At 28.4% G+C, this 72089-nt stretch overlaps 4 protein-coding genes and 1 long non-coding RNA gene across 7 annotated transcripts; 2 read left to right on the top strand and 3 right to left on the bottom strand.

Moving 5' to 3' along the window:
• The first annotated feature begins 3019 nt into the window (after positions 1 to 3019).
• LOC136086722 (uncharacterized) lies at positions 3020 to 6453 on the top strand. Of its 3 annotated transcripts, XR_010641530.1 has the most exons (7): positions 3020 to 3116; positions 3822 to 3879; positions 3965 to 4094; positions 4794 to 4892; positions 5548 to 5704; positions 6010 to 6072; positions 6158 to 6453. It is a non-coding gene; the product is annotated as an uncharacterized LOC136086722 (long non-coding RNA). The 3 variants fall into 3 exon arrangements; XR_010641531.1 differs by lacking the exon at positions 3965 to 4094; XR_010641532.1 differs by lacking the exons at positions 3822 to 3879; positions 3965 to 4094 and having other exon boundaries at positions 3026 to 3116.
• A 1930-nt stretch (positions 6454 to 8383) lies between these two features.
• Positions 8384 to 18764, bottom strand: LOC124813741 (kielin/chordin-like protein). Its single transcript, XM_065809045.1, has 5 exons — positions 18514 to 18764; positions 14973 to 15003; positions 9181 to 9279; positions 8827 to 9018; positions 8384 to 8554 (listed from the first exon to the last, which is right to left on the bottom strand). The coding sequence occupies exons 1-5, from the start codon at positions 18562 to 18564 to the stop codon at positions 8466 to 8468; spliced, it is 462 nt and encodes a 153-aa protein (XP_065665117.1). The 5' UTR covers positions 18565 to 18764; the 3' UTR covers positions 8384 to 8465.
• A 21447-nt stretch (positions 18765 to 40211) lies between these two features.
• Positions 40212 to 42503, top strand: LOC136086723 (uncharacterized). The gene is made up of 3 exons (XM_065809046.1): positions 40212 to 41523; positions 41694 to 41942; positions 42029 to 42503. The coding sequence occupies exons 1-3, from the start codon at positions 41418 to 41420 to the stop codon at positions 42235 to 42237; spliced, it is 564 nt and encodes a 187-aa protein (XP_065665118.1). The 5' UTR covers positions 40212 to 41417; the 3' UTR covers positions 42238 to 42503.
• A 1505-nt stretch (positions 42504 to 44008) lies between these two features.
• On the bottom strand, positions 44009 to 45262 carry LOC136087088 (uncharacterized). Its single transcript, XM_065809594.1, has one exon. The coding sequence runs from the start codon at positions 45260 to 45262 to the stop codon at positions 44009 to 44011; it is 1254 nt and encodes a 417-aa protein (XP_065665666.1).
• Positions 45263 to 48370: 3108 nt separating this feature from the next.
• Positions 48371 to 50177, bottom strand: LOC136087089 (tigger transposable element-derived protein 2-like). The gene is made up of 2 exons (XM_065809595.1): positions 50149 to 50177; positions 48371 to 49352 (listed from the first exon to the last, which is right to left on the bottom strand). Exons 1-2 carry the CDS (start codon positions 50175 to 50177, stop codon positions 48371 to 48373), a joined length of 1011 nt encoding a protein of 336 aa, XP_065665667.1.
• Between the last annotated feature and the right edge of the window lie 21912 nt (positions 50178 to 72089).

A 72089-nucleotide genomic window follows, 5' to 3' on the forward strand; every position in this document is an offset into this window, starting at 1 on the left:
TAGTATAATATTTTAACAAAAGCTAGACCTACTAATCAATCTCTGAGAACATTGAATGTTCTCTGAACATTGAACATTGAATGTTCTCAGAACATTGAATATTGAATGTTCAAGAGACTGATCAGTAGCTCTAGCTTTTGTCAAAAGTTCAGGCTTTCTTTTTCCAAGAACTAAGCTCCATCTTCTTTCAAAAGATATGCACCAATCTTTTCAAGGCTTGTCTCATCTTTGAACGGAGTATTTTTACCAGTTAATGTTACATATGATTTTACGTATTTATCAATTGTCTTGCATTGATTTTCACGAGGTATTTTGATAATTTTTTTTAGCAATTTTATCTAAAACGTTATTGAAAAAATTAAGTAAAGAGGGAGTATAAAAATCATATATAAAATATAATAGTTATGATGGAGATGCTTTTCTCTCGTCATTCAGGAAAAAATTGCACTACGATCCAAATCGTAAATCGAGCATTTTATACAACTTTTATATGTATCTCTTATATATATATATTGTTCTAATAAAAAGCAAAAGTATGTTTAAATATATAAATATTATTTGTACAGTACAATCTCTCTAATTCGAATCTCCTTCATTCGAAAACCTCCATAAGTCGATTAAATGCTAAGTCACCGTGAAATGCGTTTAAGAAAAATCAACTTTCTATAATTCGAAAATCTCTCTAGTTCGAACTTTTATTTTTACCCATAAAATTCGAATTAAAGAGATTCTACTGTATAACCTATAGTTTTTCAAAAACATTCTATAATTTTATTTGTATTTTGAAAATATTATATCTATCTACTGTAACCCACAATCATTTGACTTCATTTTAACCTACAACCATTTAACTTTATATATTTATTTTACCTCGTTTTAGATTTTTCATTTTTTTCAATATGGGAGGGAGAAATTATAAATTAAACGACACATGTTGTTACATTATGGTTTTAACATTAAATTTACATTATGATACTTTAGTAGTATTACTGAAGTCTGCTGACAAAAGTTTTTAAACTTAAAATTTTTTATTCTTTAAATAAATTTCATATTTCATTGATTAATTATTCGTTTAAAACTAAAAAATTGTTAACCAAAAAAAAAAAAAACCAAGTGTATATAAGCCGTTGGTATGTTGCGGGGATGCTTGTTCCATGCATACTAATTTAATAAATTCATATTACCCCACCCTGGCCTAATGTTTTGGCTTATTTATTATAAAGTAATATTTTAGCTTTTTTCATATAAAGTAACGCTTTGGTCTATTTATAATAAAATATTATTTTGGCTCGTTTAATATACATATTATTGATACCAGCTCAAAATTGGTCCCAAAGGAAATAAAAAATAGTAAACTTTTTATTAATTTTGCACCTAATGATACTCCAATAATCAATAATTTATTAAATTTGCGTTAACCTACCCTATGGTGGGGTGAATTGAGAAAAATTTTTTTTGTTAATGAATGTAACTTACAAAATGTTACCAAAATTCACACTAAATACATACACTTTATTTTACAAAAAAATGTGCCTTCGAGGTTACAGAGATTAATGTTTAAAAACAGAAGCAAGTAGCTATTCCTGAATTACAAATTGCTACATCTGAGTTACATTTTAATGCTTCCATTTGTCAGGTATTTTTGGAATTTCAGTATTTAGTTGCCTTTAGTCTGGTAATAAACCTGATTTCTAAACAAGGTAACCTTTTTGATGTTGTTAATTTTATACTATCATAATTTTTTAAAATCTGTTATCATTAAAATTAAAACACCTTTTCCAGTCTTAAAGATGCTATGAAAGGTCTTTTAGAGGTCATATGTTTACTGGGTTTAATTAATTTTTACAAAGTTTCAAAATGAAAAATTAAAAGACTTTTTTAAATCTTTTATTTTAGTTTCCTCTAAAAAATCTATTCAAATTAAGGATCAACGAAGTCGACTTTTTTTAAGTGCCTAATTTAACTAGCAGATAAATTTAGACCATCTGTGCACACCGAATTTAAATGGAGGACGAACTTAGGCCATATGGGTACCACAAGTTTGAATGAAAGACGAATTTAGATTTTTAAACCGAATTTAACTAAAAAACTTAATTTCTATTTCAAATTCGGCACTGAAGTCTTTATACGAATTTAAACGAATATTTATTGGTTCTTGAAACAAAAACAAAAAAATCAGTAAACATGTTACTTAAACGCTTAAAATGTTACTTAAACGCTTAATATGTTACTTAAACGTCGTAAAATAATTGCTACAAAAGTAAAAATATTGTAAAAGAATTTTTCAAAAGACTTCCTCTATTAAATGAGAAATAATTTTATGCAGCAAACTACAAGATTTATTTATAACTTATAATATTTTAAAGTTGAACTTAATGCTTCCGCCGCAGCTGCTGCTGCTGCCGTTCCATATTCATTTGACACGGAGTTCATGGCAGCCATTACACCTGAGTTAATAACAAAAAAGATTAGCAGTACTTTTTTGATAAGAAAATAAGAAAAAAAGTATATGCGAAATTTATATAACTTATGTTAACTAAAAATAGCATGTCTGAGTGCCCGAAGTGTATCGCATGATTTCAAATCCTTTCGCCTGCAAATTTATTTAATTCTTTTTAAATTTTCTAAAATACAAAATAAAACATTTGTCAAGTTCTATAGATATTGTATACATCCCAGTAGGCACGCAACGTTTTATTCACGTTTCAATCACGTGTATTTTAGGTGACTTCGTCCAGGTTACTATTTTACGTGAAAGTCACGTGAAAGTTACGTGCCAAAATATCTCGTCTTTCGGAACTTTTTTTATTTAGAAAAAAAACTGGCATAAGAAATGTGAAATAATATTTTTTATTATATTAATTATTTTTTTATAGTATAGTTTTTGTATTCATTATATTAGTTATAATTATTTACTTCTATGATAATATAATTAATTTTTATTGTAGTATTATCATAATTAAAAAAAAAAAAATTGGTCTTTATAATATCTTTTAACGCGATGCATTTAAGTTGAATTATCAAATATCTAAATTATATCAAATTAAGTTAAATAAATTAGTACCCTATTTGCCGTCCCTATTTGCCACACAAATAAGATTAAACTCAAATACAAGGTATGCTTTTTTTCTACTTTGTAATATAATATTTTAGACTGGCGAATTTGTCCATTTTCCTTACTTAATTTAGTACGAAATAAGTTATGTTATAACGAATTTAATATCAAATTAAGTAAGCTACATGGACAAATTATAAGTTCTAGCAGTACTTATTCTTGATTCTTGAGCAATAATAATGTCTCTAGAACTTCTGCATTATTATTCAAGAGTCGTTTAGATAAAAACCCAAAATAGATTTTCTTTCTTTATTTGGTTTTTATCAACAAGGTTAAAGAATTTATCCAAGATAATATCAATAAATAAATGTGTTATGTTATTTATTATTGATATATGTATATATTATTATTAAATACTTTATCTTTTTATAATATATGACATCTTGATCTCGTGCTTTACTTGTTAAAAAGGGTTAATACTTATTTATTTCTTTTTTTTATATTATTTGAATATTATATGATTAATATATATATTCGATTTATATGAAATTATTATTATATATATTATATGACTTTTATTGTTATTATGTACAATATAAAACAGGTTATTAACGCGGATTTGTTCGATGTTTTCCCCACAAAAAGATAATTATGATGCTATTGTATTTGAAACTGCATTTTACTTATCTTTCAATGTTGACGAATATGTAAAGCAAGTTTCTCTCAAGTATAGCATTGCTTTTTTAAAAATTGTTTAATGATTTAGATCAAAGAAATAGCAACACCAGAAAATCTTGTTGCCAAAACAGTTGGTGACTCACCATGTAAGATTTGTCTTATAAATTTGTGATTTAAGATGATTATTTAATATTAATATTATTATTTAAGTTTTTATTTGTTTCTTTTGAGCTAAATTTGGTGTTGTGAGCTATTATTGGAGAAAATATTGACTTATTCATCAGATAAAGTTTGATGCCTGCTCTTACCCCGTTTCCTTCTTCATGTTTCAATCATGTATATTTTAGGTGACCTTGTCCAGGTGACAATTTTACTTGATTAAAACGTGAATGTTACGTTGCCAAAATATTTTGTATTTTGGAACTTTTTTTATTCATAATAAAAACCTGTGATTAGAAACTTGGAAAGATATTCTTTATTTACTATTTTTTTATAATTTAGTTTCAGGGATTATCTTATTCGGGATATTCTCGGAATACCAGATATTTTTCTGAAATTTATCTTTTTCCAAATATCCGAAAAGTTTTCTATACATACAACTTATATTACAAGTTCCATACATACAACTTATATTACAACATATAACAAGTATATATTATTCATCTATTTGTTTTTATGTTGTTTTAGTCATCATTCATACAAAAATTAAGAAAATTTTTAAAAAAATTGAGAAACAACTTGGCTGAATGCAAAATTAAGGGGAAAATGAGGGGGGAAATATTCTGAATTTTTTCAGGATATTTTCCGTAAATTTTTTCCGGATATTTTAAATATAATGATTACATGAAATATGTAGTTTATATATTCATTATTGTAATTACTTTTTATTTTACTTTTACAATAATGTAATTATTTTGCATTGTAATTTTATAATAATTAGTTTAAAAAGTAGGGCGTAAGATATCTTATAACTTCGCAATGCATTTTTGACAAAAATAAAATGGTACATATAATATTTTATCCAAACATATTATCTTATAACTAAGTTTTATCAATTTAGGTTTAATAAATATATTATAAAGCTTAGTTCAAAATTGTGTAACGTTATGGCAGATAATTATCATATTGCAATACGCAAAAGATCAAACCCTACTACGAGGTATACTTTTTTTTCTACCATATTGTATATTATTTTAGACTGTCAAATTTGTCAATGTAATTAATTTGATAATAAATAAGTTATTATAACTTATTTAATATTAAATTTATTAGGCTACATGACAAATGATAAGTTCTGCATAAAATATTATTGACTCGGAAGACCCAATGGTATTGTTATGTTATTGCCTAGGAATATCATTCTGTAGTAAGACCCAATAACCTTTTAACTTTTAAAGTTTGACTTTAAATTCCACTTTACCCTCTCTTTGTCTACTATTATGATCGCACTCTGTAGTAAGAATTTGATTTAATTCATATCTTGTTGGAGAATGCAACTTGATTCTGAGTTGAATTTTCAGCACTCTGTATTTATTGGTGACCTAATTTGACAATACTTTATTATACATATTTTTAGTATTATACTTAATATATTATATATAATTAGGGGTAGATGAGGCTCCTTAGCCGTGGTGAATGTTTCCACAGCAAAAGGCGCCTCAAGGTGAAAATCTGACCATGGATAAGGAAAATCATTTTATAAAATCCTCACTATAATGCTTTGTGGTTATGTGATAACTATTACATTTATATAAATTGTTTTAACTTTTGTGTGCATTCTAAAATGACATTTAATGCTGTTCAAAACTTTGTAGATTACTCATTTAAATCAACTTTGTGGGCTGTCACCTTTGCATCTAGTGAGTTAATGTATGAACAAGTTAATGCAGAAACAGATGCAAATATAAGAAGATGGAAAACAAAGAAAACAAATTATCATGTTATCACAGTACACAGATGTTATCACATAAGGTGAGTACAGGTCTTTTTCTAATCACGCCTATCAGTTATTAACTTTATATAGATATAGATATAGATAAATCTTTAGATAGATATTAGATATAGATATATATAGATAAAAAAAAATTTTTTAAACTTGTATTTTTTATTATGTACTTCTTTTTTTTTAATCATCTGTCGACTTTTTTGTTACATCTTTTTTTATTAAATACTTATTTACTTTTTTAGCAATCAGAGTATAAAATTAGAAGGCAAATGACTTTTATTTTTTTACACTGTATGTAGTATTGTTTTCTTAAAATTATTTAATGATTTAGATAAAAGAAAACAAATAACACACTAGAAAATCTTGTTGCCAAAAGTAGTTAGCAACTCTCAAAGTAAGATTTGTTTTAAAAGTTTGTGATTTAAGATAATTATTAAATAATCATATTATTATTTAAGATTTTATTCGTTTCTTTTCAGCTAAATCTGATTCATTAGATGAAGTTTGATGCGTGCTCTTATAGAAGAAAATATCGACTGATTCGTTAGATTATGTTTGAAGCGTGCTTTTATGGGAGAATAGATATATAAGTTTGAAGCGTGCTCTTCGTAAGTTGCAGATCTACGACTTCGTACTTATTACTTATTGGATATAAGGAGGATATTTAATATAACAAAAGTGCAGCTTTTATTACCAATTAAAAATTTTTATGTCAAGAACTAATATACTGACTAATAAAACCATGTATTTTAATACGTATTAAATATTTCCTCGACGATGAGTTTTTTTTCTTTACACGAATCCAAACACTTATAATTGTAATTATAAAGCATAGTTATTGCTTAAATATTACGTGCCAAAATTAACATAAAAAGCACGTCTTTTAGACAGTTTAAGGGGACCAAAAAGTCACCTAAATATCACGTGTCAAAAGTAACGTGAAAAACACGTCCATAAATCACGTGAATTGGTCATTTCATGAGGACCAAAAAGTCACCTAAATATCACGTGCCAAAAGTAACGTGAAAAACACGTCCATAAGTCACGTGAATTGGTCATTTCATGGGGACCAAAAAGTCACCTAATTGTCACGTGCCAAAATAACGTGAAATTCACGTTTTTGTCACGTCGCTGTGCCTACTGGGATAACATATATAAAGATATAAGGTACTATAACAAATGAAACGAAGAGAACTTTTAAAAAAGCCTAAAATTTCTAAAAAACATCAAAACACGGGAAGAAATTTGTTACGCGTAAGTCACGATAGAGTTAGGGAAGACCGGGGCTAGTTAGCAGCAGGGAAAAGCTGACGAACTGCGTTTATCTTCAGAGCCTTTCATCAGAAAGTGAAAAAAATTACAAGGAACCTTTCTAATTGACCATTTCATAATTCTCTTTAGTATTGTGAGGATTCGCGCATGCTCATGGGAGATATTAAGATTTATGTGTTTTTTGGACAAAAACGTAACTTTGGGAACATCACTTCCTTTTTACTTTACAAATAAAATAGTTAATTGTATGCAAAAAAATTATTGTAAAAGTTCCAGTCACAATTGGTTTACTATTTCCAATCACACTTTTTTTCAAAGTTGCCGTTTTTCAGGATCTATAGACCGTTTATTTAAAAAAAGGCTTTTGGGGTAAGTTGGCAAAATTTTTACGTGATAAGCTGGCTTATAGCACTTACTACGGAAAAAAAAAAATTTTTATAAAATTTTAATTTTGGCGTCGACTATTATACGTACCAATATTGGGTACCAGCTAAAAGTAAGATTAAATTTTTGGCCTAAAGTTGTTTCCAAAATTAATAGTAAAAAAATTTCTATTAGTTTTGCACTTAATAGTTCATTAATAAACATTTTTAGCAACTTTTTTTTTTGAGGGCTCGGGAAAGCCCCAAGAATTTTTTTTTGTAAATGAATGCAACTTTTATAAGTTACCCAAATTCATATACTTTTGAGACTACACTTTAATACTTTCAAAAAACTGTGCTGTTAGGGCTACAGAGCTTATAGAGTAAAAACCGAACCAACTAACCTAGGTCTCCCCTACTTATGTTATTAATGTTAGGGTATTACTTATGTTGTTAATTAAGCCTGCGCGTTTAACAAAAATTAAAGAGACAACTTTCTTTGTTATTGGAAAAAAAAATTTACCTTGAAACTTTTATTTTCTTCGTGAATAATAGTTTGAATGTAAAATCTTTTATTAGCGGGTATTTTAAATATTATTTAGACTTATTATTTAATACTAATATATGAACTACTAATTAAAAGCGGTTTGCGCAACAGCTACCAAAGCGGTGACATTTTTCAAGCGTTAAATTTTTTAAAGTTAAATATAATATATATATATTTTTTCCTTCATGACTTTAAAGGTAGACAAAATGTATATTTTTTCTATAAATGCATTCATTTATTTTTCTACCGCTTTCTTTAAAATATTGAACTAAGAAAGAAGTATAAAAATGTTCGGTATGGAATAGATTTAGTAAAACATTACGGGTCCGGAGAGCTAGTTATGTATTATTCTTACTGTTAAAAATGGTTATAAAAAGATGCAAAATATTGTTTTATATGACCCAAAAACCTCAGACGCAATGCAATAGACATTTTAGACAATGTAATAGACATTTTAGACAATGAAATACTTTATTAAATCGTGGGTAAATAAAAACTAAAGCGATCAAAACAACAAAGAAACATTTAAGCCGTACGTTGAGTGAAACATTTCTTTATAGATAAAATCATTATTTAAGCTTTTACAATTTCTTTTATTTACAATATTTAAAAAGATACTTTATTCGTTACATTTACTCCGAAATGCTTCCATTTGTCAGGTATTTCTGGAAATACTGGAAAATGGCGAATAATTTCTAAAATAAATAATAAATAAATAAAAAAATATAGTAAATTTAAAATTAAAAAAAAAATATTTGACTTTTTAACATAACTAACTTAATTAGTTAAAATAACTTACAACTGACCGATTTTTATTTAACTTTTGTTATTTGAAAGAGTAAATTTAACTATTTTACCGAACATTTTTTTATTGCTAAAATTTTTATATAAGAGAACAGATCCACTGAAGAATTACTTTATTTTCGTGGTAATTGCAAAAGTAATTAAAAAAAAAAAAATTACTTACTACAGACTCGACAACATTCTCCTGGTGGTTTGTAAGACTCTCTACATTTAAGTTCTTTGCACACGACTCGATGACAAGTACTGAATTTCACACCAAGAAACGTTTGACATTCACATTGCCTGCACGAATGAGGTTTGTCGATGATAAATCGATCTCCATGGTGACTTTCATGATGCGATGAGTCAAAACAACCTGAAACCATTAATAAATTTAGAACTTTTTTTAGAATCAGAATAATTTAAGAATCTAAATTTAAAATAAAATTAGAAGTTCAGAATGATTTAAGAACTTTCCACAATTTTTAATAATAACGCATACTTTTAAAAAAAAAAAAAACTTCACGTAACTACTTACTACACACAGGACAACATGAACCTGGTAGTGTAACCACGGAATGGCAGTGAGAGACAGATTGACAAGCTTCAGCATCACATTTATTTGGAGAAGTTGGAGCTAAAATTAATTACTTACAAAATTATCACATACTTATAAAAAAACACTGTAAAGATTTCATAATAATCTGTTCATTTACAATAATTTATTCAGGCTTGTAATCTAAAGTTTATGATCATTATTAGAGATGGTCCAATTTCAAAAATTGCTGATTCAGATACCAACTCTAACTCTTTGTTGCGATTCCGATTCTGTGCCGATTCCGATTCTTTTGCAATTCAAATTATTTTATTTACCTTAATTCAATTAAAATGATAATTAAGTAAGGGGTAATTAAAAACGTATTGTTAATTTAGCACTTATACAGACTTTTTTTAACAGGAAAAACCGTCAACAATTCTATTGGTACAGGTGGTTAAGAGCCTAATAAATAATATAATTGGGGTAAGGAGAATGTATGATGTGTAGAACTTATTATTAGTAAGTAACAAATAATATCATAACTAATAGTATAAGAGATCAGAAAATATAACACAGAGTGTTATATTTTCAGTGTTTAAATGTGCGTCTACATGTATACATATTTATATATATATATATATATATATATATATATATATATATATATATATATATATAATATATATATATATATATATGTCTGCATGTATATATATGTATACATATATATATATATATATATATATATATATATATATATATATATATATATATATATATATATATATATATATATATATATATGTATATATATATATATATATATATATATATATATATATATATATATATATATATATATATATATATTAAAATAAAAATAAACTCAAATTAAAATAATCAGCAATCAAATACATATGGAAAATGTAAATTTTTGTTTAACAAATAAAGCTAGTATTATTATTATAAACCTCAACACTAACACAAAACATAGTTCAATTAAAAAGAAAAGAAAAAAAAGTTTGCAATAATAACATGTAAAACATTTCTTTAATGAGAATCACATTGTTTATATGTGTGCTGTACGCAATACCTCAAGGTTCTCGATGATAAGACTAATCTCAGTCTTCTACGAGTTCCCTACAACAACAAAACCCTTCTTATCAAGTCTTAGCATACCTAATTATTGCTTCCTATACGGTATTTTGTAAAATGTATTTTTTTTTTTGTTTAGGAAGTACAGTTTCTTTATAATATTGCAGTGTAAAAAATTTGTAATTAATATGTAGTTGTGAAAATTTAAAGGAAAAAAAAAATATATATATATATATATATATATATATATATATATATATATATATATATGTATATATATATATATATATATATATATATATATATATATATATATATATATATATATATATATATGTATATATATATATATATATATATATATATATATATACATATATATATATGTATACATATATATATATGTATATATATATATATATATATATATATATATATATATATATATATATATATATATATATATATATATATATATATATATATATATATATGTATATATATATATATATATATATATACAAAAGTCTTTTGAGGCACCAAAGAAAACAAGAAGGAGCTCATAAAAAAAAGGTATTTTTAAATATAAGTAGTTGTTTTTTTAATTTTTTTTTTTTTCTTAATTTTTTTTAATTAGACAATTATTTTAATTATTTGGCCATTATCACATTTGCTACGCCACTGGCAAATAAAATTAAAAAAATATTTTTAAATTAATTTAAAAAGGTTTATTCAAGTAACAAAAAATACTACGAAATGAGCTTTGTATGTTTATTGGCAATTCTTGCACGTATCATTGACCATAGTAGAACAGCAAGATTCACTCAACCAATTGTCACAGGATTCGCAACGCGTCCATAATTGTCGTTGAGTTGTAAATTTATCTCCAATAAAAAAGTCACAAGCTTGATATTTTTTAGAACTCAAAGAACTGTCAGTTAGCTTTGAAATTATGAACAATTTTTTTGTTAAAATAAAATAACATGGTGTGTATTCATTATAAAATTGTCAATATTTACTGGTAAATTTACAGGTAAAGTTACCGGTAAATTTTACAATCGCAACATTTATCAACATTTCACCCCGTATTACTGCTATTTGTCTCCTTTGCAGTTTATCCGTGAATAATCGAAGTTAGAGTATTTCAAAATTTCCCTAATTTTTATAAAAAAGGTAGTTAATTTTCAAAAATTATTAATTTTTTTTTGTAAATATAACTAATTTGGTGGTTCTTAATAATACTAAGATTAAATATGATCATTTATTTTAATAATTTGCTTATTTTAGATTTTAATAGTATGCATTTTTTCAAATTGTTGTTTTGTTAAAAAATTATTACATCAGATTGCATATAAACATTAAATATTTTTTAAAAAATTTATATGTACGAAGTAATTATAAATATTATTTGAGAAAAAAAGTTTGTAAAACCTGAATTTTGCATGCTTTTTTTATATTTTTTCTTAAATGACCGAACTTACATGGTGACCGAACTTAGGCGATTTTACGGCATACAAAAAAAAAAAAAAAAAAAGTGTGGCGTTATCAAAATCAAATTTTTTTTTTTAATTAAACGGTTCAGTGTGTAAAATGTGCTTTTCCATTTAGTAGGATCATCTTAAATGATATTGTGCAGTCCTAAAACCTCCTGAAATTTTTTAAAAAGTTTTTCATGAATTTATTGAATGCTTAAAATGTCCCACAATTATTTTATAGGTAAAAATTAGTAAAGAAATGCGTTCACTGTGAACCAAAAGAGTACGGAAAAGACAAAGAATGTTTAAACATTTTCTCCATAGCAGTAACAATACTGCTGACATTATCTCGTACATTGTGTTTCTTAAGTAGACCCCGATGATCAAGCGATTCATTAACAAATTTAGAAAAATTGGCTGCATTATGGGACTTGTATGGATAAAGTACCACGTAAAGACAGGTGTGAATTTGTTTCATATCTTATGGGAGGAAGTGTGCTGTTAGGCTCAACATTAGCTGCGGAGCACATGTCGGTAGTTATACTTACTTGATTTGATTTCTTTGCCAAGAGACGAATTTTATCTGTTACCTTCTGATAAATTAAAGTTTTTTTTTATTATGTGATCATTTATTAAGATGCTCCCAGAATTCCCTGCGATCTTTTCATTAGATTAGACCGTATAAGTTAATCTTTAAAATATGCTCAAGAGGTTTTTATAAAAGAAGTAAAGTCGTTGAAGCACAAAAAAAAATTTTCAGAAGGATTTGCTAAAATTCGTTGAAAAAGATGAGAATTGCGATTTTTAGATTCCTTAAGAATCAGTGAAATCCGAATCGGCCCATCTCTACTTATAATTAATTATCATTTATATCTAATTTTTTAAATAATGTCAATTAGGACATCCTCAAAAAATTCTAAATCAATATCTTTGAATTTTTAATGAAACTCTTTATCTTTTCTTATTTTTTTAAATCTTTTTAACTTGTTACCTTTTTTTATTATTATTATTTTTTTTTTGAAATCATGAAAAATTCCTAATAATGATCACAAAATAACAATTTTGAAGCAAAAAACAAATTTTTGGCGCTTCAACGTGAATATCTTGATACTGATTTTCAACGTGAAATTTGTTTTAAACGATGTGATACTGATTTTACTGTTACAAATTAGCTTTAATAATGACTTGTAAGTATTATAGTTGTATGAATGCTTTTAAAATTTTTCTATATTAATCAATGTATGCTTTTATTAAAAATATTATTTTTAATTAAAAATAGTTTAAGCGACTCATATCACTACACGATTCTCTGATTACTTAATTGAATTGAAGAGTAATTTTCTCTACCAAGTATTACGTTTTTCCAATATTCGTTTAAGCTATTCCTATGTTGATTTTCAAATTTAATAGGGAACTCGTTCTAGACAAGTTGCCATTGCCCTATATAAATAATGCACAAAACACTTATAAATATATCTAAATTTTTGATATTTTGAAATGTAAATATTGGTTAGGTTGAATTAATTCCAATTTAAAATATATTTTTTTATTTTATAATAGAAATTATGTAAATAAACACTGTATAATTTCTTATACTTTAGGAATGTATATTAAGGGTGTTAAAATAGAATTTTCAAAACGCGAATATACAATAAGCCAAATTTGGGACAAATATATTAAAAAAACGATTACAAAAAAAAAATTCCAGAAAACTATTCCTAAATTATTTGGCTTTAAGCGCAAGGTAATCCCTGATAGTACCGCGCTCAACACGTTTCTCCGCGCAGCGGCCTTGTTCATCAAGGTTCGTGTTTCTGAGTTATAGAGTTGAGAGAGGGTTAAACCTTAAATGAGTAGCCTCCTCATCTGTACTGGCTTTTTCGGCCTTGAGGAGGTGAATTAACAACAAAAAAAAAAGATCTCAATCTTTGTAAAAATTTTTATTATAATGTGATCATAATGTTTTAAGTTTTTTTTTAAGTTGTTGTGTATCCTAGTTTTTTCACAACTCTTGTTCATATTAAAAAAAGATTTCGCAAAAAAATAATTTTGCGCAAATACGCAAAAACAAAAAAAAAAATATTTTTTTTTGCATAAATTATGTGAAATCTTTTTTTATTTTAAAAAACAATTATGAAAAAACACCAATCTAAAAAATAGCTTAAGAACATTATGATTATATTAGGAAAAAAAATTTAAAATATTGAGATTTACCTTGAGCTTAAAGCCAAATAATTTAGGAACAATTTGGGCATATTTCGGGGTATTTTGCCACTTGAGCACAAGGTAAATGTCAATACTTCTGGCATTTTTTTTTTTGTAATCGTTCAATTTTTTTGTAATTTTTTTGAACACCATTAATGAATATACTAAACTTTATTTTCATCATTCTTATATATAAAAAATATATAAAATATATATAAAAAAAAACTAGAAATAAAGCTTATAAATAAACTAAACTTTTAACTTTTTATTAAATAGTTTACCTATACACTAATTTTTCGTAATCAGCTATATAAGATTTTTATCTTAAACTTATAAGTATTTTCGGGACTTTAACAGATATCATTAAAAAATTATTTTAAGTTATTTTGTTCGAAAGCTATAACTTTCATTTCTGACAATTATATTGAAAAGCTTTAGTTGATAGTGTTTGTTTACATACACTAGATTTTCGCATGTCAATTAACATGCGTGTGCAATGTTAAAACTGTAATCAGAGAATCGTATATTAAAGATTTAAAACCTTAAATTTTTAAAACTTTCAAGTTTTAATTTATTGTATATTATAAGGTATAAACCAAATGTCTTGTCATAGAAAAAGTAATTATTCTGTAAAATATTTGACCCAAAGCACATGATATGAATTGTTAACTATTAATTGCTAAATAATGGAAAACGTTTTTAACTCAAAAATCTTGTATTAAAAGCGTTTACTGAAAAAAATTTTTAGAGAAGAAACCCCAGGTTGTTCTGTAAATATAATAAAAAGCACGTGTGTTTTAGTTTTGTATTTTTTATGACTCCGATAAATATCTTATATTTTTCTATTATTTGTGTTCTATGATACAATTCTTAAACTTAAAACAATTACATATTTAAAATCAAAGATTTTGGTTAATATCATGAAGGTTTAAAGAGAAGAAAAAAAAGTTAAAACACCATTGTAATGAAAAGCAGCAATTCATATAAAAAGTATATATATATAAACATATTACTTACGAAGAATAGTACCAACAATTCTTGTGCGTGCCTTAAATATCAAAAAAGAAAGGTTATACTATTGACTTGCTTTTTACTTGTTCGTTGTAAAGCGATGTCATAATAAAAGCATGAAATTCATCTTTAATTATACATGTAATTTATGCATTATATCTATTGTGTGTGCATATATATATATATATATATATATATATATATATATATATATATATATATATATATATATATATATGCAACAAGCCCTTATGTAATAGGAAAGAATAAGTCAAAGATAAAGGATAACCCATTGTTATTTAGAGTAGTAACTCATTATTCAAAGAGTGAAAGCAAGACTGTTTAAAAAATGAACTGTGATCTAAAACTTAAATGCCGGAAACTAATTTATTTAAATCATTTTGTATAATTTTTTTTATTTTTAAGTGCCCCAAGAAGTCCTTATGATCTTATTACAGGGCACCGCGGATGAGCATTTGAAAGGAACGTCACGCCTCCTTCCTAACCGATTTTACAAAACTTGCACAGAGCTGGCTTTGAACCACGGATCTCTAGCGACACGTGCTTCTTGTGACGGATCTCTAAGACAAGTGCGCTAACCACTGCGCTATGGCTGTTCAATGTGAACGTATCTTTTACTATGTATCCTGTTCTACGAAAAATTATTACGAAAAATTAATTGTAAAGAAATATAAATCATAAAAATAAAACCTTAGTCCGGATTTAATTAAAGCTCTGTAACTCCACAATGATTTTCTTACAACTGAAGGAAATTAACATAAAACAAAAAAAAAAATCAAAAAAAGAATAAATAATGGTACCATTTGAAAGTAGGAAGGATAAAACCTGTGTTGAAAATTGTCAAATTTAAAAAGATTAGCTATTATCACCGTTGCAAATGTGGAAAAAAAAGGTACTGACTATATAGGAGTCAGTTTAAAGTGTTTTTCAAAGTTGTGTTCCACGAAAAGAGCTGTTGTCATACTAGAAATTTTAACGTGCCCGAATGGCATATCAAGGATATTGTTATAACTCTTTCTTTACAAACAGCTATAGTCTTAGTCAGTCATTTAATCAAATAAACCCCAAAAATGGCATATTAAATCTCATTTTGAGATCTCCTTTTTTATTTAACAAGGGTCTCTGGTTTGAGCCGCTTTTTTGAACCAGAGACTATTTTATTATTTTATGCCGTAAAAAAAAAAATTAAAGATAGATAGGTAGACCTTTTAAGTAAATTTTGATATTATTTGTTTTAATTTTGATATTATTTGTTTTAATTTTGTTTATGGTAAACTAAAAGTAAATGTTTAAAATGTGATTTATTTATGTCAAATATTTATTGACATATTATAAATATGTCAAATATTTATTGACATATTATGGTAAGATCAAGTTGTGTTTATTGACATATTATAGTAGGATTAAGTGCTACTTTTAATGACTTTTTTGCAAGTGTTTTTTCAGTTGGAAACAGTTTACTAACAAGTTTTACGGATTGTGTTCATGGACGTGCAACTTGTATGTCGTCTATTAAATTTTTTCTTACTTTTATTGAAAGAGCAATGAGACAGGCTAACTTACTTATTTACTGGTCCGGATTTTATTTCAAATGTTTTATATAAGCACTATACTAAGAGTTTCATAGTTCCTTCAAGTCATTTGTTTGAAACCTTATTTAAAAATAGTGTTTCACCTTTGAGCTAGAAAAAAAAGTTTTTATACCCATCTCCTTGATATCTAATAACTGTCATGCTATGCGATAAATTATTAATGACGAACTGATTAATTATTTTGTACTTAATAACATAATCACAAAAATCACTTTATAAAAGTTTCATGATTGATTTTTAGCACCATTTTACTTCTGATATTATTAGTTTTAATTTTAAAAAAAATTTTGATTTTTTTTCAAAAAGTTATCAATCTTCTGTAATAAAATTCTAAATGGTGAAGGTCACTGATTTATAAAATGTTTTAAAATTTTAATCTAATTCGGGTAATCATGATCTTTAAATCTCAACAAAACTTTTCTAATGGCGTTGGTAATTTATGGAACAATATGTAGGAGAATGTTTATTTGCACAGTCTGTTTCAATGTTTATGAACCAACTCGTTCTCATTGATCTTGTAAAATGATTTTGAAATGTGAAATAGTATAAATATGAATCAATACGTATTTTGTTTTACATACACGAATCCATAGGGATGGGGGGGGGGGGGAGAGGGAAGCGATGAGTGCAAATCTGGAGATACGTCATTTTGGCTGAGTAGGGCAGAGCTGTTTAAATGTGATAAAAAACTTGAATAAGTTTATAATGTCCAAAAAAATATTAAACAGATGGGATATTGATATGCAACATAATTTCATAATTAAATAGAATAAGGCAGTAAAAGACTAATATTTTTAAAAAATTAACTAAAAAACCTGAAAAACGCTTCCATCCCCCCCCCCCTCTACTTTACTAGATGGTTTAGATCAACTAAATTAAGCCTTCCACCTCATTCATTCTAAATAGTCTGGATTCCCCCATATTAGAAAAAAAATTAAATCGCCCTCTCCCGTTACTTGATGATCTGGATCTGCCCCTCATCATAGTACTATAAATTTAGGCAGCCGTGACATAGTGGTTAGGGCTCTTGTTTCATAAATTAGTGGACTGTGGTTCCAAGCCAGATCTGGTCATACTTGCAACATCAGCAGGAACATCAACTAGTCAAACACTCTTTCACGACGTTCTGTGGCAATATTAAAAAAAACAAACGATAAAAAGTTTTTAATTTTTGTTTGTTAGATCATCTCAATTAAATATTGTGCGCTGTTCGAATACATGGATGTGTTACCTGTACCGCATACCTACATGTACATATCTACGTGCACCCTTTAAAAGTCAATCGCAATAATTTTCGTAAATAAATCTTTTATTTTGAGCGGGTTTTTAGTATTTTAAGAGAAAAAACTGAACCCACAAAAAATAAAAATAAAAAAAATTCACACATGTTAAAGAGATTATTCTTATGAGATTGATTTAACGTCTAACTTCTAATTATAGTGAATAACTTTTTTTGTAAACATGTAAATAATATTTACATAATGTTTACAAAAAAAGTTATACAAAAATAAAAAAAGGTAATATTATTACCTTTCGAAAATTAACAATTTAGACGAAAATTTTTAAACTTTTTAGTTGGAAATCTTTTGGTGACTGGGCTTGCGTAGTTACATTTTATATGGTCGCATTTACATGGTTACATTTAACGATATAAATGAAGATCTTTTTTTTTTTGGGTACATAAGTCTTTTTTATTTTTGCTCCAGCTTAAAGTAAAAATTGTAACATTTCGTTGAAAATTATAAAATTTAAATGTTTTAAATTGTAAAAATATTATGGCTCATTAAAAATGTTAAAAAGTTTCAAAAATTAAAACAAGAAAACTTAAAAACTATTATTATGACGATATTATGATAATAAAAAATGTAAAACAAAAAAAGAAGTATATACTTAAAAATTTTAAGTTAAAATTAATAATTAAAAGAAAAAAAAACCTTTAAGACAAAACTTGACATAAAAAAAACAACCAAACTTTGAAAATGCATATTCGAATAACTTTTCTTGAAAACCTTTGTGTATTCTTTGTAATATTAAGGTTTTACCCTTCAAACTGATTTCTATATTTAATGCAAGGTTTAAAAGGCAATAATTTTTTGCTTTAAAACTTTTTGTTTTTAAGTAGTTTTTTTATGTTCGATGTAATATAATTAAAATGTTTTAATGAAAGACTTTTATGTGAGCATCTACTATCTAACGTAAATCAACAAAATATTAGTTCAGGTGCCTAGAGCCTGCCCAAAGGCTGTCACTCACTTAAGATGTTGTTTTTATTTACCAAGGAAACATTTTTTTAATGGTGAGTTTTGCTATTTTTTCACAAAGTAGATAATAATTCGTTCAAATATTCAAGGCTATTTATTCTTATTTGTAATTATCACAAACACTCAAAAATAATTAAAAAGTTTATAAGTCTACACCAGGTTCCACTTTAGCAAACAAAGTTTATTTTGTCTAGACTTAAGCGAGTATCTAGTTTATTTTTTTAAATTTATTATTTTTTAAATTTAGTTGCAAATGTTAATTGCAAAATTTACTTGCGAAATTTAATTGCGAAATTTAGTAGCGAAATTTAATTGTGTATTTTGTTTTGAGCAGTTGCCTACTAGTTTTAATCAAAGTAACATATTTGAAATTATTTTGCGTAAGATGCACCCATAGCATCCCAGTGGGCACAGTACGTTTTTAAAACGTTTTTTGGACGTTTTTATTAGGTTTAAATCTTAAAAAAACGTCTAAAAAACGTTTTAAAAACGTACCGTGCCCACTGGGACGGCATAACTGTTCATTTAATAAGAACTTAATCTTTATAAAATGATCGCACTGGTTAGAATGCTGAACTCAAATTTAAAAGTAATGTTCCGACCATAAAAAGAAATACTAATAAAAAAATGCTATATTACGATAAGAATTCACGCTGGAACAATAATAATTTATTTTTGTGAAAATTTTTATGAATTTTTTTTGTTTTTTCGTTTTGTCAAAATCTATTGAAGATTTTTATTATTAATCCAATAATTATTATTAAGACGCTTATGAAAAAAAATTACAAACTCACTTTAGTTTTACGCTTACACTTACACTTTAGTTCCAATAAATAAAACATAAATAAAATTCATTTTGTCGTCAGGGCCGGCGCGAGTAGTTGTCATGTTATGTTGTGGGGTGCTATTACAACTTTTGCTGACTAAAAAAAAAAGTCCTCATTTTTTGAAAGTAGACTCTTTAGACTGACTGGTCTTAAGAGTCTACTCTTGCCGACTGACTTATCTAAAAAGTTTAAATTTGCCGATTAAATGAATAAAAAATTCATTGATAGGGGGTGTCTCAACCCTCACCCCTCACCTCCTGTTTTATGATAAAAAAAAAAAAAATTTGACAAAAGTTTTCACAAACATTTTCTCAAAAATTTCACAAAATTTTTGAAAACATTTTTCACAAAAATGAATTATTTTTATATTAAATAAATGTTAATTGGATTATTTTCACATCCTTAGCTCGGAAATTTTGGCTCATTCATAGTGTTTTCAGATGTGAGGCTTTTAAGAAGGAGAACGCAGTAAAAATCTTTATTTTTATCAGGGCCGTCCCGAAGAGATTTTAAAGGAGGATGGGGGAGGTGACATATCTGTTTTTTGCCGACTAAGGCCAAAAAAATAATAATAACAAAAGGTACTTTTTAACTGACATTTGTCGAGTGCCAACTATAGGTCCAATTTTGCCGACTCCAGTGTCCAATATGCCGACTTGTAAATCTAATGAGAGGGGCGGAGGCTAAACATCCCTCCGCCTCCCTCATTAGATTTACAAGTCTAAAAACCAGATCTTACCCCTATTGAGCATTAGTAGAAGACCTTAAAAAATAATACTTTGAAACAAAATACTCTTCAATCGAAAGAAATTTACTTAATACCAAGAAATGTTTTAAACTTGTTGGCTCTATGCTTCGTATATGCCTCGTATATGTCTGATGGTAAATAAAATTGAGTTTTTACGATTTTATTTTGGACGAATTTAAAAAACTTTTAAGATTTTCTTCAAAAACTGTGCGATTATTTTTTGATATCAATGTTGTTATAAATACGTATACAAATTTATGGATTGTTATTATCAACATAAAAATTATACTTTTTTTAAAGTAAAATTTTTCCATAAAAATTATACTTTAAAAAAAGCGAAAAAAACTAGGTTGAAAATGTTGAAGATTTTAAAAATTTTCACCGCTCCACATTGGTTTCAAAACAGTTTTAGACACGAAATTGGTTACCTAGGTAATGTTCAATAAATGAGATAGAATTTTTCTACTTTAAAGATTTTTTTGTTAAAATATTTTTCGTTTATTTTTCAAGATTAGATTTACTTATACTTGAGTTACTACTTACTTAGGTTACTAGGTTACTTAGGTTACTAGGTTACTTGATAAAATAATTTATTAAATAGCACTATTTTCCAACACATTTTTAATACCATTTGTTTGAAAACTACTATTAGAACTTTCTATTATTTCATTTGGTTGTTAGAAAGTTAAGGTATCGATGGTGAAATTAAATCCGACAGTTTCGCAAAAAATTGTATGTGTCATGAGAGGCGCCTCTGTTGATTGCCAATATTGAATTAAAATTACATTATTTATTTTATGCACGTTTTAAAAAACCAACAGTACAAAAGAAACTTAAAATAAATTTTTACAAATATCAAAGCGTTTGAAATAATTTAGATTCATATATAAACATATTGAATTTGATTTCTATAAATGATAGAAAACAACAGCTCAATATCGAATTATACTAATGAATTCTCGGAATTCTTTAGCATAATTAGACTGACATACTAGCTAACACCACCTCTTACCATTTTTTACTCACCTTTCACCACCTAACCAGATAACACGACCTCTTACCCTAAAAGAAAAGATTTTTTTGATCCAAATCTTTAACTTTAGAATGGAAGTTACCATCCACTTAGGTTATTATACAAACAATAGACCCTGGTTTTTGTATAATATTTATTAATAAGAAGAAGTAAAAAGAAATATGGATGATTTAACATCAAACCAGCTTATACAACAAATATGTTGAAATGAGATAATTGGACGCAAAGTTTAAAAGTTATCAAAAAAGCGGCTACACCAAATAAATGTAATTGCTGTCCAATGTATTTAAATATTTTAAGTATATTGTTGTTTGCAAACAAGCACTACATAATTCATTTTTTAATATAAACTAAATTTTTTTAACTTTATTGGAAAGGCTGGTTTAGCGCTTAACTATTCTTATATCATATGAATTGTCGCTTGTTTTTTTAATTTAAGTAAGCCAATTTGGGTTGCTTTTTTTAAATAAAAACACATTGTACTATTTCTAACTTATAAACGGTAAAATTCAACATAATTCTCTGACAGTATTTGCCAGCTTTTATTTACAAAGGTTTAATCAATAGAAAGTATAATGTATATAATATATAATCTTTTAAAAGAAAAAGCTTTTACATAAATTATGCTATAAGAACTTCAATTTTTATATTTTAATTATAATTTAAAAGTTATATTTGCACGGAACAAAATATTATCTTTTTACAATGAGGTATTCAGCTAACATAAAACGTTCATCGAACTTACTTGAACCTTTTGTGTTAGTTGGGTAGGCAGGATTTTTTTGATGTTTTTTAATATGACTCGTTTAGGCATTTTCACGTTTTAGAATTTGCCCGTTTGTTCAAATTATAAACTAATACATCTTCATGCCTATTCCAAATAAGAATTTTTGCATACAACAACGGTAATTAGAGTTTGGGAACAAAAGGTTAGCTTCTCCTTCTTTGAATGTGAGCACAATCAGATAATAAGATAAATTTTTTAGCATTTTATACTTAACTTAGGTTCATCAACGTGTTTTAAATTTCATTTAATAGTTTTTTAGGGTTTGAACCCAGAAAACATTGTTTTAGTATATTTGCAGTGGACCTATATAGACATTTTTTAGCGGTTCATTGGAGTTTTGCTCATCGGTTACTTAGTAGACCGTTAGTGGCAGCCCCTATAAATGGCAAGCCGATAATTTTCCGACTTTTTAATAGTGATTAGTCAATGACAAGCCACTTTTAGCGGCTTCCTCTAATGGTCCACTAAGTAACCGATAAACAAAACTAAAGCGGTCCGCTCAAAATGTCTATATAGGTGCACTGAAAACCCGCTATAGCATGTTTGCTGGTAAAGTTATCATCATTTTGGAAAGTTACCATCGGAAAGTTATCATCAAAAGTTATAATCAAAGAAATCTGCAGTATGTCAGCATTCGCTCAATTTTTCCTTAATTAAATGATGTCAGCAAGCAAACCATATTAATTAATTAATTAATTAAGGAAAATTAATTAATTATTAATTAATTGTTTAAAATAGCTTTCAAGGTGGTATTCAAGATGGTATTTAAGATAATATTTAAGATGATATTCAAGACCATATTCAAAATTATATTCAAAATATAATGTTGTTATAATGTTAAAATATTATAATTAAATTTATTTAATTATAATATTTTAAGAAATACAAACCTAGAGGCTTTTAAAAACAATGAGTAGTTAAAATAAGTTTGACTTTAACAAGTGTCAAATAAACCAGCAATCTCATTTATTTAAGTCTAATAAAAAATAGCGGAAACCAATAACTCATTTATTTAAGTCTAATAAAAAATAGCGGAAACCAATGCAAATAGTATTAGATTAAAAAATCATCGTGGCAAATATCAAAATTATCGTTGCAAATATCGAAATCGTTGTCACAATTATCAAAATCATCGTCGCAAATATCAAAATTATTGTCGAAAGTATCAAAAGCGTCCCAAGTGTCAGCATATAGTATAACAAAAATGATAAGCTATTCTATTCTCGGGTTCTTTTTAAATTAAAAAGTATAACTAAACTGCTTTCGTGCCAAGCTTACTGGTTCAAAAAAGTTTCAGAAATTTTTTACGACGGGTTTAATTTTTGAACAGGATATTTTATTGAAATTTTTTTAATTTGCTAATATCAAATGTGAAAACATTGTAAATTGTCAAATGTAAATGTAAATGTAATGTCAAAATGTCAAAATGTCAAAATGTCAAATGTAAATTGTAAAATGTAAATTTATCGAATGTGAAAACATTGTAATTAACTATTGACATTCTGTTGAGGTCTCACTTAAATTGAAACAATTACCGTGGCCACGCGTACAACGGCACAAGCAATATAATTAGGAAGGATACTAATCTCAATACGAATTCTTGCATAATAATTAAAAATTCTGTCATTTTCAAAAGCAACTTTTAAGTTTGGTAATCAAACAACTAATTAAAGATGGAATTCTTCATTATGTTATGAGAACCGGGGGGAAAGATGCATATTAGTTAAATATTTAACAAAACAAGAATATATGTTGAGAAGCATCTTGGAGAATATATAAAGATAGAATTTAAATGAACACCATGTTCCTACAACCAAGAGCTTCATAACTTTGCGAAACTAGGTGGACCATTACGGCAAATTGTTCTAAATAAACACTAGATAAATGCGGAGATAAAAAATTAAATAAAGTAAATGAACCTTTTGAGTTTTTATTTCGGTTTTAGCTTAAGGTAATGTCTGTATGCAATCAAGGAGATTCTCTCAAAAACTTTAAAGAATGAAGTTTTTTTACAAAGTTGTTAACGTAAAATATTGACTGGAGCAAACAGAAGACGATGGTCTTATCATCTTGCCTCGCTAATTTATCATCTCGCTATTTTATCATCTCGCTAATTTATCATCTCGCTAATTTATCATCTCGCTAATTTATCATCTCGCTAATTTATCATCTCGCTAATTTATCATCTCGCTAATTTATCATCTCGCTATTTTATCATCTCGCTAATTTATCATCTCGCTAATTTTGGTTTTTACAACCTATATCAATAAAATATAAAATAAACACAAATTATAAGATATTTGTTGCACATAAATATAAATACATATATATGAATGTATATAAATATAAAAACTCGTATAATTAAAATAGCCAAGCAAATGTATCTTTATAAATATAAATACAAGTAAATGGGTCATTCCATATAAGATTGCCATAGTTCAAAAGTATTTAAACTGAATATTAGAAAGATTTTTTTAAATTAAATTAACAGAAGCATAAGTGCATCTAAAAAAAGGTAGCCATTTTTAATATTTTATGATATAATAAACATGGATTTCTGTTATGTTCATGGAGTTATGTTATGTTATGTTCATGGGGTTATGTTAAACATTTTTTTTTTTTTTTTTAAGTTTTAATTCTCAGAATAAACATTAGTGATTAAATAAGTTTGTTAATAAGTGGTATTATTATTATCTCAATTATAAGTTCGTTTGTTACTAAAAAGAAAAAAAGGCGTTTTTCACCGCCACGACCGCGACTCTAATAACAATTTTAGTTTTTTTATACAACCTAAATTTAATTTTTTAATTAGAAAATATTTAGCAAAATGATTTTAGTTGAAATGAATATGAATGTAAAAAATTTTTTATTATATCCTTGTCTGGAAAAAGGTAAAATGCAGTTTTTTTTTGTCACGACCGCGACGTAACAGATGTTTCGATGTTTAAATGCATCGTATAGATGTTCAAATGCGTCAAGGAAGAAGATTTTATTTAAAAAACCTCAATTAAAACCTGTGTTATAAAGAGTAATTTAAACAATTGATATAACTGTGTATTTAAAGGTTATGAACTAATTTAAAATATAACTTTTTTGACATATTCGACATAAAAATAAAGGAAACATAAAAGTATAAAAACAATGCCCAAATCGCACAAACATGTTTGTAAAGATTATAGAGAAACAAAGAAAACTTAATTAAAAGAAATAGAAAAAGAACGAAGTAATATTCGTCGCCGACAATCAACGCCAGAGCAAGAATTGAAAAATAAGGAGCTTGCTAAATTACGACATCTTAAACACAGAGATCTTCAAAAAGCTCAAGGTACCACTGATGTTCCTTGTTCTTTTTCTAGTCAAATGGAAGAACCAGTAAATCATTCAAGTTCGTTGGAAGCGTATGCTGTGAACCGTGTTAAATTGGCTTTTTCAAAGTCGCTACGAAAAGCAGATTATGTCATTAAACAGTTAGCAATAGTAATGAACATCTCTTTACTAGACATATTAAAGATAAAAAAGCGCATCCGTTTATCTTCTAGAGTATTCAATCATGTACTATAGTTTTACAACCGCGAAGAAAATCTCGATAGACTCCAGGTACAAAAGACTTTATAAAAATTGATGGTAAAAAATTTCAAAAACGTTACCTGTTACTTAAATTAAGGGAACGTTATGCCTTATACGCAAAAGAATTTGGTAGCAAGATAAAATTTTGTGCACTTCGTCCAGCTCAATACTCACATATTCAGAGACGTCTCTTGAAACCTGCTGTTGTCTAATTCATGAAAATTTTGTTAATATTTGAAACGCTTTATCCTTAAAACCTAATTTTAAACTTTATAACACAAACTGGGTAAACTAATTAATTCTTTGCTGCCATCTCACTCCCTGCCTTAAAAAACGTAAGGGTCCTATAAGCGCATGCCCTTAAGGGACCCTGACAAAAATGTCCGCGCAGAATTTCAGAGTCCCTTAAGGGCTAGCCCTAAAGTGACCAAAAAAAAACCCACGCGTTACCACTCAAAAGATGAGTAGTAAAGCGTGGTTGTTTTTTAAATTCTTTTTTCATTACGATTCATATTGCATAAACTGTTATATATTACATATTATTTACATAGTAATGCTATTCAAAATACAAATCAAATGGGCTACTTACAAGACTGTTATTTAAAATTTAATATCAATATATTTTTCATATCAAAATTATTCGAAGTAGTTCTAAATTTCACTCACTTTTAAGCAGATTTTCCAGGTGATCAAAAAAATTAAGTTTTCCATGTGTTCCTGGCCTGTTGATCTTTTTTTGCATGTCATGTGTCAGCAACTTATTGAGCACTCTTGAAATATGGCCATGGGCAGTCAACCCTTCTTCAAGCATCATCCATGAAAGCTAAAAAAAAGAGAAATATTTTATATAATTTTTATTACTCCTATTTACCATGAAAAAACATTGTAAAAAATAAATACTGAGCCTTAGCAATATAAAATATTGAAACCTTATGCATTAAATGATTCACCATTTAGACGATTGCAAATACCAAGCATACTATCATGCATCTGTAATAAACTTGAATCAGCGGAATATCTGGGACTCAACTAAAACTACAACATTTTACAATAATAACAATATAGAAAGAACTGTTCTTGTTTCCCCGGTCTAAACTGCATTGGTAGAAGTCACCTAATTAAAAAGAGAAAAAGCTAGAACAAACATTTTGCTTATTTGATTTTTTTTGGTAAAGATGTCAAGAAAAAAAAAATCTAGAAAAGTTAAAAAAAATGGAATGGATGTCATCCTAATAAAAATTATTCTACTGTTCAGCCTTTAACTTCTCCAGCTCAATCAGTTGTTCCATCTAGTTCCAGTGCTAAAAAACTAGTTACTGTCAATAGTATTGAAAGTCGTGATGATAAATAAGTTGATATTTATTTCGTTTTAATTAATTTTACCATTTTAAAAAATTTTGATTTCAAAAACAGTCAGTGTATTAAATGTACTAAAGTATTATGGCTTAATCGGTTCAGTAACTTGTAAAAAATCAATTTTAGAAAATATTGCTGGTGTTAAACGAATGAATTTAAAATCGAATAATAAAGTAAAAAGTTGGAGACTATTTTTAAGATCAAATTTGTTATTCTAAACAGGATCAAATATGTGATGCTAAACAGGATAAAAAAAAAAGAACTTTATGTGACTGGTGGTTTTTAGCAGTTTTAACACTTTAAAATGATCTATTACTTTTTATTTCTTGTTTTTTTTGCATAAATGTTTTTTTAGGTTTTTGTAAAATTCGAAACATGATAACTTAAGAAAAGTTTATGTTTATGAGCTGAAATTTTCAGGAAATGTTTACTTAATATTAATGTTCCGGTTGACCCGTACGTTTTTCTTGAATTCAGCTAGATAAAAAGTTATTGCTATAAATCTGTAGAAGTCAAGAATTTTTAATTTTTTAGTAAATTTGTGAACGCGCGGGTTAAGCGGTGTATAACAAATTGTTTTATAACTGTAACAATTTTCAATCCATAATCTTTTCACAAGATCAAGGTATTATGTTTTGAAATACAGCCTTTGTTGTTCTTTTTTCCGCCATTATGGATTTTTAATGAGTTTTAAAATTTATCTTTCTAAATAAAAATAATTATAACATATAATAATTATAAAAATAACTCATTACACAGTCATTAAGAGTCAACCCTTAAATATATTATTTGCAAATGGTATAATAGTGTATTCATTGCTATTATTAAAACAAATACATTTATTTACGATCTTCACACCAGTTACAATGATATTAGGCATAGTATAGATACCTATACAAACTTAAACTGGAAGGATAAAGATGAACAATTACCATACTACGATTGACAAATTACATCTTTTTATTTAACTATTTTTTTATTATTAACACGTTCGCTGCCGAGCTATTTTACTACGATAAACTACGCTTTATTTCTTTGCTTAGCCATAATGTCTGCAATGTTTAATGTTTGCCGAGGCTGTTTTTCCTGGTTTCATTCCGATTGCAAAGGCTTGGTTTCAATATTTCAATTAATATAATATTTTTAATCAAATATAATTTTATAATATTTTTTACACTAAATATCGCTGACGAAAAAAAAAGCACTACGAGTATACTCGTACTTTGGCAATAGAAAAGAAATTTTTTTTCTCCAAAGCCGAAATACGAGTATACTCGTAACGCCGTAATGAGTATAACTCATTGCGGTGAAGACTAACATAGCTTATTTGATGATATTGAAGATTCGGATTCATTTTTCGATAATACTACTACGTCTTCAAGCTTGATTGAATCAGAATCAGATTCTGAAGATAATAATACTGAAAAAGGAAATGACGATCCGTTAGCAGACGTTCATCTAGCAGCCACTACAGAAGATTTTTAATGCCGCCAAAATGAGCTAGAACAACGGGTGTTCTTGCTTATGACAAAATCAAAACAAAGCTAAACAAGTAGATCTCATAAGAAATATTTTACTTGACAAAACAACTTCTGAAATAAATCTGTCTAGAAATTCAAACAAATAGAAAGATGAGCTAATATTGTAAAACAAATTCAATTTACTGCCGAATTTGGTTTGAAGATAAAAATGGAGAGCAAGAAACCATTGGATTTCTTTAGACTAGTTGTTACAGAAGAGTTTATAAATACTATGGTAGTTAAGACTAATTGCTACGCAACGCAAGAAATAAATAAGCAGCGTTTGCTCACGTTTTAAAAATTGGAAACCAATAAATTCAGAAGATATGCGACAGTTCCTTGGAGTTCTTTTTCATATGGTATGTGTCAAAATACCATTCTTAGAACACTACTGGTCTAAGAACAGTTTCTATAGATTTCCCTTCTCTTCTAGAATAATGCCTCAAAATAAATTTCAACTAATGCTACGGTTTTAGCATTTTATTAACAATGAAGATTCGGGTCGTGGACGCTTGTGTAAAATTATTGGACTTCTCGATCACTTAAATAATACAATGGATAACATCTACTGTCCTATTGATACATAAGAATGTATCAATCGATGAATCGATGATGTTTTGGAAGGGACGTTTTTTATTCAAGCAGTATGTGAAAAATAAAAGACATAAGTATGGCATCAAGTTCTATGAGCTTTGCGAATCAGATGGTATTGTACTATCTAAAGTAAAAATCTACTCTGGCGAGGCAACCCTTGATAAAAATTTGTTGGGTCAATGGTAGCTATTGTTTTAGATTTAATGTAAGAACTGGGAAAAAGTTATCACCTGTACACCGATAACTTTTACAAATCCTTTGAATTAACAAAGCACATGATAAATTAAAAAACATACATTTGTGGTACTTTAAGAACTGACCGAAAGTTAAATCCAAAAGAATGTTCAAATGCAAAACCAAAACAGGGAGACGTTATAAGCAGAAGCAGAGAGGGTGTGGTGGTTGCCAAATGGAGAGACAAAAGTGACGTGCTAATGATTAGCAACTTGCATTCGTTGCAAATGACTGAAGTGGCAAACAGGAGAGGATAAATGAAAATGAAACCCAACATTATTAAAAATTACAATCAATGTATGCGAGGAGTAGATAGGGCGGATCAAATGGTATCATACTATGATTGCCTAAGAAAGACAATTAGATGGTATAAAAAAATAGCATTTCATCTCTATGATATTTTTTTGTTTAATTCTTACTATCTAAGCAGCAAATATGGATTAGATAAAAAAATTTCCAAACCTTGTCGCGTCTGCTCTAAAATAAAGAAACGCGATATGAATGTGATGTTTGTGAAAATAGACCTCTGTTATGTATTGGCGAATGTTTTAGAATGTATCATTCAAAAGAATAGGTTTACACTTCAATTTTTATAAAATAAAATTAAAACAATATCAATACTTTATTTTTATCTGTTTTAAGCTATTTCTGTCTTTTCCACATATGAATTAGGTTCTCGAGATTTTTTAAAAAAAAAACATAAATGTAATCTTCTCTGAAAATCAATTGCGAAGCTAAGAAAAAAAAAAAAAAAAAAATGAACAGACAAAGCCAATCAAGCACAAACATTATTTGAAATAAGTTAGTATAACTTTTTTCAAATAATGTTTATTGCAAACTCATGACGCGGGCTTACTACGAGTATTCTCGTAGTTGGCAAATATCAAACTCCCGCTAAGTACGAGTATACTCGTAGTTGGCAAATAAATGACGCCAAATTACAACGAGTATACTCGTAGTTGGCAGCGAACAGATTAAATTAAAGCTTTTTGACAATTACCCCGCCATGATAGACAAAAACCATGCTTATAAAAACAGCGTATTTACAAAAATCATTCCGTATTATGCTTTTCTTCCGAGTTTCAAAATTCCGTAAAATTTTAGTCAACTAAGGGCTAGCCCTAACCAATCCCTTATTAGGATTTGCCCTAAAGAAGCCTTAATGTTTAAAATTAATTAATATAAAAAAAACTTTATAAAAAAAGTAAGATAAGCTATTATAAATGTATATTAATAAAAAAAAGTCAAAGAAAATTCGCCCTTAATATACCCTTAAGAGACCCTTAAGGGTCCCTTATTTCATTTTAAGGCGGGTCCAGATTGCCTCTTACTGTCATGTAGTTTTTGTGCTAACTGTCTTAACAGCCGAATACTACCACCATCCAAAGATCAAAACGAAGAATGCATTAAGTCAGTTACATAAATTGGTACAAAGACAAGGTTACAAATCATCTACAGCAGGGATTGATCAAACAGTCTTTGTATGCAACATATACAGAGTTTCTAAAATTGCTACCTCAATTTCGGATTCACCATTTAATTAAACGTCACCAAGCGTCTGTTTATTGCCACCAATTAAATGATTTTATGGATGGTGAATTATTAATACACTTTGATTTTAGCCAAAAATATTGTTGTACTCATCAATAACAAGTTTAAAGTGCTTATTGGAGTCAATCTCAAATAACAATCTTCACTGTTGCTATTTATGGAAAAGATTTGAAAAATATAGTTGCTTATTTAAGTTATAAAAATGATCACAGCAAAACAAGGTATTTTTCTCAACAGTTCAATTTTTTTATATCTTTTATTTTTATCTTTGAGGGATGCATAACATTTGTCATATATTTTTTAAAGGCTTACGCAACCAATTCAATTATACACAAAGTAACGTTGTGGAGTGATGGCTCATCTTCTCAATTTAAAAACCACTTCATGGTAAAGTTTCTGAAGCATTTTCAAGTGACATTTAATATTCCAACTTTCGAGTGGCATTTTTTTACTACAGCCCACGGAATAAGAGCTATTGATGGGGTTGGAGGAGCTTTAAAAAGAATATTATGGGAAAAGGTTAAAGCAAGACAAATTATTATTGAAAATGCGTGGCACTTTTATGAAGCTATATGCAAAGATTCGACGGTAAATTTAATATATTTGACTGAAGATAAAATTGATCAACATTATAGTCAGCTAAGCGACACTTTACTGCTAGCAGAAAATGTTGAAGATATACGACTCTACCATTACTGGAGATATACGACTCTACTATTACGGGAAAGTTGAGAATAAAATTAAATACGCTAGCAATGTCAAAAGTGTGGTTTCTAGCAAACATGTATAATAGAGCGTTGGCATAGAGCCATTTCTGAAAATCTGTGGCAAAAGATCAATTTCAACTCGGTCAAACGAAAGACACTTTTCTAACCCGTCAAAAGCGGGGGTCTCGGAATATTATCACCGAAGGAGCAAAGTCTTGCGCTCCGCCTCAAAACGCTCTTTCAAATAATAGAATGCGAAGAAGACAAAACTCACAATTCTTACTACTTTTCAAGGTATTGGGTGGCAAGTTCACTTGTAAAACTTACTAAACAAAACCAAAGCTGGAATTTTTAAGACAAAACACTTTTCCAAAACACTGGGACAACAAAATGTCTCAGTATTACAAATACGGGTCCCTGTTTAACATACCCCTAAAATCAACAAAAAACTTTTATTTAGAACAGACAGACGTGCCAGCAGAACTTTTCTGGAACAGTTCAACAAAAACAACAATGCTGTGGACCCAGATTTGGAAAAAATTTTTTACCTCTCACGCATATGGACCAACACAAAACGTCCTCTTTCAAATTGAGCATAATCTGCACATCTATACCTACTGTCCTCCTTCTGTTACAACATGGAAATACTTTAAAGATGTATATATCTCCTTGACATTCCCAAACAACTTTTCACCAATAAATTTGATATTCTCGATTGAAACTGCGAATTTATGGGAGAAAAACCCTACCTTGCAGCTGCTTTTGACAGTCACTCAAACCACTATGAGTGAAATATGGACAGTAGATGCCATCATATCTTTAACAATTTGAAAATTAACCCAATGGCAGTGATCAGGATAATTATCAAAAACATCAGAAATATTATTACTTTAAAATATAATTATCATGCCCGTAGAAACACTGCGGACATTTTCTGTCAAACTTTTTGTATTAAAAATGTTTTTTGTTAAATAGAGAATGGAATCTGAAACTATACATATGAGCTTAACTAATACACTGGCTTATAGCAAGAACAAAATGTTTTGTTAAGTGTTCCTGTTCCCAGCAAATATATTTTCACTTTTACAACAAAAATGTTGTTATTTATGATTAGACAATCACTGCCAGCCCTTAGTTTATGATATATAATTTATTATTTGCATGTTTTCTTTAGATTTCGTAACGTGGTGTTCTGTGTAAAAGTCAAGTATTTTTTATTTTACTTAATAAAATCTTTCTTTACTTTATTTAAATTATCTTAATCAACTTCTTTTAAAACCTTTTTTTTTTTTTTTAAATCTATTCTCTCGATTTTTTTCCGCACAACGGCTCAAAAATATAAAACATAAAATACAAAAAAAAAAAAAAATTAAAAATACAAAAAATTGAAAAATAAAAAAACACACAAAAAAAGAATAAATATAAAAAAATATATAAATATAAATATATAAAGTCAAGAAATTATTTTAAAAATACAAACATAGATATTGTTAATTTTTTTGTATGGATAAATCAATGTTTAAAATTATATAATGTTTTGTAATTAAAAAAAAAAATTTGTTACGTTTTTTTATAAAAATTTGTTGATATTTTTTTTTTTTTTTAACTATAAACATTGTTTAAGTAGTTTATATTTTTTTAAAAACTTTGACAATGCTAAAATATACCTTAAAAATATCTAAAATCGCGATGTCACGACCGCGACCTTTTGCTAGCTACCATTTTATGTAAAACATGAACAAAAAAAAAAAAAAAAAAATTTTATTATAGTCAATATAACATCGTATAAAAAATAATTAAAAAAATTAAATTTTTAATTTGTTGAAAGTTTTCTACAAAAACAAAATTACTTAAACGAGTTCTGTTTCTGTTTTTGTAGCTGTCACGACATCGAGTGACTTTATTTTAACATTGCAATGCAACTATAGCATAAAATTTACTGTAAATTTTTCAGATAGTAGTATGTGATCAAATGTACATATTACCAAAAAAAAGAGTTTATTAAGCTCCTTGCTTATATTTTCCCCTTTCGCAGTAGAATTGTCACGACCGCGACTATATGGTCCAATGATGACTATATGGTCCAATAAATGACCCAAATGCGTTTTTATAGATATAGCCATATCTATAAAAAATATAATTTAAAGACGTGTAAAAATTTCAAAAATAAGAAAAATATTGTTTTAGTAATGTCGAGGTCAAGTAGCTGTTGTTTAACAACACATTTAAAATGTTAAATCGAGTTTATCGTTTTAATACCATTCATAAAAAATGAGTTCCCCAATTGTGGTCCTCTTCTAGATATTGAAAATTTGGATTTTCTCAAAGACATTTTTGGAATATAGTAGTTTTGCATAGAATGTTTTGTTTTGTATTTATGATGAACAAGTTGGAAGTAATTATGGAATATTTTTGGGACCAAATTATTTTTTAATTTAAACATAAACTGAAGGATGCCCTTGATGTTTTGTTTATAAATATTAAGAAAGTTTTTTTTTAATATTTGTTTAGTACTAGCATATCCATTAGTGAGTATGCGGCATGCTTGCTTTATTTTTACAGACTAAACCTAGTTTTGATTGGTAAGTACTTTCCCAGGCAACATTGCAGTAGCTAATGTAGCTATGAACAAATGCAAAGTATAAATTTTTTAGACATAAAAAAAGTATAAACTTTTTAGACACTTTATTTATAGCATACTTAGTTTTATGCATAATCCCAATGGTTTGAGATATTTTATTTTCTAATAACTCGATGTGCTCTTTCCAGATAATATGCTCATCTAGTATTACTCCTAGAAAATTCACAGAAAATACTCTTTTTAATTTAGTTTTGCCAAAAAAATATCTGGAGGTTTTAATGATAATGTGTCTGACTTTGATGGTTTGGTGAAAAGAATGTATTTGCTTTTTTCGATGTTCAAGGATAACATTTTAGCCTTTAATCAAATGCTTAACTCTTCAAGCTTCTGATTTATTGTGTTAAAAATAGTATCAACATTTGCAAAAAGAATAAACCTATGAAACACTTGATTCTACATATCTACCTATGAAACTCTTGATTCTACCTATCTACCTATGAAACACTTAGTTTTACATATCTACCTATGAAACTCTTGATTCTACTATTAATGCCATCAAAGATAAGTTTTTCGTCGTCACATGGAAAGCGAATGTAATTCAAAAAATATCTTATCGTCATAAGTCATATTTTACATTCTAATGTTTATAATTTTGTTGTTTCTTTGCTTTTTTTTTATCTTATCCATCATCACTAATTTCTCTCCAGTTCTGAGATGCACCTTTCACATTCAGTGTTGGTATAAAATGAAATTATAACAGCATTTTAAATAGAAAAAATGTAATTGCTCAAAAGAAACACTTTTTCATGGAAGTAAAAGAATGCCTTTTTAGAAGGTGGTGGTGGTCCGGTATTATAATATTATACTAAAAATGCATATTTAGGCGTTAATAGTGGTGGTATGATATTGAAATATAATGTTAAAAACAAATTAATCAGTTCATGATAATTTATTTTAAGAAAAAAAAATTTAGTTATAAAATTTTTTACAAAACTTTAATTAAGTATAACAAAAAAAAATAGTTTACTAAGCTATCTAAAATATTTAAACAGTCTAAAACATGTGTTTAAACTTTAATTTTTGATGTAATAACAGCGAAACAAATATAAACTAAACAAGTTTATTATTTTTGATAAAAAGAATTGAAAAGAAATAAAGTTGTAATAAATAGTGGTATTAAGTTGAAAAAAAGTTTAAGTTGCTGGTGATAATCACAAGATAAAACCAAATTATAAACTTGCTTAAATTAAAGTCAGTTTGTCATAATCATATTTGTTTTAATATTACGCGAAGTCTTTGCGCGGATACAAATACCATAACGTGGAGTAATCGAGTACTTTATGGAGAAATTGCGTGACCGTTAACATTTAGATTTGAAAAGCCTAATATAGTAGATATTAACAAAGCTAAGTAACTAAAAAAACTGATTAGTGTTAACTAACAACAGTTTTAATAAAAAAAAAAAAAAGTAACTGATAGCAAGTTAAACATCACGTGCAGATTTATCAAACTCTGTAAAAATTAATAACTATAAACACTATGAAGAAGCATTAGGTGAAGACGATTTTAGCTAAATAATTTCTGCTGAATTTTCTTTCGTGTACAATAAATTAATAGAGGTAAACTTTTATAAAATTTAAAGTCTCATAAATAAATTGTTTATAAAATGTGGTTGTCTTGATGTTTAAAGTTAGCTGGCACTTTTATTTGGAGTAAATGAGTGAACCATTTGAAATAACTTTTTGCTCTTGAAATATAAGTGAAAACAAACTAAATGTTTACAAACAAATACACATAACTTGAATATAAGTAGCATGTACTTTTTTTCTTTTTTATAACAAATTTGCACAAATATTAAGAGACTCCTTAATATTGAGCCAAAAACAATAAAAAAGTTACACACATAATAGTTTTAAAAAGACTACTTAACTTTTGTAATGACAAAGAACCCCCTTAATGATACAGAACTTGTAAACATACTGATCAGCTTTTAAACATACCACACAGAACTCAGAGGTGTCGTGTTAGTAGTTTTCACAAAACTAGTGTGTTGTTCAAAGAAGTTAATTATTACCAGATAGGAAGTTGTCAGTTGCACAATATATTGCAAACTTGAGACCATTTGGCCATGCATTAAAAAATAACTTAATTTAGTTATACAAAGTTTTATTGACAAAAACTTTTAAGGACTGCTAATGTGATGGTTAGGCGAAATCGTTTTTAGATCAATATAAAAATATTTTATCAAATTAAGGATGTAAAAATAATTTTAGAAAACTTGCTGCAATTTCATGTGATTCTCTGAAGAGATTTTTCACTAATGTAGAAGAAAACATCGATATTTTCTCTAAAATAATTTCATTTTAGTAATCTTCATCTTCATCTTAGAAAAAAAAAGAAAGTTTAAAAAAGTTGAACAAGTAAGTTGGAAAAAAGAAAGTTTAAACAAATTGAACAAGTAAGTTGAAAAGTTGAAAAAATCATATACGATGAACAAAAATCAAAACGAACAATTTCGGAAAAGTACTAAACATTTTTTAACTTTTTCAACTTGTTTCAACTTTTTTCTTTTTCAACCTATTTTTTCTATTTGTTTAAACTTTCCTATTTTCAACAAGTTGAAAAGGTTTTTTCCTGAGATTGCTGCTTTTAACTTTTCTAACTAATAAGAAATCGTGTTAAGAGTTTGCTACAATATAAATTGGTAATATGAGAATATACAATACAATATGAAAATTTGCTGTAATTGCGTTAAAAACATCAAACATCAACTCGCCTATCAAACAAATGAACAAAAAATATAGTTGGCAAGGCTTCAAGGACAAGCATTTTTCCATCCTCTTCGATCATCCTCTTATTTTTTCCATCTTTAAGAATCTTCCTTTCATTTTTTCCATCTTTTAGGAACTTTCTTTTAGCTTTTCTATCATCTTAGAATTTACTATTCACACTAGTTTTTGAACGGCTTGTAGAACATCAAGAAGTTTTTACTAAAATGCAATGGTAGAATTTCTAAAATATTAGTTTCATCTCAAAAAATTATTTTATGGAACAATGTTGAAACAGTTTTTCTGGTTCGAAGTTCTAATCAAAACATAACCTAATCAAAATAAAAAATATCCAACATGATGACTCCTTAAATAGAAGTACTTGCATTATATTTTAAAAGTTTTAAAAATTGATAGATCGTGATTTGCCTCTAACCTGAAAGATGTATATACAGTGGCGAGCAGTGAATTGTACACAGCAGTAAATTTCTATATTTTTATTTCTTTGTACCTTAATTTAAATAAATTTTAATAATTTGTATTATTATTTGAAATAGTAGTATTTTCTAATCTTAGTTATGGATCATTAATAAAATAAAAAATACCGAATATGTAACCATTGAATTACGAGACGAAAAGATAAAAAGTAACCAAAATTACTGGAGTAATTCACAATTCTACAATTCACTGCTCGCGACTGTAGAGCTAAAAAAAACTTCTGCAAATAAATACGCCTGTATACAGAAAAGCAAATTTTTCACATTAAATATCACAAAAAAATTGATTTATATGTTGGTGCTTCTGACTTTTATGGTTTTTGTTTTTCAACAAAAGCAAAATAGACATCAAAAAAGTTTGTTAACTCCTTAGATAACTTAGATAAAATAATTAATTTAAAAAAAAAGAGGATTGCAGATACTAAAAGTGCGAACTTTTAGAGAACAACTTAAATGGCAGTGTAAAAGTAAACGGTTGCTTCGTTTTAGCTTCGTATACAAGAAGTTTCGAGTTAACCATCATATTTCTAGTAGTACCGTACTTGCAAAACTTACCAAAAATGAAAAACAGAAGCAGAAGAAATGATTTAAGATTTAAAGGCTTTAAGGGAAGAGACAGAATATAATACTTAAAACGTAAATGATCTTAGAGTTAAACTTTCCTTTAAATAGTTAAACTATAGAACAATAAATATTCGTAAAACACAGGTACAGCTTAAACTTATGCTTACACCGTTATATATTGATATATGTAGTAATAATATTATATATTGATATATGTAGTAATAATATTATATATTGATATATGTAGTAATAATATTATATATTGATATATATAGTAATAATATTATATATTGATATATGTAGTAATAATAGTTTAAGTCTAATCGCTAAATACTAAAACCGCCATGAATTACAGAAAGTTGGCGGAAGTAAAAAAAGTTAGCGGAAGTAAAATTGAGCAAAGATTATACAAGATTGTACGTTAATAATACAAAATAACAAAAAATAAATACCCTAATGTAAATACCCTAATGTAAATGCCCTAATGTAAATACCCTAATGTAAATACCCTAATGTAAATACCTTGATGTAAATGGCAACAATAATATAATTTCATTTGATTTTTTGAAAGATATATTTTTCAATATTTTGCAAGCATTCAACTTTATTACTCACTTATCCAATGACATATAAAATATGCAAATATCGCATGGGATTGGGCTAAAAAAGCGTACCTAATAAACTTTTAAGATCGTTATTGTCACGCCAAACCTCTTTTATTCAAAATGAATATTTTTAATATATACCAACTAAATGTTTTTTGTGTTCTTTGTTTTATATTTAAATGTAAACTAAACTTAACTTTTATATCTTTTCGAAATTTATATACAATAAAATCTCTCAAAAAAATACGGTCTAAGAAATGACAACCTTATTTATCAACATTATTCGCGTATAAATTTTGGAAGAGCTCTTATATCATATTAGGCAGTTTTTCTTTGGAACCAAATAGCTTTAAAATTTTTTGATGTTTTTCTTAGCTGAACTTTACCTACTTTCAAAAATAAACTAAAAAAAAAGTTATTTTTGTCAATAATATATTCGAGTTCTTTTGAGCTAGATCATCTTTTAAAATTATTTCCTAATGTAATTTAAAATACTTGATTTTAAATTACATTTAGGAGAAAAAAATTTTAATTTGAAATAATTGATTTATTATTGTAATGTTAAACGATTCTCGCATGGTCGTTTAATCTTTACTTTGGCAGACATTTATAGTGCGCACGCGTCACTGTAGATTTTTTGTTTTGCTCTCGATATTTACCGTAATTTTCATTTGTATTTTGAGACCATTCAGGGGGTTTTTAAAACTATTTCAAATTGTTTTTGTTAAAAAGAAGATAAATAAAAAAAAATTGGTTGCAATTACAACCAATTTTAAAGTTAATGAAATATTATATTTAAGTAGTTCGATATCACAATAAAAACTTAAAACAGCGGTTGCTATTGAGCAATTCCACGACCGTCACAGCGTGACAACTGTCTTTTTTTTGTCTTTAGCCTTCAATATTTTATTATTAGATAGATATAAAAAAATTTTTTTTTTCTATTTTGTTAGCTCATAAAAGGTGCTACAAGAAACAAGAAATTAAAATTAGGGTGGATATATTAGCCTCTTGTTCATGCGAGAAAATATAAAACTTTCTCATTGTTTTTTAGTTTTTAGATCAACATCACAATTCAGCTAATATAGATGAACTGAATTATTAACTTGGCATTAAACAAAAAGTTTAGACATTACTCTTACAAATTGTATAGCTAAATAACATTTATTTAATTAAATTTCAAATAGGTGCACCTTTAATTAACTTGTGGTAAACGTCACAGCGTGACCAGACACATTTGGATAATTATAAACCAGGTAAATGGGCTGTTTTTTTAAATAAATTTAAAACTAAGTAGAGAAGGATTAGACAAATATATAATTACATCTTCATAAAAATAGTTCTTACATAGTAATCTTCAGAACACGCCCATACTATATCAGTGTCAAATCGCGTCCATATTATATTGCTGTCATATATACAGGTAGACGGGCCCCAAAAACCACATGATTTTTTCTTTTGCTGTATCTTTTGTACAAAACAAACAATTTAACTTTATTTTGCTTTTTTATATGCTTTTATATGGTAAAAGTTCTTCCCAGGGGTTTAGAAGTATTTTGGTATTTTTTGTTTGCTTTTTTTTTTTCAGTAAAGTTTCGCTATATTTTAGTAGGGGACCTCAAAAACCGCATGGCTTAAATTGTTTATAACTTTTATGAAATTAGTTGCAACTTTCCAATTTTTTGGAATAGCTTGTTATATTAAAATCCCCTTCATATGGTAGTTTGATTGCAAACTTATATTTTAGGGAAGTACCTAAAGCGCTACAAAAACCACATGCTTGGGACCCCAAAAACCACATTAATTTTATTATTTTTAACAAAAATATAAGTGATATTACAAAAATTCATGATTTAAAGTAGATTTGTAGTAGTTGGAGCTATCTTTTTGATGATAATGAATTTATATAGAGATTTTATTTTACGCTCCTGCTTAGAGGATAGTTTTAGTTCAGTTTGCAGTATGTGAATTTGCGATATTAGTTTATTTGTAAGCAAATAAATAAACATGAGTAACAGCAACAAAAAATTCAAAACTCGCTTGCAAATGAAGTCACTAAATCCAAGTTCTAATGCTGAAGCACTAATTAAAAGAAAAGCTATATTAGAAAAAAACAAACAACTTGAAGCTGCTGTTCAATGGTGCAAAGAAAACAATGTAAGAGGACATGCTGCAATTAAAACAAGACAATATCCACTTATTAAAGATCGTGAAACAATAAACCGTAGACTTGATGGGAAAATAGTCAATGGTCTTGAAAGACAGTACTGTGCAATTCTCTTGGAGGAAGAAGAGATGTCAATTGTTTCATACATTAAGAATAAAAATCGAGCAATGCAAGGCATAAACAAAGCAGAACTAACAAAACTTGTCCTTGACGTTCTGAAAGTTAGACAACACACAAATAAAAGATTGAAAGGTGGCAGAAAATTCATAGCATTATCTGCAAATGCAAAAAATGCTTTGACACAAAACAAGTATTTATGTTTCTTATATATATTTTTAAAAGGTAGTAATAGTCAACATGTTAAGATATAAAGAGATTGCTTGTAGTCCAGGAGTTGAAGCTTTGTAAGAGAAGCTTTTTTAGTTAACTTTTTATTTTTGTTTTAAACACAGGTTAGGTAAATCGTTTTGGATGCGCTTTAAAGCTAAGAATCCAAGCTTAACACTCAAGCGACAAGGAAATGTGTCAATAGATAGAGCTCTCAATTGCACGAGGGAAATGGCATGTCTCCACCTTGGTATGAGTAAACATTGACTTTTTTATTTTATTTCATAGTACACCATAGCTTCATTTAAAATTTAACTCATAGCTACACCTTTTTATTAGTTTATGTATTGCTACTGTACATTCATGAAAAATAGTTCTACCAAAACTGAGTTACTAATTAATTTTCATGGTTGCCTTTAGACGCTCTTGCAGAAGAATTGATTGAGACTGGCATTATGACTGAAGCAGTACAAAAGGGGACAGGAGTTTGGACTGGAAATATTGATACATGCAGAATATTTAATCACGACGAAACACCACAGTTCATCAATTTTGGTGTTGATGGTACTCCTGCTGGTCTTGTTTTTGCTGCAAAAGGGGAAACATGTTGTAAAATGATCAGAGAGAACCGTGAATGCGTCACCATACATCCTCTAGTATCATTTTCAGGTAGTTATTGCCTTATCACTTTTTTGATAAATATTTATAATATGGATTGAATAGATGATATGTATTATCTTTCTTTGTAATTGTAGGAGACCTTTGTGTCTGTCAAGTACTTTTTGGTACCGTTGGAATAACTAATCAAATGGCTCCAAAGGAAGCTGTGGTAAGTATTCCGCATCTTCTGATAACAACTTGCAACCATGGTGTATCTGATCACAACTCGTTATTAGATATGTACAAAGAGTTTGATGAATATCTTACTGAAAAAAGTGGCACGACCAGTAGTTTTGCTTTCTGATGGGCATTGTTCACGCTTTAATTTTGATGTCTTAAAGTTTTTACAATCGAAAAACATACGTATGTTCTTAACTCCACCAGATACCACTGGTGTGACACAGCTTTTAGACCAACTCAACAAAAACCTTCATCATGAGTATCGTGGTATGAAAGAAAATATTTTTACTGATTTCAATTCACTAAATAAAGAAGCTTTTATGATGATTTTAGGACGTATTTGGAACAACTGGGCCCCAAGACAATCTATAATCAAAGCTGCAAGACGTGTAGGAGTAACTTACACATCATTAAGCGTCAATGACATGCAACAGGACAAGTTTGCACGAGCTGCTTTGTGTATTGATTTTTCAAAAAGTGTTACATCCAGTACAACAACTCCTGGAAGTTATACTATTAAATCTCCTGATAAAAGAAAAAATTCAGCTCAGTATTGGAAAGAAAAGTTTGAGCGTTCTCAAGAGCTTATTCAAGAGCTGAGCGAAAAAAGCATTCAACTTGAAGAAATTCCTGGCTTACTGACAGTACAGAAAGTTAAGCCGAAAGTTTCCAAACTTACTACAAGGGTTACGCAGGTGTACGGATCAATGAAAGGAAAAAATGTGTTGGACTTAGTGAAGGTAATTCAAGATAATAAAAATCAAGAAATAAAAGATAAGGAAGAAAAAAGTTGGAACAAAGAAAAACAAAAAGAAGCATTTTTACGGTGTAAAAATGAATGCAGCTGTGGAGAAGGTGTGTGCCATGCCATAAAGCTACAGCAATGCTCTTCTTGCCACAATGTACAAAAATCTGTCTGTGGAAAGTTATCTTGTAAAGTGGATGGAAAAAAACCAATAATGTTTTTAGCTGCTGCAGTAACCAACAACTCACTCAAACGTAAGGTTATTGAGCATGAAAGTGATGAAGATACTAGAAGTTAGAAGGATACACCAAGAAAGTGACCTTACAGTGATAAGGAGATAATTTCATTATTCTTAGTCAATTAGTTGATCAACTTATTAAAGAGTAAATAGTTTCAAAGATGTATAAAAACACTTTTAAATTGTCTTAAAGACTAAAGAGCAACATTTCAATTTTTTTTATACAAATAACTAGTAAAAAAGTAATTTTACTTGATTGTTAATAGAAAAATAAATGTTAATAGAAAAAAGCAAAACTCCATTTTAATATTGAGTTTTTGATCCATGTATATATATTTTTTAGTAAGGGACCCCAAAGACCACACAGAAACTCTACTTTGGTTAAGATAAAATATTTTAGCAACTGTCTTTTTCATTTATTTTCTTGTGTTTTTTTTGTAGAAGTATGACATAAATCTTTACAAAAAACACTACTTTGCAAACTTAAATGAAAATTTCAAGTATTTATGGACTATAATGTCAAAATGTTATAAAATTGAAAAAAATTTTTTTTTATTGTTTTTAGTATAATTTTCAAAAATTTATGCTAATTTGGTTATTTTTAACAGTTTCTTTTAAAAAAACTATCTTGTCAAATAAAAAAATCTATTTTGCTGCTTAATAAGGCTTTATCTATGAGTTACAGGTACTAATGTGAGCGTGTGGCTTTTGGGGTCCATGAGTTTTTGGGGCCCGTCTACCTGTACAACGTTTTAAAGTTTTTCGGGGATTTTGTCTGAAGACGTAAGTTGTTTCACTAAATACTTGGCACTTGAATAGGGTCGAATTTCTATTTTCCCATTATTGTTTTGAATTAGGTGCGCTGAAAATATTCCTGGTTTTGTTGGTGCTTTTGTAAATAACTCATCAATTTTAAATTGTATTTATAACATCTTCCATAGAAACAAAATAGACATTGAAATTAGTCTCATTTTTAACAGCTTCATGAAAAGTTATGGCATCAGTTATTATAAATTTTCTCTGGATTATTTTTTGCGTTGCTAATCTTTTAACGGTCCCACCTATAGCATCTACTGGTCCTTTCCCATGTGAAGCAGCAAAAAAGTTCCAGAATAATTTTAAATCATGCTGTTCTTCCAACCAGGGTATTGCTGATGCAATAAAACGATTTTTAAATTGATTACTTGGCCTGTCTGTCCAAACCTGTAATATTTTAACACTAGATTCAATATACTTAGATAATAAATTATGAACAAATACAAGAATAGATTCTTTTGAATGGCTTAAATCATCTGAAACTATGACAGCTGATGAGCATGAATTTTGGTACCAAAATACAGCAGTAAAAACAGTAACTTGCTTCTTGTGCCAATGTGCTGACTGCACTTCATCTTGCCACAAAGTTGAAAAATTTTCAGCAAAATCCACTTGAAGAACGGCTGTGTCTGGATTACTTTGAAGTTGGATCTTATGATCACGATATGTCTTTGATTGTTTCTGTTTAATAAAATAATGCCAAAGAAATGAAGGTAAAGATTTTGAAAAGGTTCTGTAAAGATCATCAACTCTTCCCTTTTTTTCAATTTTTTTAATATATTCCTTTCCATTACCTTCTGCAACTTTTTCCCATTGGTACCATGTAATGCATTTATTCTTGTCAACTTCATTCAAGGCAAATAGATTATGAAACTTTGCAGCATCTTTACATTTTGTACACATATTATTATAACAAATATCTTTTTCACTATCACATACAATGCTAAGAGGAAATTCATGTGAATACAATGGAAAATTCGAATCAAACTTGTGCAAGGCTTCAAGGATAAGAATTATATTTTGATGCTGTTTACAACAACAAACGTTTCTTGACATTGAACTAGACAAAAGCACATGTGGTGGGCGTAAACTAGCAAACTTTGATTTTCCGACTGATTCTTCAGGATAATCACTTTTAAAAACAGCATAAGCTTCATTAACATTCATATACAAATGACGTTTTTGCACAGTTTCTTTCTTGTTCTTTAATCTCACCACAATGGTGTCTCTTTTACCGGGTGCTTGACGGGATATATCATCACGCTGATAAAAATCAAGAACCAATTTTACAGTTAAAGCATCTAATGCATTTTTACTAAGTATTTTTTCTCGGCTTGGGATTTCATTCATTTTTGTTAAAAGTTTTTGTACAACTTTAGCCCTCTTTCTGGGTGATTTTGGTTGTGCTGACTCGGCTCTCTTAACAGCTTTTCCAAGAGTGCTTGCAGATTTGTAAGGGGGTGATGTAACAGCTACAGATTTTGATTCTGCTCTTTTTTGTCTGCTCTTTCACTTTCTCTGCCTTTCTTTTTCTCGTTCAGCCTCCAAATTAGCGAGTCTTCTTTCTTTTCTTTTTTTTTTGATTCTTTTTCATTAAGTACTTTTTCGCCAAACTTTTCTAACTGCCTTTCACGATATTTCTTTTGACGCTCAGCATGAGTAAGAGGCATGTTAAACCCTTGAAAGATTAAAAAAAGGCAACACATTAGTTATGGAGATGCACGTATTACATCTAAGGCTCAATGGAGTTACAGTTATCCCTTAGAGAGGCTCTATGTATCTCAAAAGAGAGCCTCAAGGATAACTGAGCATTCATCCTCAAAATGTTGTCTTTGCAAAACATACCTATAATTTGTAGTTTTTGTAGAAAATGTAAAAGAAAGTAGGCCACTCAATAATCTGGGTCCTTAAAGTTGATAAAAACTAAATTGTGGTTTCAGTTTAGCAGTTTTAAATTTTGTTTTAAATGTTGTTAAAAAATTGTCACGCCGTAACGTCACGGCGTGACAGAAAAAGATTCTAAAAATAACTTGAGCTAATTATTTTTTTAAATATGTTAGTATTTTTTTAGATGTACTAGATTGAGTTCTCATTGCGCTGGATTTTTGAAACCCTAAGTTTTACTGGTAGTCTTAGAAATAAAACTATTGGTACCCTAATTGTCACAGCGTAACATGTCACAGCGTGACAATAGTGGTAATAGCATTTGATTAAAACAAATGGTATTCTGAATTTGTCTGGCAATAAGTATGTTTTTATCATAAGTAGGAATGATTAGTGCAGCTAAAAGCTTGATTGCAATGAGCAAGACAAATTTTGAATTTTTTTTAAGTTCAAATGAAGTTTGGCAATTAAAAATGAATTAAATTATTGCAAAAACGCCTACTTTTACCTTCTGTTTCAGCCCATATTATTTTTTATAATAGCGGCATACCATAGTAAGCTATATATTTTCTGATATATAGTATTATCTATATTGGGTTGGTTTAATTTTATCATTTTTTGTGAGACGGTCGTGGAATTGCTCTATTGCTACTAACTACATGTCATATTTTATTATAGGGGAGAGTCGCCGATTATGGACCACTTTTGTTGCAGAGTGTATAATTCACTCACTTTCGCTTAAATAGTTAACTTTTATATTGTAAACCACTTCTTACCTTCAGCTGAACATATTATATGAAGCTTGTAGTGGTTGATTTATTAATAATTATAAAATGTGTCAAAAACGTCAGTGGTCCATATTGGGGGTACTTTAAGCTTGTGCTCCAAATATGGACCATTGAGGTTCCTATTATGGACTAGTTATAAATGGTTTGACTTGGTCATTTAAACAAATTATATACACACTAAAGATAGAATTATTAGAATATAAATACTCAAGAGTATGTAAGCTTCTAATTTTTAACAGGTTTTTAGATGTCCTTTTTGTAAAAAAAAAAAAGTTATTAAGTTTAAGCCAGCCACCATTTATTTGATTCTAATTCTACCAGTCTCATGCACATGTATGCATACACTCAGTTTGGACTCATGTATGCACTCATGTATGCATACACTCAGTTTTATTTATAAAGTGTTTTACTATTTTAACATTTAGCACACACAAAAACATGAATACTGATGTGTAATAATATTTCAAAATTTATTTTAAATAAAGTCACAATCTGAAGTTCCTGCGCATTCTTCATGTGCCCATCTTTTGCAGGATCGACAGCATATCATATTTTCTATGTTACATTCTCCACACATAAAACAAAGCCATGAACTTTCATTTAAAATACTGGTACTAGTTGTTGAATTCATTTTGGGTTTCTTACATTTCTTTACTACTTTTTCTTTAATTATTTTTGTGTTTTTGGACTTTTTAACTTTTGTGTTTGTTTTTGGACTTTCCTGTAGGAACAGCTTTTTATATGGACTTGAAGTAAGAATTTCTGACTGTTCTTTGCGACACTTCCTTTTGCCTGCACCCTTTGGGGGAAGAACAGGGACCAGTCTCTGAATAGGAGACAAAGCCCGGATGTAAAAAATTAGTGCGTCATAGTGCCCAGAGTTATTTTCAAACATGGTGTACTTCACTGTGATGGGGTTACCACTATGTTCTTCACCATACATCAGCACATTCCTGTTTGCATTGTGAATCACAATTTTTGTTTTCAGAAGACAGGAGATCTGATTTATCTCCCATTCTCCCACAAACGAGTCTGGTTTGGCAATGTGAGCAATACGCTCTTTTAACAAGTTAAAGTGAAGATGCTGGGGTTGGTCAGCATTTAAGGCATCCCCGTGCATGTCAACAGACAATATTTCCAAATTAGATATCAAATGGCTAACAAGCTGATTATGAAGTGAGTCAGTCATAGCAGTTTCCTTCAGATGAAGCAGTGGACTGACCAGCTTGCCGTTTAATCGCTGAGCTGACTGAAGATCTGGTGTTGTGCACACAACAACTGACCTAAAAAAACATTTCCCATCAGAGTAAATTGGGATGAGCAAAAAATTTTCCAGCACCTGTGGCAGAACTGTTTTGGAATGGAACGTTTCAACAGCCAGTGACACTGGGTGGGTCACATGAGTTGTTGGTTTTGGAACCATCTCATCCATCATGCCTGGAAGTGGTGGCACACCCTCCTGGTCTTGTGCTGGTCTAGTTACACATACCAATGCTGTTATCGAAGCTTCCTGGGCTTGTGCTGGTAATGTCCCTGATGTAAGTGGTGAAGACAGCATGGTCTCGCGGTCTCCTGCTTGAGAAGCGAATGATGGCGCATAATCCTGAGGTTTAAAAACATCTCGTGAGCATGGCCAAATTCCACACGATGCAAAACCATTAATTGCTGTTGACATGGTAGTAGCCTTTGCATATGCCACATGAAAAAGATTGGCCACCTGATATGAACTCACTGAACGTCCTTGATTTAGTCTCAGCCATTTTTCCACCTCCTGGTCGTAGTAGACTTAAAGGGGCTTAAAAAAAGCTTTATCCAGAGGCTGCAGTTTGTGTGTTGTGAGAGGTGGAAGTGACAACATTATGACATTGTTGTCAATGGCAAGCTGAATGGCCTCAAGATTTTTAGTATGGGATTTGTGGCCATCTAAAATAAGTAAAACCTTATCATCTTTTGTTGGCTTCACATGACTGATGAACATTCTCATCCACTGTACAAAAAGTTCAGAATTTATCCATCCTGAATCAGAACATGTTATAATGCTGCCTTCTGGTGCACCATCTCCCAGTTCATCAGGAACCCGTTTTCTTTTGAATATAATCATTGGTGGAACATAATGTGTTCCACCAGCATTTACGCAACAGACAACTGTTGTGTTAACACCCCTTTCTGCACTGGCTATGCTACCTATCTGTTTTTTGCCTTTTAGGCCAAGCAGGCGCTGGCATTTCTTTTGCACGGTTGAAATACCAGATTCATCAATATTGTGAATGTTATTGGCCTTGAGGCAATGATCTTTTATTAAATTTTCTAGTAAATTAAAAAACCTGTCAACATCCCCCAGGTTGAAGCCGCTGGCTCGCGACATGGAAGTAGCTTCTGGTTGGCGGAGGCAGAGGTCAGGGAACCTGGTTAAAAATTTGTAATACCACTTTTTCCCAGCTTGACCTTTATCCTTATTGAATGGGTGATTTAAAGCCTTGTGTTCTGCAACTTCAAATGCCAGAGTTATTAAATCTTTCCTCAACATTCCGAAAAACACGGCCTCTAATTTTAAAACTAGGTTGTGTATTTCTAGCTCAACATCCGCAGGAAGGATAGTACTTCTGCCTAGCTTTTCAAAGCCGTTAGCAAACTTGTTAGCATTATCAAAATGCCTCTTTAGAGTTGCTTTGGGGATGCCGTATGTGGCTGCACATTTGTTCAAGCCAATATCACCATTTCTGTACGCCTCAATAGCACGTTGAAGATCATCATTAGTCCAGCAGCCCCTGATTAAAAAAAAAAAGATTGAAATAACTTGTACGACAGGGCAAAATTTTAAAAATAAATTTGTCTAAATTTACCCACTACAATCTACCACTACAAATATAACACTTAATAAATATTTATCATTATTTATTATTATTAATAGGCTATTATTATTATTATTAATTTAATTTTAATCATTAGGCCTATAGCCTATAACTATAATAATACTGTAATATTAATAATGATTCTTAATTATTTTTAGACCCTTAGCCTTATAATTATATCTTAACTTATATTATTATATAATTATCTAATTTAAATTTAATAGGTCAATTATAGTAATAGTAAATACTTAGTAGATCTATAATTACTATAATTAAATAATTATAATCTATTATAGATTCTATAGTCTGGCTATAGTCTAGTCAAATTTCAAATACTAATAATAATCAAAGATTAAAATCAAACATAAGATTAATATAATTTAATTTATTAATAGCCTATGATAAAATAATAACATCCAAGAGAATAAGGACTTATGTTCCCCAATATGGACTACAGTTTCCCATCTTGAACCACTGGTCCATTTTAGGGACAGCAGTTGGTCCATATTGGGAGAACCACATGGGCATCTAATTTTACTAAATAAAACCAAAACGATGTCATTTGGAGCAACACGCTTGTATTTAGTAAGAAATGAAAAAGCTTTCCATTTAGCATAGAAGCATTGTCCTGGTTCATTTATTTGTAGAATGACACACAAAAAAAAGCGAGTGTACTTTTAGAAAAAAATAACCAAATAAAATACTAACTTACCTTTTTGAAGTAATCTTGCTGACCGCCATCATTGAAATGCGATTAAACTGAACGGAAGTCACTCTTTAATGCTACGTTTCCAAAATTTAAAAATAAAATCGCATTTATTTGTTTCATCGGTGGTCCATAAAAGGGGACGGTCCATAATGGGCGACTCTCCCCTAGTGTGCAGACAATGCAGAAAATATATCGGCAATAATTCATTTAACACAACAATTTTAAAGATTAAAATCCTTTTTCACTGAACTAGAATATGAAAGGACATACAAACACCCACCCAAAATTGGCTTGAAATGATATACAAACACGCAAATATCAAACAGAGAGTAACAACCTCTAGTTACAGTTTCACTGATTCAGTTTAATTTACTGACCACAAACGTTCTAAAAGCATTTTTCGAATGTTTGTGGTCAATGAGTTAAACTGTGAAAAATGTTTTTTGAAGAATTCTGGTAAGAAGATAAATAAGCAGTGTGGAAGACAACTATAAAAAAAGGGACAACTCTCTTTAGACAAGGGAGTCAATTAATAAAAAATGGACAATTTTTCTGGACTGTCTTATTTTATAAGTTTGTTGATGTAGCTGATCATCGACACAAAAAATTTTCAAGAACAGAAAATTACATAGAACTGTGCTACTTTATAACTGTCAATTTTTATTTTGTGCATTTTTTAATACTTAATTACTACATATTAAAATTAGAAACAAAGAAAAATGAATAAAATAAACTCAATCTTGTCCATTTAAGTTTGGATCAGAGTTAGGATTAGGGTCAGAGGTCAATCTAAAATTGATGGGTTTTGCATCTTTTAACAGCTTTTCTTTTTAATGTCAACAGAAACCAGGTTTTTTTTAAGTTAACTTTGAAAAGGAATTTAATTTCTTTATTCAATTTGTTAATTTTAGGTGCCCCGAGAAGTCAATTACAATTCTATTATTATTATTATTATTATTATTATTATTATTATTATTATTATTATTATTATTATTATTTATTTCGTCATTCATAAACATTTTACAATGTTCTTGTTCTACAAGTTTCGTCAATAAAATTTAAATAAAAATTAATAACGACAGGAACAAGTAGAAGACAGTAGTCTTGTCGTCAAGCCCCTATAGTAAACTTAAAGTATTTTTACAAATTTCTCATTATATAAATTTACAAGTACTCATTATATAGAATAAGTTAGCACATAATTACAATAAGATACGATAAATTGCAACAATAAAATAAATTAAGTAAAAAAAATTAAAAGATTTTTTTTTTAACTTAAAAATACAAAAATACGGTTGTGCCTGTTATTTCAGGTAAATACTGTTTAAATATATTTTTTAAACAATTCATTGAAGTTATACTTTCATATTTTCATCAAGAACTATGTTCCACAGACGAGGTTCTTTTATATGAAATTGAGTAATCGGATGTTTTAAGAGTTGACTTAGGTAAGTTCAAATTATAGATAGAATACGTTAAGTATTTATGATTAATTTTTAGAAATCGGTTGTTAAAGGATTTTCGAAGCATGTCATTTTGATACTTAAACATCAATAACAAATTTTAGAACAGGTTTAACTCATAACCATTAAGAGCTTTAATTTCCCGGAGTAACGGCTTGGAGTGAGCGTGTTTATGCACATAACATATAATTCAATTGGCTTGTTTTTGTTTATTATATATATTTTTCAATGCTGAAGGGCAAGTACTTGCCCCAGCAATATCACAATAGCTTATGTAGCTTTTAATACAAGAGTAATATAAATCTATTAAACATTTTTTACTTAGTAGGTGTTTTGTTTATGCATAGTGTTTGTGAGACCAATTTGAGTTCAACTGTCTTATCTTGTGATCTTATTGTTGATGGTTATCTTCCTTTAATTCAAAAAGACTCCAATAGTCACATGCTTGGCCTGGGCATTTACATTCGTAAGACCCAGTCACCCATTTGTCGGGAAACTAAATTTCAAATCCAAAGACTAATCTTTTATGTGCTTCTGTTTAGCACTTTACTTTTTTTTCCCTTTTTTCTATATCGCTATCCTTCATCTCAAGACTGTACTCTTTTTGATGTTATTTCTGACAAGGTTGCCTAAGCCCTTGTTTCTGATCCTAGTCAGTGCTCAGTTTCTCCACCTTCACTCTTAAGTATTTCTAATCACCGTTTGATCTCTCTAAAACTGTTATCTTATTCTTCTTCATCATCAGAACCTCCTACCAATGTACTTCTTACAACTACCTTAAGGTTGACTGGGACTCTTTCCGTGATTTTCTTTGTGATGGCTCTTGGGTAGAAATTTTTGGTTTTCCTGCTAAAAATGTACTACTTACATAACTTCTTGGATTCAGGCTGGCTTGAAGTCTTTTATTTCATACCGATAATTCCAAGTCAAGCCTCACTCTTCTCCTTGGTTTCACTCTCAATTTGTTGCTGCAATTTTCAATCAAAACGAACAGCACTCTTCTTCATATTCTGTAACTTCAGGGTTTCCTCAAAATTCTATCCTTGGCTCTATACTTTTTTTAATTTAGATTAACGAGCTTTTAGAAATTCTTACATCTAAGGTGGTATTGTTCACTGATGATACTACCACTTACTCTTGTCTTGATAAGAAGCCAACACTCTCTGGTTGCTTGGAGGGGACATTTGAGCTTGAGAAGTATCTCACTTCTGCTACGGCATGGGGCTTTCAGTGGCTGGTGAACTTTAATTCAGATAAAACTCAACTTTTTTTAGTTAATTGTTATTGCAATAATCTAGATCTTCCAATATTTATTAACGGTAATGTACTCAATGAGTCTTCTATCCTTCATCTTCTAGGATTAACTCTTACTTACAATCTTTCTTGGAAACCATATATTAAATCAATTGCAAAATTAGCATCTGATAAGGTTGCATCTCTTTATTGTGCTCGCCACTTTCTTACTCAGGATTCTATTTTTTATCTTTATAAATCTCAAAACCGTCCTTGTATGGAATACTGTTGCCATATCTGGGGCGGATCTTCGAATGATGCCCTTTCTCGTTTAGGTGCACAAAAGCATTTAAAAAATAGTTGAACCTGATCTTGCATTTAACCTCCAACCATTATCATATTGTCGTAATTTTGCTTCTCTTTCTCTTCTAAATATTAATACGCTAATGAATATTATTAGTGCGCATAGTCACGCATAGTTACGTCTATTGTTCGTATTGTTACTTACAGTTCTGTATTCTGTAAAATACACTATTTCTTAGTTTTTAAGTAGTTTCTAGACTTTTTTTTATGCGCAGTTATATGTTCCATGCGGTCTTTCGAGTAAGGTCAGCAAGCGAATTAGAGCTGATGTACTTTTATTCTCAAGAAGAATTGATGTTGTTCATTGTTTAAAATAAAAATTTAAATAATCGTTTGTTGTTGGTTGTTTTTATTTTTCTAATTTCTATAGCCTGTTTTCATTTTTTAGAAGAAGTTAGATTATTTATATTTTAAGATTATGAGATTATTTATAGATTAAGATTATTAGATTATTTATAGATTAAGATTATTTTTTGTAGAAAGAATAATAAGAATAAAATTTTATTCATGTATTTAATATGAAAAGTTAAATAAAATAAGACTGTTGTTTGTGGTCATGTAAGTTTATATACATAAGTTTGCGTTTATTTCAATCTATTTTAAATTTCTATATATATATATATATATATATATATATATATATATATATATATATATATATATATATATATATATATATATATATATATATTATATATATATATATATATATATATATATGTATATTTTATATTCTTAGGAAAAATAATAAGGAATAGAAAAATTAAAAAAAATTCTTCTGGAATTTGTCAAAAGAATGTTGTGTTGTGCTTTAATTTAAGGTATCTGTATTTTTGTTTATTAGAAATTTTTGATTTTGTTCTTAAATGGTTTCATCTTTTTTATTCCAATGTTGTAAATTGTAGTCTACATTCTTTGTTACATTAAAAATAATTGATGCTAATAAATGTTGTTTTATAGTTGTTAAAGGTTTGCATATATGTTTATATTATGCTCAAAGTTAAAAAGTTTTTGATAAATACGTGTATGTGATGATATATGTTGTATAGTTGTTTTATAAATGTGTTTATATAAATGTTTTTATAATAGTATGAAATGTATTTTATCTAATGTGTACATGATTGTTAAATGAGATGTTTTTATATGTTATAAAAAATTTTTAAAAATATTGTGTTTTATAGTTAGTATAACTATAACACACAATATATTTGAGATATAGATCTAGAGCAAGATTCGTCAACCTTACCAGTCAAGCGGTGTTACTGCTTTAGGTCTAAGTATAGTCTTGCCTTTAATATAACTATTCTGAAAATACATAACATCTTTAACAATTTTTTGTGTAATGTTGTTACCGTTGGCTTATCTTTATGTTAGTGTCTGTTGTTAAAAATGATTAATAGGTAGTTTCATTACTAGAACTCGTTGCTTTTGTTTCTTAATATAAATACATTAATATAATTTCTTCAAGCAGAAAAATAAATTAGTGACTTTTATCTGAAATAGCACAGTAAATATTATTATTAGTGCGCATAGTTATACCTCTTGTTCGATATTTGTTACAATTCTGTATTCTGTAAAATACACTACTTCTTAGTTTTTAAGTAGTTTCCAGACTTTTCTTAACCAAGTGTTTTCTTAAAGAAGTCAACTTAAACATTTTTAACTCGTACCATTTATGGCACGAGTTAAAAATGTTTAAGTTGACATTAGGTAGATAATGTTTAGTAGCTTGAAATGATAGGTAATATAAAATCTTTTTAAAATTTTATTAAGTAATTAGTTTATTGTAATCTTTTTTTAAATTGTACTTTTAAATTTAAAGCTTCGTGTTATAGATGGTAATATTGAAAATATAAGTTACTATAATTCTTAGATGGGGTTTACCGTTAAAAGATATTTATGGGTAGTTTCACGCTTTCACATGCTTTTAATAACCTGTTTTGTACATAACGCATTTATAAGTTTTATTATGCGTTTTGTTCAATGTTTTCTCCCAACACATGAACTATGACGCTGTCCGCGACTCCAAGGATATATGAATGTTTATATATGTATGTATGTATATATATATATTTTTTTTTATTAGAAACACTTTACTGTTTCTAATAAAAAAGGATATTTGTTTGTTTCTAAATATTTTTTATTAGAAACAAAATAATTTTTAACTTTTTTTTATAAGTCTTTGCTAATATGGTTGCAGGTTTTTCTAAACTTTAATTAAATAAATTTAAGAAAAAGTAATACAGGTGTATTACTTTTGATGATGACAAATTAATTTTGTTTTGCATTTATTTAGTTTCTTTATTTTTATAATTTTTCGAATAAGATTTTTTTAGTTATTTATTAAGTTTTTTTATTTTATTTTTAACTTTAGAGTAGTAAAACAAAGAAATAATTAGTGTTGCTTTGATAAATATGTTTAATGATAATGATGACATTGAAATGGATGATAAGCTAGATGAAGTTATGTATTTACAAGATGATGTAAGGGCTATAAGGCGCGTTGAAAATAATTGCTAATGTTAATTTTTTTAAATATATTCGAAATTATTATGCCTGTCTTTCTTTCGCTTCTTTTAAAGCAACTGTAGTTCAACCAATAAATCATGGGCCTCCATGTTTTAAAATATGTGGCTAGATTTATCATCGTGTAGGTAATCTTAGGTCAGATCAAGATATTCCACCAATATATTCTCAACTTATATATATGATCCGCTTGCAACAATAAATTTTAGTATGCAACAACGTGGTAATGATCTTTGTTTACGCGATTTAATGTTTCAATTGAAAACTATAATTACTGAACAAAGTCCATTTGCTCTTGCAATTAAAAATATGTCTGAAGTAGAAGATGAAGAAATTCGTCAAGCGGCTATAGAAGGTTGCCAAGCTTCTGTTGTAAAAATGTCTTTACTTGAAGGGGTGATAGGCGTCGCTATAATCTACCTTCACACGATGAAGTTGCAGTTGTATTTGTTGGCAAAGATGGTGCTCCCCCAACTTCCAGGGAAGTTGTTATTTACCCAAGAGGTCATCCTTTAAAAATTGTATCAAGTATGTCAGCCAACTTAGATCCAATGATTTATCCTCTCTTTTTCCCAAGAGGTGATGCTGGTTGAGTAGTTATTTTGCTATCATCTTATGTAGGAAGTCCTAGAGCTTTAAAAGAAAATTTTGAAGATGCTAAGGCAATTATTAAAAAGTATGGTAAACCAGATCTTTTTATTACTTTTACTTGCAACCCAAAATGGCGTGAAATAACAGAAAATTTATATCCAGGTCAGACTACAAATGATAGACCTGATTTGGTCACTCGAGTATTTAAACTCAAGTTAAATAACCTCCTCAATGAAATATTCAAACATGGTGTATTAGGCAAAGTTGTAACGCATGTTCAGGTTATTGAGTTTCAAAAGCGTGGTTTGCCGCATGCCCACATTTTACTTTATTTAGCCAATGATAATAAACTTGAAACAGCACAGGATATCAATAATTTAATATGTGCAGAAATTCCAGATCCGGTTGTTAATCGTGAACTTAATGTCTGTAATGACTGTTCAATATTTGTACAAATACATATACAAAGGGCATGATTGTGCGAATGTTTTTATAAATGAACAGGTTAATCACAATTAGAATTTCTATTTATTTTGTCATTTTACACATTTTACAATGATATCTATAAATTTAAACAAATATATATAATTACAAGCTGACTGGGGCAAGTAGAAGTCAAAATGACTTATCATCAAGCCCCTTTGTGAAATTCAAAAAAAATACAATTAAATTTTACATCTTCCAATATTACATAAAAGAGTGAAATTAATAAGTTTAAGAAAAAAAAAAAAAAATTTGGTTAGAAATTTTAGAAGGTTAAAAAAGAACTTAAAGTTAAAAAAAGAACTTAAGTGAATGAAGTAAATACTTTTTTAGATTGTCGTTATGTTAGTGTACCTGAGGCACTGTGGCGAATATTTGAGTATCCTATAAGTCATATGTCACACACTGTTATCCGTCTTAAGGTTCATCTTCCTGAGAATCAGATTGTGTATTTTAGAGAAGGAGAAGAACAAGTGGCTTTAGATCGTGCTGCCCAATGCGATACACACCTTACGGCATGGTTTAAATTAAGTTCTGAAAATGAAGAGAATGAACAGCTAAAAAACCAAACAGCTACAATAATAAAGCCTATATTTACATTTTTACGATGATTAAATTACTTAATTACGGGGTAAGTTTAAATTTTTTTTACTTTATTTTTACTTTTTATTTAATTTTTATTTTTTTTAAAACATAAGTAAACAGTGGTCAAACGGTTACTGTTCATTTAATTTTTAAAGGGAAAAAAACTGACAAATTCTGAATTGCAATCGTTTTACTCAGTAATAACTGTTTCAAGAGTTGCTGCAAAAGATGCAGCAACTCTTGAAACAGTTATTACTGAGAAACTTGAATCGGACAACCTACCACTGGCAGATTGTAGATTCCAATGTTACGACAATATTGCTGTGATAACAAGACATATCTCTGGGCTTCAACAACGAATATGTAACCGAAATCCTTGAGCATTGTTTGTGTGTTGTGAAAACCATAGTTTAAACTTGGTTGGAGTTCATGCTGCTAAAGTAGATCTTATAGTTATAACATTTTTTGGAACAGTTAAAAGCATTTATCGATGTTTTTTTCTCGTTCGAATTGCGATGGGAGCAATTAAAAAATGCTGTTAAAATCACTGTTAAACGGAAGCAGAAACCAGATGGAGCGCATAAGCATAAGCTGTTAAAGCAGTCACTGAATTGGTTAAATTTTTTGAAAGTCTTTCAGATGACATAAGCCAGACGATGGATACAAGAAATGAAGCTGGAACTTTACTTCAAAATGTTCTGAAATTTAATTTCATTGTTTTACTTCGTTTCTGGAACAACATTCTTGGAAAAGTAGACCGCGTTCATAAACGACTACAAGATCCCACAATGAACTTTAAAGATGCAGCATCTGATATGGAAATGTTGGAAAATCATCTCAAAGAATTTCGTGATCATTTGTGTCAAAGTGCAATTGATTATAGCAAGGGCAGATGTATAGAATGGGGAGTTGAAGTTGAGAGGAGAGTCAGGCGACGGCGAATAATGCCAGGTGAAAGGGCAGGAGATAGTGGCCTCTCTACTGAAGATGAAGTTAGCAGATTTTTTAAAATGATATTGGATTGTTTCCAACAGGAACTAACAACTCACCTTAGACGATTGAGTTATCTCAATAAAAAATTTGGATTCTAGCTCGATGTGAAAATATTGCTAAAGAGGGATGGTGATGAAATTCAAAAAAATTTGCAGCAACATTGTTTGGATTTGGGAAACTTTTAAAGTACAGATATCAGTAGAGCAGAATTACTTACTGTAATCTCAGACTGTCAGATGCTGCTTAAATCTCGTGAGGGCCCAATATCAACAACTCCGCTCGATTTCATTTATTTTGTCATACGGAAATGACGTTTTTCCAAACTTACGCATTTCATTACAAATCTTACTCACAATTGCAGTGTCAATAGCCAGTTGCAAATGTTGCTTCAGCAAGTTGAAACTTATTCTTTCATATCTACGAGCTTCAATGGGGCAACAACGTCTTCACAAAAGCTATAAAGATCAAATTATGATTTATAAATAGTTATTGATTATTGGATCTGATTGAACATCTGCCACTTTCAATGACTAATTCACATGAATCATAATGGATATGTAATTGGAAATATGAGTTAAAATGAGTTTGCATTATGATTAGCATTTGCATTTTTTTAATTGAAGTTGTCATATACTTGGAAACATTAAGTGTTTTTTTTTAGTTCATATGTCTGCTTCAGGGGGCGCCAATTTTCAGCATTGCCCTGGGCACCAGAAACCCTAGCTACACCACTGAATCCTTAAATCACACGAAATTTTAGAGACTAATCCCGGGATTTTGGGATGAACAATTTGTACAGAATCCCGGGATTGCCATGCCTAGTTAAAGTACCATTGAGTACTTGCAGTACCGCAACATCTGAAAATTCTGGCTTGAATACTTCTGATGATTGTGGTAAACCAACAAAACCATACGATGAGTGTTCGGAAAGCACAAATAAGGAAAAAATATAGAGTTAGTCCTGGAGTATGGAGTGGGACATGTCCGTAACGCTTATGTGCAAGGTTTACGATTCATGGGTGAAAATGACAATGCTTGATTGTTACTATTATTAGAAATAAGGGAAAAGAAGATAAAAAAGTACTTCTGCAAAACATACTCAATCCAGATATTTGACTTTGCTTTATAAAAGAGGAGGAATTGAGTATGTGTATTGAATCAGATCTAACCCAAGCCTAATATACGTTTCGAATAAAAAGGCTTGTTGATAAGAATTTAAGTTTCGTAATATCTTCGTATCACATACTAAGTAAAGAAAAAAAGGTATCTATCTGCCTGAAAAAAAGGCATCTATCCGAAAAAAAAGTAGCTATCCGCCTGCATTCAGCATATTGGTGACAAATATATGCGTAAAAATCAATCTGCAAGATATCCTAAACAATACAATCTGCCGTATTATAAAGATAAAGTCAGGATCGACAATATACAATTGTCTCAAGCTTTTAAATAAATGGGGATGTGATGGATCCTCTGGGCAAAGTGAGTATAAAAAACTCTACCGGAAGAAAACGAACAAATATCGGATGCTAATTTATTTATAATGTCCCTTGTATTATTGCGATTAGTAGACGAAGAAATTTCTGCAATTATATGTCAGAACCCTACTTGCTCATCTGTTAGATTTCGCAGACCAATTTTATTAGAATTTGCAAAAAAAAAAAAAACAACCACAAAAACTACAGCGGTTGTCAATAAAATTGAAGCCAAAATTAGTCAATTAAATCCAACTCTTGAGTCAATAGACGGCAAAGATCTTTTAAAAGTTACAACGAGAGTTGAAAATGAAAATGCGTTTAAATACGGAGTGTCAACTCTACACGCAAGAATAAAATTTATGAAAATGACCCTCCATATTAATTACAATTTAGGTTTCGAGAAGTGGTTTGCAACAACTCCAGGAACAATCAACTTGAAGAAGACAAGAAAAGAAAAATGTCCAAAAATATTTCCGAGAAGTGCTTGGTTTGCGCATTGATAAACCACGTCAAGGTTCCGGTAATAGAAATGACGGAAATACGGCATAGAGATTTTTCCAAAATTACAAATGTTCTGCTGAAATATCCGGAATTGTCGAAGAAATATCAAGAGATTAAATGTAATTTTTCAATGTAGGATTTCCTATAAACGCAGAAAAATTCGGCCAGTATACATTAACAACCGCGTAATTATATGTAAGCAAATATAATTGGTACTACATGCCATCTTCGGTCTATAAAGGACTTATACATGGTGCTAAAAAAATAAAGATTACATCACGCTAGGAAGTGTTCCAGATCAGTAACAAACGAAGACGTTCAGCATATTTTGCTATATCTGATTAGACGAATAAAAAGAAGTGTTGTTAATTTTTAATAACTGTTTACCATCTAACTGTTTGTTTAATAATGACAATTTAGTTTTTAACTTATTTTAAGCAAAAGTGTAACTTTTATTTCTATTTTAATATATATTTTTATTTCTATTTTAGTTCAGAGTAATATGAGCACCATAAATGAAAATTGGAATATTTTCAAAAACAATTATGGATTCAAAATTTCTGCGAATAAACAATTTTTAGGGATCAGTACTTATGATCCACTTAAATATTTGGGCACCCGCAATTTTTTCTTAAAAACATAGAGGTTTTAAAAAGTAGCAAAAGTGCTCAAATTACCGAGACCACTTGGTATTATGAGCACTTTGAATTAGCTCAAAAAAATAATATTAATTAAGCAGAAAAATACCAAGCTGACAATTTGAACTAATTTTTGGAATATAATGATTCATTATTAACAAAATTTATCATCAAATTTTAAGCCACTTTTTATTAAAACAATACTACTTTGTTTTCCGGAGGAAAAAAAAAATTAGTTCGTTATTTTTTCAATTTTATCAACTCAAACCGTTAAACGATAAAAGTTCAAATTTTTTGAGTTTAAATTACACAAAAAAATTTGGTGTTGTTATAATATTAAAATTTTTTACTATGGTTTGTTTTTATTCAAAAAGCAATTAAAACCACTGCAATTTAAGGACTTTAAACTTGGTAATTTCAATGAAAAAGACTGGATAATTTGAGCATGCTCATAGAAACAGAAAAATGGCATCTCTAAATAAAGCTAAAACAAAATGTTTCTATGCATTGTTTTTCAAACAAAAATAAAATGGGTTTCTAGCTAACATATTTTTCTTTATGAAAAAATTAATTTCATTATTTTAACATCACAGTTTCGCGCCACAGATTTATTCAAGCGTGTTGATATTGTTTTATCAGCGCAAAAAATCTAATAGCGTTTTAATTAGATGATAGCCGCTGATTCCAGCATATAGCTTTACGCTAATTATACTGATTCCTGTTATCACCACATAAAATTGATTCAAAAAATACAAAGCAACTTTAACTTCACTGCTTACATCTAAGAAAGCTCTAAGTAAGCTCATATTACCTAGGTGGTCATATAACTATAACCTACCCTAACTGTATAATATTTTATGAAATTTCGTATAACTTTATCTTTGTCATTTTTTTACACAAAATATGTAACTTTAGAATGATGATGTTTGATTTCTTTTATTGCCTAGATATTCACAAGTACATGAAATATATTTCAAGGAGAAAAATCACATAACAACAGAGTTTTCGATTTTTGAGATGGAATGTGCGAGGGTTCAAATCCTATCGCTTGCAAATTATTATTTTTAAATCTTTTTTAATTTTCTAAAACACAAAAAAAAAAACATTTTAAAAGCTCTATTGATGTCATATACACAACATACATAATGATTTTATATACTTTAACAAACAAAGTATGCGTAATATTTTCGCGTATGTCACGGTAGAGATAGTACATGATTTCGCTAACTCTGGGTTAGCCGAACAACTTCACGAAATAAATTTTTTTGAGCAAACGAAAAAAAAAAGTTAAAAATATCAGGGGGCCAAATATACTTTAAAATAAAATAAACGGTATAACCATAGTCATCAGAATGATAAGCCATATGATATAATCATGATAATGACATGATAGACATGATAATGCTATGATAAGAATGATAGTCATAAGAATGATAAGAAGAATGATTCTTTTTATGACTATGGTATAACATTACTTGGTTTTTAACCTGCGTTTTTTTTAACCGGCGTTAAATGGCGTATAACAACAATGCGTTTTTCTTTAATTATTAAAAATTATGTTTTTGTTTACTTCATTAAATTAAATAAACATAAAATATAAAATTCTCTATCTAAAGTACAAATGTAGTAGTGTTTATTAATAATAAACTTGTATCAATACTGTTAACATCTTAGCTTACCCCCGTTTTTACAGAAATCTACAAAAATAAAACTTATATAGTGTTTTTGGTTTTCGTAAGTTAATGGAGACTTAATGTTATTTATTTTTATGAAAGTATATAATTCGCTTTTAAACAATACAGCATTAACAAAATAGTAAAAAAGCCTGTTAAAAACAGTCTAAAGAATTATATTATTTGGACCATTTCTACTCATTTGCTTGTTAATATAAAAGAAAGTGTGATAAAAAACTGTCAAAAAAAGTCAAAAAGATCAATTTAGAGGATCATACCTATCTTTTAATATATATGAGCAGTTCATAGGTATAACGGCAGATAATTTTATGCAACAAATGGTTATATAAATTTTTCTTCCATTACAATACAAAAAAACTAAATACTTTTTCCATCAGTATTAATTCTACATCTGATATTAGTCATGTAGATTAACAGTACTCATTCTTCGGTATGTTCAAAAGAATGGCTGTCAGGTAGAAAAACTTTTAGTGTTTTTCCCCAACTCTGGTCATAAATCTGAAGAATTAGCAGATGGTATATTTTTAGTTTTAGAATTGCGTGGATTGGATATAAACAATACCCAGGAAAAAAAATTTCTATAAACTTTTGAAACATATGGCATATAGAATTTCTATAGAATGTCTATTAATTTATATAGAAATTGCTATGAAACTTTTTTTTCTACAGAAAAAAAAGTTCTATAAAAATTAACAAAGGTTCTATTGAAATTCTATAGAATTTCTTTAGGTCATATGTTTAAAAAGTTTATAGAAAATCTATAAAACAATTTTTCCTAGGTAGTTGTGGTTATGAAAATGCGTTTAACATATTTGGTAGGTATACAAGACTTCAAGCTCGCAATTGTGGCTGGATAGCTCAGTTGGTTAGATCATCAAACAAAAAGTTAAAACCCGGACTGTTGTGAAATACGAGTTCAAATCCTGCTACCGCCAACTCAGCGCTTGAGTAGTACTTCGGTGCACAAAAATGTTGGTCATTAACGGATGCTAATTTGGATTAGCCTTAATGACTATTTGTGGCTGTTCCTATGCTAAGCCACCAATATCTTCGGATAAAGAGAATTGTGTAAAAAAAAATATAGCATGAAAATTCAAATAAATAATTAAAAATAAAACAAATAAAAAAATAAAAAAAAAGGAAGTTAATTCTTTAGCTAAATTTGTACCATGCTAGGCGCACTCTTTAAATCTTGTTTGTGAATGTGATGCAGACACTTGTAGGTTTTGAATTTTTTGTTTTGCTTTAAAATATCTATAAATATTTCAGTGCTTTTACATAAAGATGGAAAATACTTCAGAACAATTCAATTAAAATAGAAAACGTATCACTTTAAAAACTATTATATGCCAGATGGTCAGCAAAATCAGATACCAGGTGGTCAGCAAGATCTAATGTAAGTATTAGTTTAAACAAAATTGGAATGAAATTATTAATGCAATGTCTTTTATCATAGATGATAAATCACAAAAGTCAATCACAAGATCAGAAGCTATTGGACTATCTTGAAACGGTAGTAATGACCACATTATGGGGTGATACACTTGGAAGATTCAACAAAGCTAGTAAACAATTGCAGTCAGTTAAGATTGATTTAGAAACAGCTGCTTCTCTCTCTGTTCTTTCTGTTCTCTCTTTTATTTTGCACTCTCTCTTCATAGATATCAAATATACTACTTAGAACTAATATATATCAAATTAAAGATAGAAAGAAAATTAACTGCAGATAAAAAAGAGAAGGATAAATAAACTTTGAAATTTGAGACTCTTTAAGGATTAATACATACTATGCGATTATTGATAAACTACATTCTGAACTAGACTGAAAAAAATGTGCTATGATGAAGCCAATAAAAAGATTTGCTTTCAAATAATAAAACTATCACCATCAGAAGTTTAAAAAAAGCAGAAATACTTCAAAATATATATAAAATAAATTCTTTTAACTTCATTTGCTTACGAGTGTATACAATTCAGAAGTTATTTAATGAGTTTAACTGAAAATATCAGACCTAAAACTATAATAGATTTTTGTAAAATGATCAGAACTGATAATAACAGTCTTTATAAGTACCTAACTATATAACTATCCTTAATACTATATCTACTATTAGAAGATATAGCATTAAGGATATATTAATACACATGTGTGTGCGTGTGCGTGTGTACGTGTGCATATATATCTTTAAGGATTAATACATACTATGCGATTATTGATAAACTACATTCTGAACTAGACTGAAAAAAATGTGCTATGATGAAGCCAATAAAAAGATTTGCTTTCAAATAATAAAACTATCACCATCAGAAGTTTAAAAAAAGCAGAAATACTTCAAAATATATATAAAATAAATTCTTTTAACTTCATTTGCTTACGAGTGTATACAATTCAGAAGTTATTTAATGAGTTTAACTGAAAATATCAGACCTAAAACTATAATAGATTTTTGTAAAATGATCAGAACTGATAATAACAGTCTTTATAAGTACCTAACTATATAACTATCCTTAATACTATATCTACTATTAGAAGATATAGAATTAATGATATTTTAATACACATGTGTGTGCGTGTGCGTGTGTACGTGTGCATATATATATATATATATATATATATATATATATATATATATATATATATATATATATATATATATATATATATATTATAAATATATATACACACACATGATGTGTGTATATATATTTATAATATATAATAAATGTGTGTGTATATGTATATGTATATGTGTATGTGTATATTTGATATATATATATATATATATATATATATATATATATATATATATATATATATATATATATATATATATATATATATATATATATATATATATATATATATATATGTATACAGGGCCCGATTTAGGGGTGGGCATTGTGGGCATTTGCCCAGGGGCCTCCACAATTAGGGGCCTCCACATAAAATCGTCATAGAATTTTTATGCATGTTTTTTGTGGTTCGTGGAGTTAAAGTACGTATCAATGACAATAAAGTAATGTAATTAAGGTAAAGTAACAGCACCTAAAATTATATACCAACCATACAAATTATTTGGCACACCATGATAAACTGTATAACAAAAGTAATATAATTATCTAAATAAAGTATTATATGAGACCGAAAAAATATTATTTTGTATAAATAAATCATCTTTTGTTTATATTCAACTTATATATTATTTTCAAAGTTTGAATATAGTATATAAATATGTGAAATTGAAACTAGTTGTTTGAATTTCAACATTCAAAGCCTTATTTAAATGTTAACTGCATACAGTCTTCAGATTATAGTCTAAAACTATTTAAATAATTCTCATCTTTTTGATATTTTTAATTCATTTTCAGTTTTAATATCATATTGAGTTCTTGACTTCCATTCAAGGCAAAGTTTCTATGCTATTATCTATCACCAATCACTATGTTTTAACAATAATATAAACGTATTTGTTGATAACACAACAATCGCTAATTATTATTGAGTCAGTTAGGTTTGTTTGTTATTGAGTCAGTTAAATTTGGGACTATGAAGAAACGCTATATGCCAAAATAATAAAATCTGATTGTCTTATTTTAACCAGTTAAATATTCTCATACGACGGTCGCGTTTAAACTTGCCGTTGATTACATCTAAAATTTCTTTTTCTGTTGATTCTTTAGCCGCATAGTCGCTGCAAAACTTTGTAAGTTTATTATAATAACTAAGTTGTTTTTTTTTACATTTAGTTTAATAATATAATTAATTTGTTCGTTTTCACATTAAGTTTAATATAAGAATTCAGTTAAAGATTAGGATTAGGGCATAATCAACTTATTTTTATTTTAAGAGATTTGTTTTTAATAATTTACCTAACGCATTTGTTTTTACGATGATTTCTTAGGACAGCACATAAAAAATCTTGTCAGTAGTGGTTCTGGTCATACAAATTATTTGTCATCTTCTGTCTGTGAAGAACTTGATAGACTAATGGGCAATCGAGTTTTAAACGAAATCATTTCACGCTTATAATTGTCAAAATACTATTCAGTGTCTCTTGACTCTACTGCTAATGACGGTCATGTTGATCAACTAACTCTAATATTCTGATATATGGAACAAGATAGACCAGTTGAAAGATTTGTGAAATTTTTGCCGAATCAAGGACACAAAGCGGAAGAAATTTTTCGTGGATTAATGAATTTCCTTAAAGACCATGACATTGACATTCAGAATTGTCGTGGGCAATTTTACGATAACGCTTCAGCTATGAGTGGGAGATACAGTGGCTTTCAAGCTAAAGTGTCAGCTGTAAATCATAACGCAAATTAGATACCCAGTGCTGGACATTCACTAAATCTTGTTAGAGTAGCAGCAAATTTAGTGAATGTCCAGGAGGCACTGAATGTGTTCTTCACAGCTTCCACAAATCGTTATGCACTTCTCACAGACTCTCTAAAAAGTGTGGAATCTGGTTGGGTGCATGTAAGGAAAAGGGTGTTTACAACACGATGTTTCTGCCGATCCGATGCAGTAAAAGCTCTCATTGTTGGATATCATCCTATCCGCAATATACTTTAAAATATATCGGAGAATGAAAAAAAAACACGTTCTAAAGAACGTTCCGAGGCAAATGGTCTTGATGGCAAGATGTGCAAAATGGAAACTGGTATCTATGCTGCATTTTGGCACGACATTCTTGCTTGAAGTAATGCTAAAAGTCATATACTACAAGATCCCAAACTCGATCTGAACACAGCCATAGCAGCACTGAAGTCTCTGCAGTGAAAAAGAAGAACAAAAGGGAAGGAGATGTCTGGAACTGATGAATATGTAAAAGTACGCGAGCGTTATTAAAGCGTGCGGCTCACTCCATTAGATTATGGAGGATCAGGAGAAGCTAGACTTACGGCATCTGAAAAATTTCGGGTTCAGAACTTTCTCCCTGTAATAGATCAATATAAAACCTCTTAAGAAAATTGGTTGATGAATATAAGGATGATTTAGATCTAGGGCTTAGTGGTGAGCTTGTGCAGTTTACCGCTTTCTTCACTGATTTTTTTCTTGAAGAAGATGATAACATTGGGAGGGAACATTTTCTTTACAAACTATTGCTGATGAAGCAAGTTGTGGATACATTTCCAAATGTTGAGATAATGTTACGAATGTACTTGGTCCTAATGATCACAAACTGTTCTGGGGAACGTTCGTTCAGTAAAATGAAGTTCATAAAGAATCGACTCCGCACTATAATGAATCATGATAGGCTTAGTTTTCTAACTTTGATGAGTACTGAATATGATATTCTCAGAGAGATTGACTTTAACCAATCGATTCAAGACTTCGCAAAGATGAAGTCTCGTAAAGTGCCGGGCTTGTAATTATAATTTTAGTTCATCTGTTTTTCTTCTCCAGATATCTTCGACTTTGCGTGTTAATTGTGTTTAACTATTTGCTAGTTTATTAGTGAAATATAAATATTTCATCAATCTGTTGTGCATGTACAGTTCCTAATATAATCACATTATTATGAATAAGAACGCTACCTTTTTGTGTTTTTAAGGTAGAGTGTTTTATTTATCTATATGGTTCAACTATGTTAATTAAAGATGCTTAAGAAATGCACATCACTATTATTAAAAATATATAGAGTTATCTTTTTTGTGTTTTTAAGGTAGAGTCGGCCTCCACAAAATATATGCCCAGGGCCTCCGCATATCTAAATCCGGCCCTGTATATATATATATATATATATATATATATATATATATATATATATATATATATATATATATATATATATATATATATATATATATATATATATATATATATATATATATATATATATATATATATATATATTCACACACATTTATTATATATTATAAATATATATACACACATCATGTGTGTGTTTATATATTTATAATATATATATTTATATATTGTATATATAATAAATACTTGTACATATTATATATATATATATACATATACATCTATATAAATATCTATATATATATATGTATATATATATATATATATCTATATATATATATATATAGATATATATATATATATATATATCTATATATATATATATCTCTCTCTCTCTCCCTCTCTCTCTCTCTCTCTCTCTCTCTCTCTATATATATATATATATATATATATATATATATATATATATATATATATATATATATATATATATATATATATATATATAAATCTCTATGTATATATACAAAAGTATATATATACACATATATATTATATACACAATATATATATATTTTTATATATATGTATATGTATATATATATATATATATATATATATATATGTATGTATATATATATATATGTATATATATATATATATATATATATATATATATATATATATATATATTTATATATATGTGTATTTATATATATATATATATGTGTGTGTGTATATATATATATATATATATATATATATATATATATATATATATATATATATATATATATATATATATATATATATATATATCAGCTAAATAAATCTATTGATAATAAATCAAATATTTTTCAATAATTTTTATCAAATAAATTTATTGATAAGCGCAAGTCCTAATATAAAAGTAAACAACAATAACCATAAAACAAAAAAGTGTTGCATAGGTAAATCAGCTATCATTTTTAACATCAATTGAAACCGCACTTATAACATACGAAGATATATAGCATGGAAGTAGCTGAAAAGTTATATATGTGTGTGTGTTTGTGTATGTTTATACATATGTGTGCATGGATATAATTTTTAAATTTTATACTATACTACCAGAAGATTTGTATTTACTCACAGAGTTTAGCTAATAGTTTATACAAATAAATTAAATGCTTATGAGAATGTTAGTCATTATAAGACATTTGCTGTTTACTATACAGTTGTGCTATTAAACCATCTAGCACACTGATTGGGTAATTAAGAACTAAAAGGTGCATATAGAAATAGCCCATACTATAGAAAAACGAAATTAAAGTTAAAACCTTTTTCAAGTGGTCCAAAAAATTTTAAATTCCTGTGGCAAACAATTGTATCTCAACCTTATCATTTATTTACTTTTGCCAACATCTTTTTTTGAATAATGATCTGAACAAATTAAATTGCATATATATATATATATATAATATATATATTTTAACTTTTTTTAAGAGCAGTCGGAATTTTTTAAGGATTCGTCCCATCCCACAAATTTTATTACTAAAATTGCCTCTGAGGGGTAGACAATAGATATAAATACTTAATAATCTGATTATCTGTTGCATATATTAATATATATATATATATATTACTCTTAAAAAAAAAACACAAGGTTAATACCTACAATGTATGTGGTTCTCACACCGAAAAAAAGTATTATCTCACACTGAAAAAATTTAAAACAAAACTTGAGATCTGCAAAAAAAATGTTCTTTGAAATCAAATAAAAGAGTCAAATTTACTATGATGCGTAAACTAAACACCTATAAAGAACACAGGATAACATTTAAATGACTGAAGATACAAAACAGCTTTAAAAATATCTAATTTATTATGGTGAAATCAGTAATTGCAGTAATTACTGATAAAATAAAAAAAGTAATAACTTTAAAAATTAAAATATAAAATGTTTTATTAAAACTAATGTTGTATATACTTAAATTTCTTCAAAAGCGTTTGGAAAAGTTCCACACTAAAAGTTACTATAAATGTTTGAGTTGGGTGGACTCAGGAGGAGGATGGATTCAGGAGGAGGATGAGTTCAAGGATCTTTTAAATTGAACTTATGCTTTTCTGTTTCAACAGAACATAAAGTATCCTCTCAGGCAACTTTGGATACATATGAGAACAGACTCTGTAAAACTCAGTTTATGATTAAAATTATTTATTGTTTATACCAACGTTTTTAAAATGTAAGCAGTTGTCAGTGTAGCTAAAACTACGTAAAGCCAACTTTGTCTGTAAGCTAACGTTAGTTAAACCGTCAATTGGGTTTCAATATCGGTCACGTAACTTAGCATCAAGAAATATAAACTTATTCACGTTAATCAATCAAAATCTTGTGCGTCTATTCATTCATAAAAAAACCTAAAATGATATATTCGATAAAATCCAGCTGGACTCAACAACATTGAAAAAGGACTTCAATGTTTAGTTCCTTGATGAACTAAAGTACGATAAAGAAATCTTTTCCTCCGCTAATAGGGCAAATAACTTGTTATGTATAATAAGGCACGCGTTTTTTAGCTGTAAAGTAAGGATCTGAAAAATACTTTATCCATTTTATGTGCGTCCACATCTAAAAATATGTTATTTATACACTTAGTGTCCCTATCTCAAACAGGTATAAATACAACTTAACGCATTCAACATTGTGTCACAAAAAAATTTAGGGATTGCCAAAAAACAGCTTTTATTTGCGGCAAACGTAAAACTGCAACATTAAAATAGGACTTTACAACTGATTCTGAAGAGTCAGTTATAAATTTTGTAGTATACTGTAGCGTTTTGCATTAGCACTTAATTAGTGGCTCACTTATTCTTTTCTCGACATTTATATTTGTTACCTATTATCTGCCCCTCAGATAATAGACAACAGATAATCAGATTATTAAGTATTTATATCTATTGTCTACCCCTCAGAGGCAATTTTAGTAATAAAATTTGTGGGATGGGACGAATCCTTAAAAAATTCCGACTGCTCTTAAAAAAAGTTAAAAGTCTAAAAAACTGAAAACTGCTTCTTTGATAGAGTGTTGACCTCTCCCCCTCCTCCCACACACACTCCTGCAGAATTGCCCTTGTTGCAATTACTAAAACCCTTGGTCAATGTTTGTGCAGCTCTCTTCAACTATTCCATAATAAAACAGTCGTTATATTTTAATTAAATCTCTGATTTCTCTGAAGTTAAAACTTTGAAAACACAGTTAATATTTAGATATAAGGTTTTTACTTAGGAATAGTAACCTAATATGGTGTTTTATTGAGAAATACAAAAAAACTTAAGAGTTGGTATCTAATACTACACATTAAATTCCGGTTTGAATATCCGGTTTTGAATGGTTAACAATAAACTTCAGCACAGTTTTAAAGTAAAAATAATAATGAGGATTTTAATTTATGTATATTTGCATATGGAAAGCAAACAACTTAAAACCAATTAATATTTAATAAAGTTTATTTATTAAAAAAATTGTATTTTATAATACATTTTTTTAATTCAATATACATATTTTTAGTTACATTTTCTCTACTTATTTTTTTTATTTTTTTTTATGATAAAAGTATGTCCTCTAAATTTTTTCTTTATCTGAGTTATATCTAATTTATTTATTGAGTTTTTTGGGAGACGTATTTTCGCTATTATG

The sequence above is a fragment of the Hydra vulgaris genome, chromosome 11 (assembly GCF_038396675.1).
Source record: "Hydra vulgaris chromosome 11, alternate assembly HydraT2T_AEP".
Taxonomy (NCBI): Eukaryota; Metazoa; Cnidaria; class Hydrozoa; order Anthoathecata; family Hydridae; genus Hydra; species Hydra vulgaris.

Coding starts and splice junctions, on each gene's coding strand:
- LOC124813741 (XM_065809045.1), bottom strand. CDS start 18,564: ATGCATTTTCAAAGTTTGGTTGTTTTTTTTATGTCAAGTTTTGTCTTA. Junction 9,280..14,972: donor AATTGTTGGTACTATTCTTC/GTAAGTAATATG, acceptor AATTAATTTTAG/CTCCAACTTCTCCAAATAAA. Junction 9,019..9,180: donor TTCATGTTGTCCTGTGTGTA/GTAAGTAGTTAC, acceptor TAATGGTTTCAG/GTTGTTTTGACTCATCGCAT.
- LOC136086723 (XM_065809046.1), top strand. CDS start 41,418: ATGCGCTTTAAAGCTAAGAATCCAAGCTTAACACTCAAGCGACAAGGA. Junction 41,524..41,693: donor AATGGCATGTCTCCACCTTG/GTATGAGTAAAC, acceptor GGTTGCCTTTAG/ACGCTCTTGCAGAAGAATTG. Junction 41,943..42,028: donor TCCTCTAGTATCATTTTCAG/GTAGTTATTGCC, acceptor TTGTAATTGTAG/GAGACCTTTGTGTCTGTCAA.
- LOC136087088 (XM_065809594.1), bottom strand. CDS start 45,262: ATGAATGAAATCCCAAGCCGAGAAAAAATACTTAGTAAAAATGCATTA.
- LOC136087089 (XM_065809595.1), bottom strand. CDS start 50,177: ATGGCGGTCAGCAAGATTACTTCAAAAAG. Junction 49,353..50,148: donor AGCAAGATTACTTCAAAAAG/GTAAGTTAGTAT, acceptor TTTTTTAATCAG/GGGCTGCTGGACTAATGATG.